The 71,842-nt window shown below is 40.6% G+C and overlaps 3 protein-coding genes across 5 annotated transcripts in view; all 3 read left to right on the top strand.

The window, feature by feature from the left end:
* Nucleotides 1-6,813, top strand: part of CNDP2 (carnosine dipeptidase 2) — a 15,254-nt gene extending 8,441 nt beyond the window's left edge. For all 3 annotated transcript variants that reach the window (XM_058025655.1, XM_058025646.1, XM_058025666.1), the window contains exons 6-12: nucleotides 545-745; nucleotides 1,500-1,584; nucleotides 2,119-2,279; nucleotides 4,160-4,324; nucleotides 4,858-4,999; nucleotides 5,566-5,713; nucleotides 6,127-6,813. In XM_058025655.1, the coding sequence (XP_057881638.1) occupies nucleotides 545-745; nucleotides 1,500-1,584; nucleotides 2,119-2,279; nucleotides 4,160-4,324; nucleotides 4,858-4,999; nucleotides 5,566-5,713; nucleotides 6,127-6,196 (972 nt within the window). In that variant the 3' untranslated portion in view covers nucleotides 6,197-6,813. The remainder of the gene's footprint in view (nucleotides 1-544; nucleotides 746-1,499; nucleotides 1,585-2,118; nucleotides 2,280-4,159; nucleotides 4,325-4,857; nucleotides 5,000-5,565; nucleotides 5,714-6,126) is intronic.
* Nucleotides 6,814-18,015: 11,202 nt separating this feature from the next.
* Nucleotides 18,016-37,869, top strand: CNDP1 (carnosine dipeptidase 1). Its single transcript, XM_058032255.1, has 13 exons — nucleotides 18,016-18,059; nucleotides 22,727-22,825; nucleotides 26,337-26,455; nucleotides 27,247-27,390; nucleotides 28,642-28,804; nucleotides 29,742-29,830; nucleotides 31,798-31,998; nucleotides 33,358-33,442; nucleotides 34,470-34,630; nucleotides 35,886-36,050; nucleotides 36,244-36,385; nucleotides 36,786-36,933; nucleotides 37,764-37,869. The coding sequence occupies exons 1-13, from the start codon at nucleotides 18,041-18,043 to the stop codon at nucleotides 37,867-37,869; spliced, it is 1,641 nt and encodes a 546-aa protein (XP_057888238.1). The 5' UTR covers nucleotides 18,016-18,040.
* A 10,670-nt stretch (nucleotides 37,870-48,539) lies between these two features.
* The window catches only part of ZNF407 (zinc finger protein 407), a 332,666-nt gene continuing 309,363 nt past the window's right edge, over nucleotides 48,540-71,842 (top strand). Inside the window, exon 1 of the mRNA XM_058028941.1 lies at nucleotides 48,540-48,624. The gene's annotated coding sequence lies outside the window, so the exon portion shown is untranslated. The remainder of the gene's footprint in view (nucleotides 48,625-71,842) is intronic.

The raw sequence follows: 71,842 nt of genomic DNA, 5'->3' as shown, positions 1-71,842 counted from the left end.
CACTGAGCTCTAAGAGGAGGTTAACTTAGTAGCACTAAATTTGGGAGCTTTGCTTATTTCTGTTAAAGAAAATGTGCAATCACAAATAGCTCAGGGTGTTTTCTTAATCTTGCAAGACAAGTTCCTATTGCTTTTGAGAGGAATAACCAGTTCTCAGCTGCTATCTAGGTATATAGAATATGCTAGACTGGATAGACAGGGTAGCTCTGTTCCTGCTGTGGCATGGAATTCCTGTGGTTTATGTTAGTTTTCCTGGTGGCTTCCCTTTGGCAACAGATTTCTGCTGTGTTCCCATGCTTACAGGGTTTGGGGGGCAAGTTTTTAATACTTGTTTGAATTCCATCAAATGAAGGGTGGTGTAAGTGCCCTCAACATAAGCACAATCCAAACTTGAAACCAGTTTGTGTATAATTAACAAATTCCTCTGGAGTTATTTTAGCCATGTCCATTTTTCTGCTTTGAATGCAACAGATGAAAATTACAGATCACTGAAGGAGTCAAGTGTTCTCACATGCTTAATCTGTTCTTGTTTTTCATTTCAAAGGAGTTTCCAGTAAATATTAGGTTTTGCCTAGAGGGTATGGAAGAATCAGGATCTGAAGGCCTTGATGAACTGATTTTTGCTCAGCGAGATGCTTTCTTTAAAGATGTGGATTATGTTTGCATTTCTGACAACTACTGGCTAGGCAAGAAGAAGCCTTGTATCACTTATGGTTTAAGAGGTATCTGCTATTACTTCATAGAGGTAAGTGCTGAAATGCACTGCAAATCCATTATTATTAAACTGAATTTTCCACAGGAGAAGAGTGGTAGTGCAAACCTTTTTAGCTTTTTTTCAGGAAAGAAATTGGCTATTTATGTGGAATGTTTTTTTCCTCTTAGTCTAAACAACCTTCTTTTGCTATTCTATGTGATACTTGGGTGGGTGGGATAGCTTTCAGATGTGTGAAGCAAGATAAACCAGCATTCCACTGAAGGATTGTCTCATAGCATAGATATCATCATCCACATACAGCCTTCTTATAGATGGGTGTCACATTAGTGCTTTCCAGTCAGCTGGAATATCTCCAATTAACCAGAACTCCTGGTAGATGATTGAGAGTGGTTTGACAAGTTTTTACCAGTTCCCTCAATACTTTGGGGTGGGGTGCATCACATCTGGGCCCATAGACTTGTGGGTGGCTAACTGCCATAGCAGGTCATTAACCATGTCCTCATGGATCACGGGCTTCCCTCATCTCCCCATCACCAACTTCCAGCTCAGGGAGCAGGGCATCCTGAGGACAACTGATCTTGATATTGAAGACTGAGGCAAAGATGACATTAAATACCTCTGCCTTTTTCTCATCCCCTGACACTACACTGCCCTCTGCTTTGAACAAGTGATGGGGACACTCCTTGGCCCTTGGCCAGATCAAGTTCTAGCTGGGTTTTGGCTGTTGTAGTTTCCTCCCTACATGGCAAAATCTCTGTGCTGAATCTTCGTTCACTTCAATCAGGTGGAATGTTGTGACAAAGACCTTCACTCCGGAGTTTATGGTGGCTCGGTCCATGAGGCCATGACAGATCTCATTGCTCTGATGGGTAAGAAAACACTTTCACTGCATGCATTTAAAATGGGAGCAGGAACCATCCAAGCATGACTGAGTTTGCAGTAGCAAAGCAGTGACCAGTGAATTGGTGCTTGCCAGGAATGCAAAACTACTGCCTTAAATACAGAAACATGGTGAAGGTCTTGCTAAGAAGTTGTCTGTTTACTCTTAGCTTTTCCTAAAACCTTGCTGTAAATTTGCATGTTAATTAGATCAGCTGTCTTCTCAATTTCTGCTGTGGGTATGATACTGAACTCTTTGGGAATCCTACCTTCAGACAGCCAGTGAAATGTAGCAGTAGAGTTAAATAGAGTAGCAAGCAAGTGTACATTTTGGATACAGGCAACTCCTTTTAAGTGTCTTCCATGTTCAGTGGTGCATGCTCTGGAAAATAGAAGTCTAAATTTCATTGCATTTGCAGAGTTTTCAGAAGGCCCAGACTTCAGTTTCCCAAGGAAAGTGTTCCCAGCAATGACATCTTGTATCTTCTGGTTGAATACTGATATTAGGTGCTTCTTGTTTACAGGTTCTCTTGTAGACAAGAAAGGGAAAATCCTCATCCCAGGTGTTAATGAAGCTGTGGCCCCTGTTACTGATGAGGAGCTGGCATTATATGAGAAGATTGATTTTGACCTGACAGAGTATGCAAAAGATGTAGGAGCAACAAGACTTCTGCATGATGCAAAGGTGTGCTGCACTTGTTCTCTGCCCTGTCTAGCTCAAGCTGTGTTAGTAGGAGACCAGAAACAAATTTGTGGATGTGTGTGTTAAGTAATTTATTAGGCAGAGGATTCATCTGATGTCTTCAAGATGGTGAGAATGCCTTGAAGATAATGTTGCTTACTGTATGGTTGACTGCATACTTAACACTTTGCAGAAGAACTACTAGTGCTAGGTGCTTGAAAATTTATTCTAGGTTATCCCATGTTTAACAACTCTGAATTTGCTTCTTACTCTGTATAAATAGTATTTGAAACTTGTACAGAACTTTAATGCTGTTCTCTTAATGCTAGATAAGAATGTTGGCAGCTTTCCAGAGGCCAGGTGACAATCTACACAAAGCATCTGATTTCCTACATCTGTAGGAAGTTCAGTGGGTTATCAGAAATAAAGCAGTTGCTCAGAGATGATTGCTCCTTAGGTGAGAAAAGAGCTTGAAACCCAGCTTTGCTGAATTCAAGGCTGGCATGCTGAACATGTTCCTAGACCTGGCAGACAAGGACTGTTTTGTAATCATGAGCTAGGCAGCCCAAATCTTTGAACAATCTCAAGCTCAATAAACTCATGTCTAAAGTTAAATCTGCACCCTGGGAGCTCTCCAAATGAATGCTTTTAACAGCACTGACTCTTACAAGGTACAGGTATTACATACTAATTTTAAAACTCTAGATGTAAATACATTTCCTGTCATAAAAAGCAGACACAGGTGTTGTAAAAGGCAAGTTTACATGTGCAGGTCTGTCTTCTGTCCTAGTACTGTCAGGAGACTTCAAACTGAACTCAAATAGGAATAAGTAACAATTTATATCCTCAGCCTTGTCTTTACATGCTCAGGTTTATATCAACTGGGAGCAAACAGGCTTCCTTGCTTAGCCCTGTCCTTTAAAGTAATGGATGAATTATAGCTTGGATATAAGGAGGAGCTGGCAAGATGTTCTTTGTGATACTGAACTGAAGCTGTTCAGTCTTGGCTCAACAGAAATTCCAGCTAAGGGACTTCTAAGCTGCATACATGCAAGAAGGGCTTTAGGGCTAGGAAAAGATGACTGTAACTTCCAGATAAGAAGCAAATGTGCGTAAGAGATTTGAACTGTGACAGCTACATTTGCTTTGAGAGAAGATTGTAAGCAGGTTGTACCTGGAGAAAAACCAACTTGTTAACATAATGGACACAAAATTTGAGTCTCCTGCATTTCTGCAGTGAAGCTCATGCTGGAGACACTGCACCTGTGTCTGCTCAGGGCAACTCAACAACTGCACTGAGTTCAGCATCCAATGTACTGAACAGCTGTGCTCAAGGTAACAGAGAGGAAATGCAGGAAATGTACCTGAAGGCAATGATGGTCAGTTTAATCAGCCTGCACTTCAGGCTTTTTAATACAGCTGATGATATAAAGAAAAGCACACTGTAAGCCTCAGTTTGAGCAGTGGTGAGGCTTTTAGAAAATGTGAACTTAAGCAGTGTCTTGGTGATGAAGGCACCTGCCTGTCCTGAGGCAGTGGGAATTAAAACTTTCAATGTTCCCTACAAACTGTCCTTGAGCACCTTATAAATGCTGCTTGTGTTCTAGTCAGAATTAGACTGGGCATGTCCCTTAAGTTCCCCAGAGCTAGGAGAGAGCCAGACTAGAACTGCTGAGTCTCTTAAGGTGCACAGAGCCCATCTGTGTTATCAAAATGTGTGCTTAATGGGAGTAACAGCTTCTGAGTGATCTTCAATGACCTGCATTTCTGCATGGGAAAAAGCACTATTTCTTGCAAGTTCTTTATTAGGTTGATGAAATCATTAATTTAAGGAACTCTGTCAAACTTCATGTAACCTTGCATTTTTCTCTTTGCTTCTGCAGAGAGAGATCCTTATGCACAGGTGGAGATTCCCATCCTTGTCTCTCCATGGGATTGAAGGAGCTTTCTCAGCCTCTGGTGCCAAGACTGTGATTCCTAGGAAAGTGATTGGCAAGTTCTCAATCAGGCTTGTGCCAAACATGACTCCTGAAGAAGTCACAAAGAATGTATGTTGAGCTGGATTGCTGCTAACCAAACAAGTGTCTCTAAACTTCTGTTCACCTTGCATTGTGGAAAGAGTTTCTCTGTTTTCTAAAGCAGTTCTGTTCATTTGCTTTCCCACTATCTTCCCTGAACTGCACCTCAGCATGAGATAACTGAGGGAATCCTGTGGTGCCCCAGTGCACTGTAGTGGTCTGATTACCCAGTTTCTCTGAACTCAAAAGGGCTTAGGAATAAATGCTAGCCTAATTGTGGGGCACTTGGACTGCCAGAAATGCATATTCAAGAGCAGCAGTGTTTGACATACTGCCTAATTGTTCTACAATGCACTGTTAATTTGCCTAAAGAAGATATTCTGGTTCAGAGCAGAGAATCATTGGAATACTTCAAGATAAGAGCAATAGGAAAAGTATTGCTGCACAGTTGTAGTGATCTGCAAGTCCCTAAGATTCAAGGGATCTCAGCTTTTAGAATGTGAGCTTTGGCAGTGCTCGTACAAATGCTAACAGTAGATAAGATCATTCAACCTTTCTTACAGGTTGAGGACTACTTGAACAAGAAGTTTGCGGAGCTGCGGAGTCCCAACAAATTCAAAGTGTACTTAGGCCATGGTGGAAAACCCTGGGTGTCAGACTTCAACCACCCCCACTACATGGCTGGTAGGAGGGCCATGAAGACAGGTCAGTGGGTTTTTCATTCTTGTTCAGCACCTCAGAAAACACTGAGGAAGTCATGTTTGCTGAATATTAAGTGTTCTGCTCTCATGTTTAATAACTTTGGCTCACTAAGTGAGGAAGCATGTCATGTGCAACCTTTAAATGGAAATCTGAGGTACAGGAAGGAAAGATACTGGATATCAAATTCATTAATGCTGTTCTGGGACAAGTTTGTTGATGTGGTGATCCTTTTGCATAAGGGTGAGAGTGTTGGTTCAGATCACTTGCTAAGCCAAATTCAATGAAGTTTGGTCACAGCACCCCTCTTAATCAGTTTAGCTAGATTGTATTTGATAGGTAGAGCAACTTTAACTTGTGTTGAAGTACAGATAGGACTTCAGAATAAGTGCTGTATAACTGACAGTGACAATATTCCAGTGCTGCATGTGTGGGGAGAAGCTCCACAGTTTTGTGGCCTTTGCAGTCTGGCTGATTTGGCCAGCACCTGGTACAGATGGGTACATGACAGCTTAAGTGAGGGTTTGTGGGAAAAAATAGACTTCAAACTGACTAGAGTATTGCTTTTCTAGTGTTTGGAGTTGAACCAGACCTGACCAGGGAGGGAGGAAGCATTCCTGTTACCCTTACTTTTCAAGAAGCCACAGGCAAGAATGTTATGCTGCTTCCTGTTGGAGCTGCAGATGATGGTGCTCACTCTCAAAATGAAAAACTAAATAGGTAAGAGAATATCTATTCCTGTGCTGGGGTGTCTTGGCATCTATTATGAAAAACATCAAGAACTGACCTCTTGTTTTTGTTTAATTCTCTGGATTGTCAAAGTGCCATCCTCCCCAGGAGAGAATGCCTGACTGGTTGGGTAACTAGTTTGTAGCTGAATTTTGATTTCTACATTGATACTCTTGAAACCAGAAGCAAGTTTTATATTTTTGTCTCTAAGCTCCCCCAGGGGGGTGGTGTTTCTGTCTTGCCAGGGATGATGTAGGGGTTTGGGCAGTAGTGCCTGTTGCCTGCAGCAGCAATTCCTATAGAGTTTGTCATGTGTGTGGGACTGATGTGTGGCTTTGCAAATAGGGCATCTGCTAGAAATAAAGCTCAGTGGAGACACTGCTAAAGGAAAATCTTCTTTGCAGGTACAACTACATCCAGGGGGTGAAGATGCTTGGTGCATACCTCTATGAAGTTTCCCAGCTGAAGGACTAAGTTAAACACCTCACTTTCTGGTTTATGGATCAGAAGTCTGAATTTTCTTGCAAAATGTCATCAATTATCAAGCATGGCTCCCCTTTTCTATCAACACTCCACTGCTTTGATGGGGGAGAGGGAAAGGGGCAGTTCCACTTGACAAGGAACATGATACACCAAAAATACTTCTCTAAATGCTTACTTTATATGAACAGACTATTCCTTAACTGGTCAGCAGTCCTGAACTGCATCTTTATCCCTCTGTATCACTTCAGTTTGCTGCATTGATCTACTTTTCCTGTAAATGAAGAGGAATGATTTACTCTCAGCAGTTTAAGTAGCCACAACAGTGGCAGAACTTCCAGCCAATTTAAGGTTCTAATTCCTGGGTATGTCCTGGAAACAAGTAATCAAGATTATGGGGCAACACTGGAATGTGCTCAAGCTGTACTGAGACATCTGTCTGTGCTGAGTGATTTGGAGGAGCAGTTTGTCTCTTACAGTGGATGCCTGCCTGCAGGCTTCAATTTACAGGGAATCAGGTTGTAAGAAATTTCACTGTGGTAGTGACTACTGGCCATTTTTGTAAAGCTGCCTTTGTACTACCAAAAAGAGTAATAAATAATCATGCTGTAGTTTGGCTCTTGGTCTCTAAGGTTTAAATAATGGTTTGGGTGGAAAGCAACTTTGGGAACTTGGGAGGGATGCTTCTGTGGCTATAAAGGCAGATGAGCAACATGGCTACACAGGCTATATCTTGTGGGAATCCAAATTTTTATTCCTGGGCTCTGTCTCTGTAAGAATTTGTTGACCTGAAGCTGCAAACTCCAGCTCTCCTGTGAGAAAATGAGCTCAAAATGTTTGATTTTGGCTCTGTAAACCAGATCATCACATTGTAGCATAACTGAAAATACTAAAGGGAGTGAATGGAATTTGTAGGCACAAACAGAGAGATCACTAGTTGCAACCACTACTGACATCCAACTTCAAGCTGTCTACTGGATACATTAAACTCCAGTACTTCTGTTATGTCAAAAAACTCCAGAAAAATCAGACCTCTTAAATGATTGGAATCTGAGGTGGATTGCGCTCCCTGCTTCTGAATGACCTGATCAGCAGCCTAAGGTAGGTAAGTGTTTCAAGTGATGGTCCTTGGCTCTGGTACAGTATGGTACAGTCCTGTGTCCTGACACAGGTCAGCAGCATGAGATGATTGCCCCTTGGAAGGGTAGAAGGTGGAAAAATCTTCTCTACCTGGTTTTCACTGTTGCTTGATCTGGAGACTTTACAGTGGAGAGCTGTTGGGCTTGGGAGTCTTCTGGTGTCACTGGAGACTTGTTTTGGTTTTTTTGGTTTGTCACTGAAGTTGATGACTGGAGATAATCTGGTGCCATTAACCCTTGCGCTTGGAGCTGGGGTACAGTCACACCATCCTGTGTCAGTTCTTGTAAGCACTGAACACAAACACTGGGGAGCGAGTGTTTATTAATTTGGTTGTGAGCTATGTTCAGAAACCATGTGTAGTTGTCCTTTTGTAACATTTATTGAGAATCAGTTAATTGGCTCAGGCTCTGCACTGCAGACACTGTATCAGATCCTGTACTTGCTGAGTAAGTACAGCCTGGCAGAGTTGTGAAGGAGGCCCAAACAGAAGAAAAGATGTCAAGAGGTTTGTAGAAAAGGCTGAGGAGCAGGTACTGTTGAATATACAGCAGAAATATTTTGGTATGAGGAGAGTGCCAGAATCCTGTGAAAAAGACATTAAAATGGGCCTTTGGCCTGAGCAACCTGTGGGGGCCTATTTAAGCCCACAGGAGTAGGTTGCTAAAGAAATCACTACTTAATGAGACTTAATGGGACTTCATATTTCTTTAGATTAATTATTTTAAATTCAGAAATCATCTGTATTTGTTAGCTTGCTACAAGGGAGCTTGCTTTTATCTGTGACCTCTCTTGTGCCTGCAGAAGGTAACCACAAAAGCAGTAGTATATGAACTGTAGTACTCAGTGAGTGAACAAGGGGACTAGTGGTGCCAGCTTATTTGTGGCCTGTGTGCTTCAGACCTGGCATCCATGAATGCTTGTGCATGCTGTCAAGAGTTTGCTCAGCCTAAGTTGTTTAATAACAGTACTGTTCAACACAGACATGGCAGACATGACAGAAATTGTGAGCTGATCATGAAAACCAAAGTGCCTCAGTGAAGCCCAGAGCCTGATGCCCCTGTGTCTGCTCTGTGTACAGAGGCCACTTGGCACTTCCCACACAGAACTTCACAGCACTGCTTTGCCTGTTGAATTTGAAACTGGGACTTCCCTTGATCAGTGGCATGTGGCTGTCAACAAGTCTAGTTTGCTGGTGCTTCCAGTTCTCCCACTCCAAGAAGGGAGAAAGATCTACAACATGGATTTTACAGCTACTTGTTCTCAGGGTGCATCTACTGCAAAACTGAGAATGCGGACTTGTGCCCTCATTGCTCACTAGATTGCTTGTGTCTTAGCAAAATCCATGGCAATGTATCTTGATATGGAATATGCACTCAAAAGAGCAGCTTGAGTTATTACAAGCTATTATCCCTAAATAAGCCCTAAGTGCCATTTAAAATGTGATTTTTTTTTTTATTTTTTGTGTTCTGGGAAACATGAGCATGCACATTAAAACAGAGCCCTGATTCTATGATGCAATACATTTTACACTCAGCCAGTGCAATATATCCTAATTTGAAACTGTTTTTAACTTGCAAAGCAGACTTTGGTTTACCATAATGAGTTTGCATTCACTAACTAAATCAAAACTTGAAGAGCTTCAGCTCTGTGATCTTGACCTTAGAGTAGTGTGAAGAGTGGAGATAACATAGAACTAATATAGATAAAGTATTCCAGTTTGCTCATGTTAGACTATTAGTTCAAAAACATTATCACTTTTCTAGTGTTATCTGAACTCATTCAATAAAAATATAATAGATTAAGGTGTTATATGTGCATTTAAATTATGAGGTGTCCATCTGAATAAATTGTCTTCCTGATAATTAATAAAGTTATGAAAGGATTTAAATCACTCTTCAGAGAATCTTCTTAGGCTACCCAGGAAAGTTTAGTGGGTCATTTTGATTCTAGTCCCTTGCTAGCTTGGTCATACTGTTTTACATCATGAGGTTAGCTTATGACAGGCCCTGAATGCTGAGACATGTTTTTCTAGTACTTTTAAATATTCATTTTTCTATTAATTTTGCATACCCTTAGTGATTCTGAGATTTCTTGAGGAAAACTTCACATGCATGCTAATGAAATAGGCCTGCTGATGCTCAAGCAGCAGTATGCAGTGTTCTCTCTGTGCAGGCTCTTTATTTTCAGTCATGGAGAGGCAGCTCACAGGCCTCTAATGTTTCTGCCCTTTAGATTGAAAAATGCAATAACAAACACAGTTGAGCAGCTTTTCTTTGTCACTGTTATTGTGCTGTGTGACGGTGTTCACAGGGGTCCCAGGATGAGGGGAGAGATGAGGATCTGACTCCATGTTTCAGAAGGCTGATTTATTATTTTATTATATATATTATATTAAAGCTATACTAAAATAATAGAAGAAAGCATTTAATCAGAAAGCTAGCAAGGAAAGGGAAAAAATAGAATGATAACAAAAGCTCATGACTCTCAGAGAGTCCAAGCCAGCTCACTGTGATTTGCCATGAATTAGAAACAGCCAACACGGATCAATCAAAGATGCACCTGCTGCATTCCACAGCAGCAGATAATTATTGTTTTTCTTTTTCTCTGAGGTTTCTCAGCTTCTCAGGAGAAAAATCCCTTTGCCAGGATTTTTCATAAAATATCATGGCTACAGCACTGTGCTCGCCTTCAGAAGGCAGCTTCCTGTGTAATTCCACTGGGATAACACCATGGAGTCACTCTTCATGCTCTCTCTATGTCCTGGGGTTGTGTGGAAGGTTCTGGTCAGGGCAGGGCTATGGGAGTGGCTGCTGTGAGGAGCTGCCAGAAGCTTCCATGTCTGACAGAGCCAATGCCACATGGCTCCAGGACAGGCCACCACTGGCCAAGGCTGAGCCCATCAGTGACGGTGGGAGAGCCTTTGGGACAACATAACTGAGGAGGGGAAGAAGTTCCTGCACAGCAGTGACTGCAGCCAGAGAAGAGAGGAGTGAGAATATGAGAGAGAAGCAGCCCTGTGGGCACCAAGGTCAGTAATGGAGGGGAAGGAGGTGCTCCAGGTGCCAGAGATGAGACTCTTCTGCAGCCCGTGGTGCAGATCATGGCTGTGCTCCTCAGCCCATGAGAACCAACATGTGATGAGCTGACTGTCTCCCTGGGGTAAAGGAGGTAGAGAATTGGGAATCAGATTAAGCCTGGGAAGGAAGAAGGGATCAGAGGAAGAGGTTTCAAAGATTTTTCTCATTATCATACTTCAATTTGATTGCTCATAAATTAATTTATCCAAGTCGAGTCTGTTTTGCCTGGTGAGTGATCTCTCCCTGCCCTTATCTCAGCCCATGACTCTTTCATTCTATTTTCTCTCCCCTGTCCAGGTGAGGAATGGAGTAATAGAGCCGTATTGGTGGTCATTTGGAGTCCAGTCAGTCAATCCCTCACACTGTTGCAATACTGCACAAATTTGACCCACTCCACAAAATGCCAAAATATTTGAAAGTGAAATATGTTCAATTATTAGATTCTCAGAAAATCTTCTAGAGATGCTTCTGTGTTTGCTTTTGTTTGTGAAAATATGTGCCCCACAGCTATCAGTGGCAGTCCAGTGGTCTGTAATGAAAGAGCTTTGTTTAGAGCTGAAGTGTTGTTTATAAGCAGTGCATATGAATAGTGTTTAAGGTAGGGTCCTTTGAAGGCTGCTGCTACTGCCTATGTGTGAATACAACTAAAAACATGCATAAAAATGCTAAATGTATTCATGTAAAGGTGAACCTTTGGAGAACTGTTTCCTTGTTATTTTGGACAGAGTAAATAAATGGAATTGCAAATATGAGGTGTTAATCTATGCAAAATTGTAGCGAATTCCAAGGTAGATGCTAAGACATGTGATGAAATTAAATACGATGTTTCTGAAGTACTTAGTGGATTTAATGTTGGCGTAGTGAATAGTGGAGTCAATGTTAGATTTGAGAATAAATACTGTGTTAACTGTTTTAAATGCTCGTAAGTAGAATTTTGAGATTCTGCCTAATTTCAATAATACCTATTAAACGCTTCCTTAGACTTCTAGAAGGCAACAGTATAACTAAACTAAGTGCTAAAGTAGTACAATGGCTGCAAAAGACTTTTGAAAACTAGAATGCTATAAAATATCTATTTATTTATAAATATGTCTTTGATAAGGTGTTGGTTTAGACTATCTTGCTGTATTAGTAATGGGTTGATTACTTTTTCTCTTCCATTTTCAACTGTTTAGCAGTGCATCATTAGAAACCTTTTAAACATAAAAATTATTTATTTTGATGGATTTTTAATTGTACAAGCAGAGTAAAAATAGTTGCCCTTTGCTGCCTCACATATTCTCTGCTGTTGCTGCTCCCCCACTCCTGTTTTTCCCAGTCATTCACATGAAGAGAACTAATCCTGCAAGGGGAACCCATGAAGTTTCCAAGGAATATTCCCAGGTTTTTACTGTATAATGTGACAGTTGCATGTTGAATGGATTGAGTCTCTTTTGCTTTTTGCATAAAAACTGTAGTTCTAATTCTAACATGGGAGCTGCTAGGAGGAATTGACCTTCAATTTTACTTTGTAGTTGCCTCTGCAATAGTTTTTAGTTTTTGGAATTTGGCAAACCATTATAATAACACTAAATAGAGTGGGAGAAGGTAACTTTTTGTTTCCAAATTCCTCTCCCTTAATGTCTTTACTATGTGAGTGAATAGCAACCAGTGAAAATTTGGGCAGAAGAGCAGCTATGTCTGCAAAGTCCACTGGAACTTTTTAATTTGTGGAAATGCCCAAAGTTAAAAGCATCAGAAAAAAGGACTTGGAAATGGTTCCAGTCCTATCTCTTTAGGTTTTTCTATTGTGTTCAACACTTAGCTGCAAGACTGTAGTTCAAAGCTGCAAGAATACAATAGAAATTCAAAATACTGTAGAGTCTGTGCGTCATTTTTAGAAAACGGTTGTCAAACAGAGAATTAATACAAAGAAAGCAAAAGATTTATTTCTGCCCAGCTTTGAATCTTGTTAATATTTCCAAAATATCCTGTAATGTGTTGTCAACCATATCCTAAACTTTTGTACAAGGAGAGGCAGTGCTGCTTGTGATTAGTTTAAGGCAGTTTTAATTCTGAGCAGATGAGTTCAGGAATACAAATCAGGAAAGGGGAAGACTGCATCAGGAGCTGAGGCACACAGGGCTACCAATTCTGTTGCCTGGCAACAGAATTTCAGTATATAGTTGTGAATAAAGATACTTTGGATGTGGACGGGCTTGGGAGAGACACAGGTAGAGAGCAGGTCTCTGAAATGAACTAAAGGGATTCATGGGAGATGTAAAAGTGAATGTATAAATAGGCGTTCCTGGAGAACAGAGCACCAGAATTCATTAGCTTCCAGTCCTTAGTCTGCTAATGTTCCTTTGTACTTATCTGGAAATGATGTTTAATGGAATTTGGCTTTATGAATTTAAAGTTTGTAGAACTGCCTATAATTTTTGGAAGCTTTCCTTGGAGCTGTCTGACACTCATAGATTGAATTTAAATACCTCGAGACCAGTTCAGAAATAATTTTTTAAAGTTCATATGAGTTCTGAGAAAGGGATTCGAGAAATGGCATAATAAAATTGTTTTTAACTGCAGATAAGTTCATGCATTGACTGGTTTAAAATAGAAGTAGATTAAAATGTAGCAAACACATCTGGGTGGGTTTTTTCCCCATGGAAAATTGGAGCACCAGATTAACTGAGTATTAAATTAATAGAAAACTGTGCTGTATTATATCTCCCACTGTGTGAAAATGTTCCTATAGGATATGACAGGTAATTGAGTCATCAACATAAAATATTAATAATTAAGATGATACATTTCATTCTCTTAATGTGCTGTAGTTCCACATCTATCTACGTGCAAATATGACACAGATTTACTGGGACACAGCAGTCACCTTGAAGCTGTGCTCAGTAGCAGCTGATTAGCATTATCTCTTCCAAATGCAAAATAAGTTCAGCTTCTCTGACCTCATTAGAGGGAGCTGAGAGTGCCTCAGTAATAAATGCTCATCTAGCTTCTTCCAATAATTTGATTTATATGGAAGAAAGTTTTAATGACACATTCTCTGCCACCACTAATAGGCCAGCAGTCCTTACAGATGTAGAAGAAAGATTCTGAATATAATTAGACTCAGCACTAAAAATTAAAAGGGGGGGTCAAGCAGGAAAATATTTTTTTCACTAGCACACAGTCTGTAATACACCTGTGAAGTAGGAATTTTATTTTTTTTTGCTAGCACACAGTCTTAACACAGCTGTCTTTTCATACATTTGTATTCGTACACATCAATACAGAAATAAGGCTAATGCATCCAGAAGTATTTGATAATCTCTAAACTTAGATATATGCACCTGTTTACTTTTGAATTTGAATTACTAGAGTCTATGCCAATCAAAAATAATTATCATTCTGGCATGCTATTAGTTTTATTTTCCATTGCTGAATAGAAAGAATTCTGTTAATAAAATGATAATGTGGTCTGTGAAGCTGAGAGGCTGGTTCTTTAAGTTTGGATTTAAATCAAAAGTAGAGGAGGTAGTGAATTGAAATTGTGAAATACTCAGAAATTTGTTTGCTTTATAACAGAGCACGATGGTAAATTTTAATTTCACACACTTTGCATATCATTATAAGGCAAAAATAAAGATTGCAATCAGTCTGTTCCAAATATAATCTTATCTGTTGATAGAAATTAATATGTCATCCTGAGTCTTTTAAACCTATCAAGTTAATCTGTAACTCAAAACTAACAAACAGCAAAATGGTATAAAAGCCTCTTCTGTAGTCTCTGATTAGGCAGAATTGGTTACTTGAGGAATGCCAGGTATATTGGCAAGTGATGCATAAGTTTATAAGCTTGGTCTGTCACTCATTTCTCACAGATGTGTCAATATTCAGAGTTTTCTGGATGGCAGAAGCTAAGAGTGACTTAGATCTTACTGTAAGCAAAGGAACACACCAAGTACCAAAAAGCCTGCTCCCCAGACCCCTTATTTCAGTACTTGAAGTGTCACATGTCACAAGGACAACATCCATTTATTTTTCAGTTTAAAGATCAAAAATTCTCTTTGTGTTTTTGCAGTGCTCTGAATTTGAAAGCTTGATCCTGCTAAATCTGGTAGTCAGTTTAGGGCCCAATTACTAGTCACAGGAACAAATGAAAACTTCAGATAAGATGACACCATGCTGAGATAATTCAAAAGCAATCAGTCACACTCCTTCAGGCTTTTTTTTTTTCCCTCAAAATGTGGCTCTTTGAAAACTCTTTATGAGGAAAAAAAAGGCACTCTTTTCTATTTTTTTTCCCTTTACTTGCAGAGTTCACCTAAAGCCTCAACTGTGTGAGAGGCATTATCTTTCTAATATCTCCACAGAGCATTTTCCTCCCTCCCAGGTAAAACAGAGCAAGTCTAGGTAGATAAAAGACATGTTTACTTGTGGCTGGGATGGCTGCACCCAGACAAAGGATCTGATGTCTCTGACACCTTTGTATTTAATTGAGATCACTCACAAGGTGCTAAATGGGTGGTTTGGACTCTTTAAATCTGTCATATTCCAGAGTTAGATTTTTCACTATGACTTCTTAATGTAATTTCTGCTTTGTAAATGGACATGTGTTGCCTCTAGCAATATTTTTCAGTAATAACTTTTCCTTTACCCTAGTAGTGAGTGATCAGACAGGTAAAAAGCAGACTTGTGGAGAAACTGAGGCTGACATTATAAACACATTTGTAGTTCTCTAAATGTGACAGAAACTGGGTTCATTTCATGATGACATTATCTTCAGTCCCTGGTACTAAATTACCAGTGTGGGGGGTTGTGTATGTTCCTCAGAGAGCTTTTTGTTAAGGGAATACCCTTGCCCAGCCAGTTTCCCTGTAGGCACTAAGATGAAAACAAACAAACCTAAACTCTTAAGCCTTAATGAGGAAAGGCACCATGGGAAAGTAAGGGGACATCAGAATATGCTTTTTTTGTTCCTGTATGCTTTTCTGTAATCTAAGATATTGACTTCTGGCATAAGAAATAAAAAGAAAAAAGGCTACTTTTTTTGGTATTCTAATTAGAAGGCATAGCAAAAGAACACATATTGTGAGTTTTCCATATAGAGAAGAAAGGAAAAAAATGCTATGTCTAAATTTTAAGTGTTTCTTTATGGGCAGTTTCTATGCAATTGCATGTCACAGACTGAGATTTACTGCTGAATTTAACCTGAAGATATTTCCCAGCCTGAATGATTGTGTCATAAAAGGACATCCAGTTCTACCACTGACTCTGTCTGTCCAGCACGGGAAAACAGTCAAAGAACACAACGGAGTTGCACAAGTAAGTGAGAAACAAAAGCAATGGGTGTGTTGGACTGGTGGGGTTTGTGAGTAAGATTCAGAGTTTGAAAACCTGGTGTTGTTTGTTTAGGCTGCCCAATAGCACCCTAGAGCTAGGGAGGGCTTTGGATGATGATTAGTTTGGAATGAGTCTTTGGAAAGTTTGGGGAGCTGGGAGCGGTGCCTGTAGCCATGCACTGGATGTGGTTCCTTGCTCTCAGCAGCTCTGCAAGCTGAGTGCTGCCCTAAGGCTCAACCCAGCGTGGTGTGCACAGCCCAGCACCTCCTCTCTAGGGTAGGTGATGAGAACCTTGTATTTTAGGGGCCTGATCGGGAAACTCTCACTAAAAACAGTTGAAATTAAAGCCTGTGATAGTGTGGCTCATCTGGAGCATTGAAAGTCTAGTGACTCAAGCACATATCCAGGCAAGATGTATCCAAGATGCCATTCTCTCCCCAGCCTTCCCCTTTCCCCTCTTGTTGGAAAGGGTACACTGTGTTGCAAATGGGGAGAAGATGTTTTTCTTCCTGGTCAAGCTGTGCTCTGCTCATAGATTGGCTTCCAGGCATGAGGACAGCAGCATGTGGTAGAACTGCTCTTCCAGCAGCTGTTTGTGCACTTGGCATTTCATAGCTGATGGCATTTTAAAATATTGCCATGGGACTTTCTGTCTTTCTCTGTTTTAGTTCACAGTAAAACTTAATTCTATCTGAAGTGCAGTGAGTGGTGGGGTGCAAGTTCTATTCTTCATGAACTATCTCAAATGTTTCAACCAAAATTTCATAATTTAAATAAGGATTTAGGCACTCAGAGTGTGGGATTAATGGCTTATATCCAAGTCAGTGATTTGTAGAACTGTCATTTTCTTAGGAGTTAGGAGCTTTAAAAAAAAAAATTAGTTCTACATGTTTGATTTTCTATAGTACTAAAAATGAAAAGCCATCATTGCCTTTTAAGCCATGTCAAAGCACATGCTACAGTTTTGTTGAAAGGCCTTTGAATATATGACAAACTTCTCTGCTTGAAAAGACTGTAACAAAAGAGCAAAACTACTTGTCTGTAGGGAAAGAGTGGAATGAGTAGAGAACTACTTTCCAGAGAAGTTGTAATTAAATTTATAACAACTCAATTAAAGATGCTGATCCACTAGTCGTGCATCTGCCTGGTTGTTAGCAGGCTCAGTGCCTGGGTGCAGGTGTTTAATTAAGATGTCCAGATATGAACCAGTTGTCTAACCAAATGCTCCAGTCTTGTAATTATCTGTCTGTCTGTTTTTGTTGAGGGGCTGTTGCATTTTTCACGAAAAGGCCCATGGCTGGCATGGGGTGCACAAAGTGTGAGTGGTGCAGAGCCCTGGTTCAATGGGCATTTTCTCTGCTGAGGAAGGTGCTGCACCCTTGTTACAGGCAGTGGCACTTGGACAGAAGAGATGTGCTATGAAATAGCTCACACTCCTCTTTAAGGAGGTCACAGTCACAAAAGCTTTGCAGTGGTAACATCTCTTAGCAAGAGGCAACATTATTGTATGTGTATATATATTCATATATGTATAAACAGTGTGTTCTTTTATTTTTCAGATATTTAGGCTTAAGAAAGCTTATATTTAAGCTATTTTTTTTTTCATTTCAGCTTAAAAGAGCTTGTGTTTGTCAAGAGAAGAACCTTTGCTTGCTTTGGCCTTCTCCCAAGTACACTTCAAAGACAGGCAGACTGAAATGAAAAAATACTCCTAAACCTTTCTTGGGAGGCTGTGGCTCCTGGGACACCCAGCTGAGATGCAGAAGTCAGTGAAGTGTCAAACTGAGTTAACTTGGTGCTGCTCTGGTGTAGCCACGATATTTTCTGAAAAATCCTTTCCTTAGGATTTTTTCTCCTGAGAAGCTGGGAGGCCTCAGGAACAAAATGTAAACAATGGTTATCTGCTGCTGTGGAATGCAACAGGTGCACCTGTGATTGGTCTCATGTGGTTGTTTCTAATTAATGGCCAATCACAGCCCAGCTGTCCAGACTGTCTCATTCACAAGCCTTTGTTATAATTTCTTTTCTATTCTTAGCTAACTTTCTGATGAAATATTTTCTTCCATTCTTTTAGTATAGTTTTAATGTAATATATATAATAAAATAATAAATCAAGCCTCCTGAAACATGGAGTCAACATTCTCATCTCTTCCTTCATCCTGAGACCCCTGTGGACACCACCACACTCTGGACATGTGCCTTGAAGGACACCATGCACATCACCACCTCAGTGAGTTCTGCCCGTACTCTGCCAGCTCCTAGAACTCCCAGAAAACTGGGAGGAGGCAGTGGGAAGAGCTCCATGAACAAACTGCTGCACAGTTACTGTCAGCTTGCCTTGGTGAGCCTGAAAAGCCAGTTTCTGGTGTGTCTGTTTGGAAATGGCTATGAGTTACAAGCTGGATAAAAGCCTCACCTGCAAGGAGGACATGAATCGTCCCTGAGGAAAAACCTATGCAATTTGGCTGAGAAAAGCTGTCTGAAGGATATCAAGATGGGAATGACCTCTTGCCCTCATTTCAGTGTGATCCATATCTGAAAAAAATAATTATTAAGCCAAATGAATTTACAATGTTGCTTTTGGAAAAACAGAACAGTCTCCTATCTCAGCACTCAGAGCAGTGTACTGGACTTGGCACTGGACAAGAACTTGCTTGTTTCTCTTATCACTTAAAGCCTGAGTGCTTGGAGCTCTGGGTTCAGAGAGGGTGCTGAATGAGCCACCAGGTGGTGAGAGGGCTCCGTGTTATTGCTCTTCCTCCTCCACCCAGGACCTCAGATCTTTGTGGCCCTGTTCCTGGAAGGTGCTGGGAGTCATTGCTCTGTACAGAGGACAGTCTGCAGCCACCTGTCCTTGTGAAGCACCTCCTGCCTGGGTAAGGGGACCTTTTCTAAGTCAATCTCCTTCCACTGACATACCCAGGTGTGATTATGGACATCCAGGTACCAGATGGATGGAACTACTAGATCAGGGTCTTGGGAATCTTTCCCTCTCTACCAGCAGAATCTCACTCCACTGCTGATAAGCTTTCAGGTGGACAATGTTGCTTAACTTGTGTTTTGGGGTCAGCTGTGGTTATCTTGAAGCGTGGTGGCTGGGAAATACTTTTCTAACTGCAGTGTAAATTGGGAAGGAGCTGAGAGGTGGAAAGGCTTGCTGCTTCTGCACAGGGAAGTAGAAATATCTGTAGGGGTGGGAGATATGGGGAATTGTGTGAAAGGGCCTCTCCATTCCACACCAATCCTTCTAGGATGCAATGATAAGTTATATTAAGGGAGTATATTGAGAAATGACAGCTGCAAAAATAACCAGGTACCACTGATTATTACAGGACAATAACATTCCTGCTTTTCTGCACTTCACTTTCAAGAAATGAAAAAATACCTGTCTTGAACTAGAGATAGCTGCTTATAGAGTGACAGGAAGCATTGAAAACCATCACATAATTTTTCTGTCAATGAAATATTGCTCCTATTAGCATATTTCTTACATATTTGCTCACTCAAATTTAGATTGTAATTGTTTAAGATACCCTTTTAATTAAGGTAACAACTAAAGCATGCTATTTCTGCTGAAGTGAAGGTACCATCACTTTGTAACCAAGTGAGGGTGCTACACTTTGTCCTGAGGTAGCAATGGAAACACAGAGTAGGGGACCATCTCTGCCCTAGATTGTTTACACTTTCAAATAACAAGAGAAACAGAGCCAATGATGCTTTCCCCTACTCTTCATCCTATTGTTTCAGTTCTGCTCTTATTTTCCTTTAATCAGTCTATTTCCTCCTGCATAAACAATTACTGTATCCCAAAGAGGATATTCAACCAAACTATTCGAGTTGGTTCTTTCATTTCTTGTAGTTAATAAGCTACCATCAAAGAATGGTTTTATTAGAGATAAAGCTGCCTACATTTAAAAGTCCTTCTAAACAATGTTGGCAATGTTTATGATATCCCATAAATGGAATAAGGACCATAACAAAACAAATCTCTTATATTGTGGACCTTAAACCTTGTTCCAAGTTATAGGTTATAAAACAAGGGGCAATTAGCAATGAAATACTAAGCTATAAAGTAATAATAGCTTTTTTTTTCCCATGGTAGCATAGTTCCTCAGTAGTACTATGTGATAGATAGACAAATAGTTGAATGGATCTACTAATATAATAAATCTATTTTAAATCTGACTTGTAATATTCTAATTGAGGAATAACTCCAGTGTGAAACACTTAAAGCTAAGATAAATGAAGACAGGATTAATGTAAAAAAATTATTTAAAATAAATTAAAACAAACATTGAATTCCCCCCAAAGTTTGCATTTCATTTGCAAATGAGGTTTTACACATCAATCAAGTGAAGAACAAGTGCTTAAAAAAATGAAAGGTCTTTGTAAGGCTCTGAGACAGGACCTAGAACTCCCTTATTACCTTATTATACTTATTGCTGAATTTGACCATGTCAATAGAGGTGCTTTCAAAATGGGCAGAGGACTTTAAGGGTAGAAATTTGTATGCAGACACAAGCACCTTAAATTTACTACAAGTTCAGCAGTTCTGCCTTCTGCTATGTGAGATGTGGCAGCAAGAAGATGGTGAGGCTATCCACATCTAAGAACAAATACTGCATCTCCCACAGTTCCTTCCTATGAACCTTTCTGCCATGAAAAGAGCAAGAGCCAGCAGAGCTGTCTTTCCAGGAAGAATGTTTTTATACCCACGTTTATCTGATTGCAAACTAATCAGCAGAAAATTTTCTTAAGTAAATAGTGAATTACTCCTCCTCACTGGGCACAAAAGGCAATACTACTTCCTGGGAGAAGGGTTTTGCCTTAACAGGGATGTATCCCTTTTTTTTTCCCCCACTTTTCAAGACACAGAATAATCCACCTCTTTTCTCTGTCCTACGATATACTACAGTAAAGCAGCAACACTTATCAGCAATGTTAAAGTGCTTTCTGGCACTGGGATTCCTGTTGGGATACTGGAATTCCAGGAGGGAAAAGGAGATGGGAAAATTTCCCATTACTTGATGTGTTACTGATTTGTCTGTCCTGATTTAATTATTGTATGACAGAGGCAGAAGTGAGCATCTAAACCCAAAACTAATTTTTAACTTAAAACTCTCTCTTCATTAACTGCAGAACTTATCAGTAAAATTGATATAAAATGCTCCTGTTCTGCAGGTGAAAGAGGGGACCTTTCCAGTTCAGGCTCCCATCATCAGCAACAAAGGCAGCTGCAAAAAGCACCTAGAGATAAGGATGTTCTTTTAAAATATCATCTGTATTACAGCAAAACAGAACTGATAAACAGGGTCTCACTTTTTTCACTGAAGGTTTGGCTTGAGCAGGGGCAGGGCTGGTCACTGCTATTCTCCAAAACATCATTCAGGCAATCAATATTGCAACACTTTAAGAGCTGACTGCTGTAAATAGCACTGGGTGTTGCAGCGTCACCTGCCAGCAAGTGCAGACCTTGCCTATGCTTCCCACCAGATATTTTCATTGCTGTCACACAGTCCATTGATTTGGATGATACTTTAGTAATCTTCAAATGCAGTCAGGCACTGTGAGCTGGCATTTGTTCCTCTGCAGGTGTCTGGGTCTCTGCAGCTCTTGTTCAGTGGCTGTACATGGTCAGGGCTGGGCTTGAGAACTGCCATGTGAAGAGTTGTCATCCTCATCCTCCTCGGGTGTCACTCAGCTGGAGAGGTGACTGTGGCTTGATTGCCTGCTGCTACCAAAGGTATGCCACTTATCAACGAGTATTGTTAAAGGATGTTAAAAAATAAACCTGTTATCTCAGTTACCTGCCTTGATGGTGACTGCTTAGAGGGAATGTTCCTTTCAGTGCAGTCCACCAGTGATTTGGTAAATTAGTTCCTACTGCCATAAACATCTTTATCTCCTTTCATGTCAAATGTACTTTGTTATTTGCAAGCCAGATGAGTCCTGACTGTTTTTCTCTGGGGTGTGTGCAACCCAGTGTTCAGTTTTCACTGGCACCCTCCTCCTGCACCCACCTGGAACACTGTGTGGCAGGGAGGGAAGTGCATGAAGCACGTGCTTCAGGAGAGACAAGGAGGCCTTCAGAGCATGTTCAGGACCTACTTCTCAGTTGTTTGTAAGTTTAATTGATATTTCATCAAAGAATCATCCTAGTTAAAGAATCAGCTCGGATTTTCTTGTTAAGTCACCACAGAAAAACACTAGGTGTTCTTTCAACAGTGCTTTACGACATGGGAGGAAGCGACACAAAAAATGTTCTTACTACTAAGGAACAAAGAAAGAGAAAGAGCACAACTGACTGCCATGCACTATTTCTAAAAATAGGCATACTGCATTTTTCTGTAGAGCAGTAACTGCTCCTTTAAATGACATAAAATAAAATACACTTGACATTGAACACCGAAGCCTTTGTTTGATATCCCCCCCGAATTTATCATTCTTTCAAATAATTTTTCCCCTTCTCATGACACTGAGATATTTCAGCCTTGCCTGAAATCTTTCTACAGCTTTATTAAACCAACTCCCTTTTTGACACGAGCTGTTCCAGTTGCCATCCAAATGCTCCTGAGCAGCACTTTGTGTATTAGTAGTGCATTAACATGAAGTTACTCCAGCTACACCCCTCCCTCCCTCCTTCTACTACAGCAAAACATAGCTGTTACCTAAATTCTTGTTTGAATTATTAATATTTTGTACACTCTGCTACTTGGTATCTCCTCACATTCATTTTTCTGAACTTTGCCACCGTTCCTTACTTTAATGAGAGTATTTTTGTGATAATCTACGGTCTTAGATTTTGGTCGGTTTTGAAAATATCACAGAATAATTCCAAATTTCCCTAGGATATTTCCCAAGGATTTTGCTTGATTCGTTGGAGTTTTTTTCCTTCACAGCATTTTAGCCTCCTTGTTTCATTTTCTTAAACAGTTAAATGCTAATGAAACATGACAAAGACCTACGTCTCTTGTCTGCCTCTTTCCAGGTCATTTGCACGTAACTGAGACAAAAAGAGAGATACCAGCACCACAGCACACATCCTCTGTAAAAGCAAGGAGCCCTTTTGTACTTCTGACATTAAAAGGTATGTATTTATTCAAGTCATGAATTTATTCAAGTCACCAAAAGGTGACATATATATATATATATATATATATATATATATATATATATATATATATATATATAAAGACACTATTTTTTTCTATTTTTAGAGTGAAAATGTATATAATACAGCAATATCAAAGATTTCACTAGAGGGAGGGGAAATCACATGTGATGGAGACACTGATATTTAAATCCATTGCATGAGCTTGGTGTCTCTAGCAGCCATGTTCTGTCCTCTGCTATAATCTTACTTGGTCAAGCGTGGCATAACCAAAAGATCTATTTTTTTAAAATAAGTGAACCTGAGAAGCCTGTCTAGTTTTCTACAGTAAAGTTAAATGAGGGTGTATTCAGTGGCCTCTGTTGTAAATGTTTTCCAAACTGAGGTTTGGAAATTACAAGGTAGAAAAATGAGTGAAATATATGTGAAACTGAGGCCTCCAGCCAGCTTCCTGGTAAAGGCAGATCATGGCCCTGATGTCTCTCTAGATGAACAGCTGATTGAAATCCTGGGATCCCTTGATCAGCAAGACCAGGTTTCATCCCACCTCCAGATGAATTCTCCCTGTGCCATTCCTGTCTCCATCGCTTTCTTTCGCGGGGTGCAGTGCCTTGCACTTTCCCCGAGCCCCTCACAAATGCACCCATCACGGTCCTATCCTCCTCTTCAGCTCATGTGGTGGAATATCTTTATCAGTCAAAAGCACCAGCCTGAAGGCAAACTTGGCTCTCCTGGGACACACTGCTGGCTGAAATGAGACTGAGCAACATGGCACAAGCAGAGACATTGCCTGGCCCCCCAAAAGTGCACAGTGACAAAAAGAGAATAAAATAACATAAATGGCCTCTGTGCTCAGCTTTTACCTAATGCTGATCATCTCCAAGGACCTTGAGCCCCTTTTGAACATGACCTGATATGTCTTGGCTCAGATGCCCTCCTGTATCTACCCAGGCACCACCTCAGCAAGAGCCAATGTCTTGTCTGTGCCAGGAAACTCAGGGTTTGCCAGGGTCCCGTTACCACCACCCCAGTCTGGGGCTCATTGTCTTCTCTCCTCTGCCCTGTGCAGCCTGGGAAGTCCCCCTGACCATGCCTGTGGGCCACACTCTGCCTTCCTATTGCCCCTGAAAAATGGGCTTCGGTTGACAAACATTTGCAGCCACTTGCACAGTCCAAGGCTGGAAGAAATATCCAGACTGGGGGTTTTAAGTTTAGAGTGCTTATTGCAGAGTTCCTGTTCTTAAGCCTTACCTGAAGAAGCTCAATCCAAAGGTAACTGTAACCTAAATTATCAAAACCTCATTCTCTACCATGTCTTTGTTAATAAATCCCAGAAGCTGCTTTATCTCATCTGAAGTGTCCAGATTTTTTCCATGCTTGCTTCAAAAATTCCTGTAATCATCACTTTTGCTTTAGGACAAATTGCTGCTGCAGTGACTGGTGATGAAAGTATTTGAAGGGGATTGTTGATTAGACCCACCTCTTGGAGGTAGGGTTTACTGTTTTATGGAGAAAAAAATGTGAGAAGAAAATGGTACTTTGCCGGTCACTTAAGGCTGGGGTTTAGTATCTTAAAAATACTTCTATATTTAAATAATATGGCTAAATTTAATCTCTCCATCCTAAAAACCACTTCCAAATTTGAATTTCTTGGCTTGGTTAACAAGTCTTCTCCAAAACAGTGCTTTCCAGATTTACTCCCCTGCAAAATCAGCATTTGGTCTGTTTCAATACCAGTGTTTCCAGTGTCAAGAGATGTCAGGAACTGGGCACTGGGAAATAAATTTACTGTCAGAAGCCTTCTCAAAGCTTCACTTCTGGAAGTGAAGCAAACCTTGTAACCTTGCTTCTGTGGGAAGGTTGGAAAATGGGAGCCCATCCTCATGCAGCTAGGCTCTCCAGCCTAAGTGAACAATGTTTCCCTCGTCTTGATCATCATGCTTGGGTTTTCAATCTTCCTTCTCTGTCAGAGAAACATAATTGAAATTATTAATATTACCATAGCCTATCACCTTAGCAATGCATCAAAGTTAAGGAGTTGTGGATGGATCTGCAACTATACTTTTGTTACTAGTATGGAATATATTCAGAAAAGCACTGGGTTTTGACCTTGGAGTCCATCCTATAACAGCCTGATACAGCAGCAGTTATGACTTTAGCCCAATCAAGTATTTAGCCATCCAAGGATTACTCTACTAGAACCAATTCAAGACACTTACAGCAACAACTTCAAGCAAACAGGAAAGGAAAACGGGAAGAATAAGAAAAACACATCTTAAAACCTTATCTTGTCAAAAAAAAAAAAGATGGCAGAGAGGTTTGCAGGTACTAAATGAATTCTGCACTTATCAAGTGTTTCAGTAATGTCACTGTTCTTAATCAACTACAAAAGCTATTTGTTTTCTAACACTCTCCAGTGTCAGGCTTGTTTTCCCTTATTTATGTAAAATACAGAATGTGTGTCAGTGAATCCATTTTTCTGCCTTCTTCTGGCAGTCTGGGGGGAAAATCACGTCCTGGGGCTCAGCATCACCATCTGGGCAAGGGAGGGGATTGTTCTGCTCTGTTTTGCACTGGAGTGGCCTCATCTCAAGTGCTGGGGGCAGTTTTGGGTGCCACAACTTCAGAAAGATGTTAAACCATTAGAGAGTGTCCAAAGGAGGGCTGTGAAGGTGGTGAAGGGCCTTGAGGGGAAGCCATGTGAGGAGCACCTGAGGTCACTTGTTCTGCTCAGCCTGGAGGAGACTGAGGACAGACCTCATTGCTGTCACAACTTCCTTGTGAGGGGAAGGGGACGGCCAGGCACTGATCTCTTCTCTGTGGTGACCAATGACAGGACCCAAGGGAATGGCCTGAGGCTGAGTCAGGGGAGGTTGAGGCAGGATATCAAGAAAAGGTTCTTCACCCAGAGGGTGGCTGGGCACTGGCACAGGCTCCCCAGGTTAGTGGTAACAGCACGAAGACCGACAGAGTTTGAGGAGTGTTTGGACAATGCTCTCAGGCACAATGTGGGATTCTTTGGAATTATTTAGGGCCAGGTCCTGGACTCAAAGATCGGTGTGGATCCCTTTTGGGATATTATATGATTCTGGAAATGAAGAAAAAAGAAAGATGAGTGCCCTGAGCTGTTGGTTTTTGCAAGTCTTGCCCCAGGGTTGTCTTCCCAGAAAATACAATTTGATACTTTTGTACTGAAAAACTGATGCAACAAATGTTTCTGTAGAAAATATTACCCCTAAGTTATTTATAAAACTAACACTAAAAATGTTCACTCTTTGGTAATTTTTTCAATTTTTCTTTCAGCAACTTGACTATGAATCCATGGAAGTTTTTATGTGATAAAATGAGTATATTTTCTCCTGGCTTGAGGATATTAAATGAGACTTAAATAAGCTCAGAAATTTGTAAATATCTCTGCTTCTTAGGGCTGAAAATAAATGTATATTGCAGGATGTCTGCAATGTTGAATTTTGTCCTTAACTTTCAGATAGCATCCATTTCAGCCCTGTGCTGCTCTCTAAGGCAGTAATGTCCTCCTCATCCTCTTCAGCATTGGAGATGGAGATCTTCCAGTACATTGATGCACATCAAAGTGATTTCATCAAGGTAGGAGCTATACTGCAGTGAAATAATGAGCACAGAGCTGGTGCTCCAGAGGCAGGAGAAGTGCCTGTCACAAAGGTACTGAGCAGGGTTCCAGGTCTGGCATCAGGAGTGCAATATGCACTTCACACAGCAAGGCTGTAAGAGAGCAGGCTGCTGGGAACTCCTGGGGTGAAGGAGGGACTTGCATGGACTTCAGCAAAAGAGATGGTTGTGGGCATGCTTTGAGTGTGTTCAGGGAGAAGCTCCACTAAGCCAAAATGCACCTGCATGGGCCGTGCAAGCCAGATAGGATGCTCACTCTGTCTGCTTCAGAACTAGTTTTTGTAGGTTTGCTCTTTAGAAGGAGAGGAATCTTGGTCCTTGCCTTGTGCTTTCACTTTTGTCAACCCTCCATGAAAAGACAGAAACATAATGAGTCCAGTCAGTATCAGTTGTGCTTTGAATCTATGAGCACTTCTGAATCCTCATGAGAACCACCAAGGTAGGCTGTACATAATGCAATTTCTATAATGCAAACTAGTCAGCATCTAATCTACCTCCTCTTCCACTGCATTTTAGATCCAGAGTTGACAATGTGAATGCCTAACTGTGAGCACCCTCTCGGTTTAGAAAATCAGGAATCTCAACCCTGGGGAGACATCTAAGGGATTCTTCCCTATGCTGAAACCTTATAGCATCTGTGATAATGATGTGATGATAAAGGAAATCATCTTCCAATGTGGGATTTCTGATACAAGGGCTGAGGACAACAACATTCTGGATCACCTAATTGCACTTTTCTTCCTGTGCAGGTTCTGAAGGAATGGGTGGCTGTGGAAAGCGATTCTATTCAACCACACCTGAGGGAAGAAGTAATGCAAATGATGGCACTGGTAGCAGACAGACTTGCAACACTGGGAGCCACTGTTAATTTAGTAAACTTGGGGTCACATGAGGTGCTTATCTGATTCTTGCCCTTAAAACATCATATCTACCCACGGGTCTACCTATTGCATTCAGTACCGTGTACATGTATGCTATGACATAGTGTTGTTTTTGAAAGCTAGATACAAATTTATCAATAGTCCTGTACCTCCATGACACCTGCTGAAATCAGGTCTGAGAACTGAGAGCACACTGGGAACCACACAGGCAATCCAAATACAAACTGATGTTCTGTGCATAGGAGAGAGTTTGATGCTTTTAATTGAAGTAAAAGTTTTTTACCGGGGCTAGTTTTTAAATGTTTGTCTGTAATGAAGCATGAGAACTAATGCATCATTTGTCACTGAACTTTCTTTATGAAGGAGGTTGTTTTTACAAGGAAAATGTTGTTAGAACATCTAGGGGTTAGAGCTACCTAGACCATCATCTTTGGTTTGCAGAGCTTCTGACAAATGACCCAAACTATTTTCTTTCATTGTCGGAAAGCAATAGGGAAGAAATCATCTCTGAGAAACCTTAGTCTCTAATTAACTTACCTTATGTAGCCATGGGTTTTTCCCCATCCTGGGCTGTTACATTCCTAATCTAACAGCAATTCAAAAGTTCAATAATAGTGATTCTCTTCTCTTTTTTCTGATGGTTTTGGTGAGGATTTCGATTCTTAGCACAAGGACCCTGAAGTACAGCAATACTTGAATATTTCAGGTCATGTCATTTGATAGTTGCAGAGAATGCCATTGGGCCGTGTAGAGCTCTGTTCTGCACAGAGCCACGTAAAGGTTTAGCTTTAACCTGTTTTTAAGACAGTCTGACATAGCTGCTACCTCCTGCCAGCAACACTTTTTCATATTCTATGTTTGAACGTACAGGCCTCCTGCCCTCTGTCTGTGGTGAAATCAAACCCAAAATTAATTTGTGTGGCTTTTCACTATTACAGTGTCCCAAGAGACTCCATAGCACAAGGTTACCTCTGTCTTCTCCAGTGCTGGGAAGTGAGAGCTTAGTGAGGAGGGCATTTATGACAATAAAATGTTTGAAGACTTCTACAAAGTCCAGCAGGAAATAACCAGTTGAGGAGAAAGATCTCAGTTTGTCTGAATAGGTTAGAACTGGATTCAGTCAGATTTGTGCACCTAATCAAATAAAAATCAATTGAGTGTAGAAGTATTTTCAATACTAAGAAATCCAGATGGTTTTGTACATTTGTAAGTTTTAGAAGGTTTGGGTTTCCTTAGTTGCCTTTTTCTAACCTTCCTCCACAGCTGCCTGATGGCCAAGTCCTCCCACTGCCTCCCGTGATTCTTGGGGAACTGGGGAAGGATCCACAAAACCCCACTGTATGCTTCTATGGTCATGTGGATGTGCAGCCTGCCAAGAAGGAGGATGGCTGGGACACTGACCCCTACACACTGACTGAAATCAATGGTGTGCATCTTCTCATAACTTTTGTATCATTATTGGAACACACGACTGAGGTTCTGTGTGGGAGAAGAGTTCCTGTCTATTTAACCAAAGCATGAGGACTTCTGTGGAAATCTTTGGGACATGTCCAGCAGCTTTCAGCTTTGGTGGTTGTTCTGTGACTAGTGAGATCCATCAGTGACTGCCTAATACTTGGTGTGGAAATACTAGCATTTTTGGTAGAAGAATGTGAGGACCCTTTAATGTAATTATACTTACAGCACAGCTAGCTGACAGAAGGAACAAAAATAATGGATAGAGGGTCAGCAGATAAGTAAGACCTCAGAAATCCTGGTTCCCAGGCTATAAGCACTGAGTTGCCCTTTCTCATTATCTGGGATCAATTCCCAACAGCTTTACTGGCATAATTCTCCTGTCTTATTCCAGTGTATATCCAGTGGGGACTGCTACAGAAGCAGAGATACACAGATTTCAGTTTCATGTACAGCGATAACTGTACATGATGTGTAGCTGAAAAAGAAATTCAAGACTTGAACTTGATACTTCTGCCATGGCATTTATCTGTAGGGGTTTTGCTGCTTGTTAGCTGGCCTGAATGATGTGTCCAGAAACTGCATATTGTGCAAACCCTCCAGCCATATCTGGTATGAATAAACAGTTCCTGAGAAGAAAATTGAAGCTCAAAAATTGGCATGTAGCAGAAACCACAACATAATGCATATCAAAGGAGGGAAAGAGAAAAAAACAAGTGTACTTTTCCTTTGGGAAGCACCCAAACACTCATCACCTTATTTAAAATGAGTCAGTGAAATCCTGACACTTTTGGGACTTCTTCCCTCCATCACTAAAGCTTCTGTGGGAACTGGAATTTGCCAATTACACAGAAGTGATGAGGGAAAATTCAAAGATTGCTTAAAAACTTTCCTCTTTTCCTTTTAAGGAAACCTCTATGGGCGTGGAGCAACAGACAATAAGGGACCAGTCCTAGCTTGGATAAATGCAGTGGAAACATTCAGAGCCTTGAAATTAGTAGGTATCAATGATGACTTTTTAAAATTATTGCTAACTTTTATTATTTAGTATTATATGTTGTTATTTTTTATTATATCTCTGGAGGGATGTATTTACATTGCTGAGTAAGATGAAACCTCTCTGTCCCAACAGACTATATACAACTTGAAATATTAACTATTTCTGATGCAACACTTAGGCCACTGGTCTCACTCCAGTAAGAATTTGTCTTTGAGCAGTCTGTCTGCAATGTAAATACACTCTTACTGCCATTGCCCTGCAAAGAAAAACCCACAGGGAAGCATTCATTCAATATGTATTACATACATTCAATAGGTATTACATACATTACACAGCTCTGATAATTGTTCTGTTCTCTTGAGAGCTTTTAAAATGGTAAAATAACAGACATTACAGAATGCTGATGAAAACTCATCTCTGCTGATACATTCTGCTGATCTTTGGTTTTGTCTGCCTACAAGATACCTTCAATTTATGTGTCTGTGTGAAGGGAATAAGCATCTAAAAATGTTAATCCAGAATGGGCTGTTATGTCACCAACAGACCAGATTTATCAAAGCAAATACTTTTAATGGGTGCATTCACTGAATACAAATACAATCACTCAGAGTCTGACAGATTTCTGAGGTCAGACATTTGCCTAAATTACTACAATGATCAACATAGCTATCTTCAAATAATTTAATAATTTTGCAGTGGTCTTACCCCCAAGGTCAAGGTAAGCCAAAAATATATTTTAGGCTTGTAACTGGGTTAACTACCATCCTTTAAGCCAATTTGAATGACATATTCTGTTTGTGTGATGAGAAACAGTTTTCTGTCTCTTGTATGACATTATGGCATAAACTGAGCATTAAGTCTTGATTTTGTTAAAAAGTCCCCTTACAACCTTCTGGAAAACACGTTTTTCTTGCCTCTATAGTCTGAATTGACCTTGATCTCAAACCCTAGAAAACACACATTATTTGCCCAAAGACTAGTTGTTGTAAGTGGATATGGTTATGGGTTTGACATCTTTCTAGTTTTTTCAAATCACTAATAGTTATCTTGACATTTTAACAAACAAGCAAAAATGATTTTTTTGTAATTTGAAGCCTTTCTCTAGAAAACAATACAGACCATCAAAAAATATTCATTAACAGTTTGTTTCTAAAATTTCTGTGGCCAGCTGATGATCTATCAGTGAACACTCCATGACACAAGTTCATTTAATTTTACATATTTGTTCTTGCCTTTAATCTGAGCAGCAAATCAAAAGAAAAAACATCTTAAAACCTCGAATGAGAAAACGAATTGCAACAGGAAGCTAAGTTGAAATTTATGTCCCCTATGGGATGTGTCAGCATTTTCAACTCCCACTATTCCATAATAAAAGTTCTCCTAATTACTCTTGGAAATGCATCGTTATGAACCAGCGGGCTTGCAAATTTATGAGTGTTAAAAAGACAATTATAGTAGAGTCACTGACAATGTTTTTATCACCGTGTAAGTCTCGTGATAGACAACACTGGGAAAACCACAGCCAGTGGCTCCCACATGGGCAGTAACAGTGGAAATGTAAGGGACAGGAAATTTTCTGTGAAAATGCAATTGCTATTAGACAGTTATAATTTCCAAAGCAATTAGAATATTGAACAGCTCTGACAGCAAGCCTGTTTAATGAGACATTCCAGCAAGTTTTCTGAAAACGCAAAGAAGGAAAAAAGACATCACTTATTGTCCTCTGAAAAGGAATAGTAGATAAAAACATGAGGAAAATAATAAGTTTTACTGGGAGCCCATATGTGTCTGTCACTGGCTTTTCTGATGTAGTAAGCTATATATCCTATGTACTCATCCAATATCTTTGTTATCCTAACACAATTAGCATAGCAAACCAGTCTGCTCCTAATTATAAAGCTTTTTTTTTTTAAGAAAAATTAAGATGCTTGTTTCTTACCCAGACTTTTCTAATTTTTTTGTAGGCTATGCCAGTGAACTTCAAGTTTGTAATTGAAGGCATGGAAGAAGCAGGATCCTTGGGGCTAGAGAAGCTACTTGAGGAAGAAAACCAGAGGTTCTTCTCTGATGTTGATTATATTGTAATTTCAGACAACCTGTGGCTCAGCAACAAGAAGCCTGCCCTCACCTATGGGAGTCGGGGCAACGCCTGCTTCTTTGTGGAGGTAAAGGACACAGGCTCACTCCAGCTGAGCCTCCATCAGACAGGGATGATGCAGCTGTACCTACATCTGTATGCAGAGAGAGACTGAAGGAAAGCTTTATATTTACAATACAGAGCTTTCTTCTGCATCCCTTTTGGCTTCTGCAGATCCCTCACCTCATTTCAGTTCCATTAGCCTTATTTACTTCCATTAACTTCTCTTCAATCATTTCTTCCTTTGATCCCTTTCCTATCCCATTACTCTCCTGCCACTCTGCCAGGCTCTTCTCATTTCTCTCTCTGTTCTCATGGACACCATCCCTACACCCACCTCTCCAACTCTCTCCAAAACCATCAACCCTGCCCTTTTGCATCAGATACTGCTTGGTATAATGAATCAGCCTAAAGGGACTCAGTTTGGTTGGATCTCTGGGTTTAAAAGCCACACAAAATTTTTGTAAACACTGGCAGGAGTAGATAAAAGTTCACTGTAGCAAACACGCTATATTTAACAGGCAATGTGAGCTACTGTGAAATAAAGAGCAGAAATTTGTCATCTGGAAATGCTTCCTGATGAAGCATAAAAGGAATTCAGAGAGAAGATTAAAGAACTTGAGAACTAAAGAAAAATCTGCATTAACCTTTATGTCTGAAAAAAAAAAGATTTTTTTTAACTGAAAGAGCCTTGGCAGCCTTGATTCAATTCTTCTAAGTCTTGGTTAAGAAAAATGATGCTATTAAAACATCAAAAATGATCTCTCCCTGCTAGTAGACAGTTAGCTGTAATGAGGTTTTGAGAAGAATAAACAAGTCCTTTGCAGGAAAATATTTTATGATAAACTCAAGTATGAAAATGTGTCTGGAAAAAGAGCCCGTTTAATAACTCAAATGCCTCTATTCTAACGACTTGTTATTCAAGAGACCTATAAATTTTTATTTGTTGCAATCTTGAATTAAGATTGGACATATATTCTTAGTATCAAGCAAGATTATTTTTTGCCTTTTTTAAAGAAGATTTTGCATTAAATAAAAAGGTTAGACAACTTGAAAAATTTATTCTCCAATGTTAGAAACAGTAATAATATGCAAATGTTTAATGTATGATGTCTTTAATCTTACTGAAGCAAAAGAGGGAGTGGAGGAGGACCCTTGCTCTCAAATGTGAGTGCTACAGACAGCTGACTTTCTCTCTCTTGGTGGCTGACAAAAGAGCTCCATCTTCTCTGCTAAAGCAGATTGCTCCTGACACGATGTTTCCTATTTAATAATTAGGGGAAAAAAAAATTACTGTTCATTTGTGATCTTGTTAAAAAAACCTGGACCCAGCAGACAGAAGAACAAGGTAGTGAGCGTTCACATGTAACCAGTGGCTTTGGTGCAGGTTGAATGTGGCAGCAAGGACCTTCACTCTGGAACTTTTGGGGGCATCATCCACGAGCCGCTGCTGGACCTGATAGCGCTGCTGGGTAAGAACTCACATCACTGCTCAGGGCAGCTGGGAGAGCTGCCCATCATCACCTAGTGAAGGTCAGGGACACCTTTAGTTGTTGTAAGGTAAGACTCATTGAAGAACGATCCTCAGATGTGGTCACCAATTGTTGCGGTTTTGTTGTGAGGGTCCCCAGGATGAGGTGAGAGATGAGAATCTGACTCCAAGTTCTTAGAAGGCTGATATTATATTATATTATATTATATTATATTATATTATATTATATTATATTATATTATATTATATTATATTATATTATATTATATTATATTATATTATATTATATTATATTATATTATATTATATTATATTATATTATATTATATTATATTATATTATATTATATTATATTATATTATATTATATTATATGAAAATTATATACTAAAACTATACTAAAGAAAGAGAAAGGAGACATTAGAAGGCTAGCAAAGAATGAATAATAAAAACTCATGACTGACCAGAGTCCTGACACAGCTGGACTGGTATTGGTCAATAAGTTAAAACAATTCATATGGAACCAATCAGATGCACTTGTTGGTAAGCAACCTCCAAACTACATTCCAAGCAATCAGATAATTATTGTTTACATTTCATTTCTGAGGCTTCTCAGGAGAAAAATTTAAGGGCAGTAAGGCCAGGACTTCAGACATGTTAAGCTGATGTCAGTCACACATCAAGGAAGAACATTTAAGGATTACAGGCAACTTTAATACATGCACACATAGCAAAATCTGACTTTTTTAATGCTGCTTTGTATCCCAGTAGGATGATGTTTTCATGTCAGAAGCTGGGCTGACACATCACACACTCCACACAAACAGCAACTCGATTTTCTTAATAAATATGCAAATATATCAAGTTCAGTGAAGCAACTTGACAGATGCAAACAGTTGTGAGGCTCACTAATTTGGTAAAGAGCTAGGTAGAAGGGAGAAGGTGTTATGATTTCCAAGGGGAAGAAATACTTGTACCCCTTGTACTGATATCTATCTTATTTTGTAGACAGCCTTGTGGATTCCACAGGCCATATTCAGATCCCTGGAATCTACGACAATGTTGCTGCCCTGACAGAAGAGGAAAGGAAGTTGTTTGAATCAATTGAATTTGATCTAGAGGAACATAGAAATAACTGTGGTGTGAAAAAATTCCTCTATGGCACCAAGGTAACAAAAAATCTGTATGAATACTCAGCAGAAAGAATTTAAATCACCTATTTGTAGTATTTCTATATAAAGCCATACAAAGATATTTTCAGTTAATGGCAAGCTCAAAATAAAATAAAGGAGCGCTGAGAAGTAAAAGATAAATAAAATCAGTCTGCTGAAAATGTAAAGCACTGCATCTGGGGAAAGTGATCTGAAATATGAATAATCATTTAAAAGTAATCATGCAAAACTAACAGTGTAAGTCTCTCTTCCTTGCCTACCCCTTCCCTCCCCCTAACCCTAATCAGCCAAATAAAACATGCATTAAAATGTCTACATTTAGGTTACACAGTGGGAAAGAAGTTATATTCAGCTCTGAAAAAATGGGAGGAAGCCTTAGGCAGATATGTTTTGGATGGTCTTTATTTAACACAGATTTTGATGTCTGCCAAGCCCACCATAAAAAGCATCCAAAGCTACAAGCTTCTCCTTACCAGCAATTAAAAATTATATCCTAAATAAAAAAACAGCAGGTAGGGGCTGGCTTGCAAAGATTTCCCTGCATAAGAGTGGCAACTGGGAGAAAGGAGTTGATTAATTATTTTATCACTAACATAATTATTGTGGTTTAGGTTCTGCTAACAGGGATGCTTTTATAGCTTTCAAATTACCTAAAGCTAGACTGTAAGAATCAGTAATACAAAAGTATAATGTAACTACACTATCTGAGTTTTGATACTGTACAAGGATGGATTGATGCTAAATTTTGTGTAGGTAAAGGTCTAGTCTCATAAAACTGAAGGAAAGAAGCAGCACCCTGAGGTTCTGCATGAAGATCCGTTTATAATTTATACATTTCTCCTATTTTCCTTAGAGTAATAATCATAGCATTTTGTTTTCCCTCTGCATCTTCTCCAGGAAAAGTTACTTACTGAAAATTATAATCTTTCCTATTGTGCTTTTTGGTCTTCATTAGTAGAATTTCTTCACTGCACTATGAAAATTTACTTTGAAGATTTTTAAAACAATGCTCTGTTTTTCTCATTTTTAAAGAAATCATTCTATAACTGAAAGTAGTAGTATTTTTTAAAAATAAAAGTACACGTGCACGGGTTTAAATTTAAAAAAAAATCAAATATCTTTAAAATACAGAGGTTTCCAAATACAAATTTTAGGATGGAAAAAGATTGTTTATATACATTGTGGCTTGTTTATAGCCCTTATATTTATGAATTTTTAAGGGGTTCCAAATCCCTTTGAATTTTTTTTAAAGGAAGAAATACTTCTGCACCTGTGGCGTTACCCCTCTCTCTCTATTCATGGGATTGAAGGAGCTTTCCATGAACCAGGCATTAAAACAGTCATTCCAGCAAAAGTAATTGGCAAATTCTCAATCCGTCAGGTCCCCAACATGGACCTTTCGGTTGTGGAAAAGCAGGTAAGATACAAATCTTTTTTTTGGCCACTACTGTGTAAACTCAGTAAACTCAGTCTCTCTTAGCACCTCACAAACCTGGACTTGTAGTAAACTGAATGTTTTTAGCACTTATTTCTTCCAGAAGAAGTAGGAATGTGGGTATAAGGTCGAGTGGTAAGATGAAAGCTTTTTTTTAAAAGTATTTTCCCTACAGGTGGTGGAACACTTGGAGGGTGTCTTTTCCAAGAGGAACAGTCCAAACAAAATGAAAGTGTCCATGCCTTTGGGTGTAAAGCCCTGGCTTGCTGATTTTAATGATCTACTATATAAAGCAGCAAGAAGGGCAGTAAAAACAGGTGTGTTCCTTTTTTTTCCCAGTTCTTAGTGTGTCTGTAAGTGTGCAGGGGCACTGTGCTCAACAATAAGGCAAAGCAGATTTCCCAATTCAGTGCTGCAGCCTCGTACCTTACAAATCTCATTGATTTTGATAGAACTACTTGTCAATGTCTCCCATACCTTGTTAAATTTTGATATGTTTTATAGGAGTAGCCAAAAGGCCTCGTTTATTATTTTTTGAATTGATAAGAAACCAGAGATTTATAGAGCAGAGCTGATTCATGAAATCAATTGGCTGCACACTCAAACCCATTTCTACTCAGAAGCTCTTAGTATCAGCTCTTTCCTTAAATCTATGATAGCAGAGAAAACCACCTGGATTACACCTATTTATTAATTCATTTTTCCAATATATTCCAGTTTTTGGAGAAGATCCAGATTTCACCCGTGATGGCTCAACAATTCCTGTTGCCAGAATGTTTCAGACTGTAACACAGAAAAGTGTGATGATGCTTCCGATTGGAGCGGCTGATGCTGGAGAGCATTCCCAGAACGAGAAAATAAGCAGGTTTCTTTCATTTGTCTCTTTCTGCTATTAGAGAAGGGGGGAGAACTGAAGTCCCTTGGTACCCATGCCCAGATGGGAAGCTCTGCTGTGCATTGGGCGGCCCAAACCTAATATTTCCAGCACGCTAGATGCTGTGCTAAGCAAGCAAGCAAAATTCCCAGTGTAACACATGCCATTATACACTTTCCACTGGGTGTCTACTCAGTTTTTAAATTCACTGCATTGGCAATTTTCATTTCTCTAGCAATGAAGATGATGGTGTGGATGGGCACTCTTCCATCACAGCATCTGTTTTGAAGTGCACCAGTCACAGACACTCACGGTTCTGTGAGGATTTTGGTGGTTTTCAGTACAAACAGCTATAAAGAGATATTTATAGTCCAGGGACCAAAACTAGAATAATTATACAAAAAAATAGCTTAAACTTGTCACTGGTGTTTATTGTTGGAGGCACCATGGTAAGCCCCTATTCAGTGTGTTGCCTGAACATTTGTGCAGGCTCTGAGTCAATTCATGCTGAACTCTGGAGAGAGGAGAATCCTACAATAATTCTCAAATTACTTCTTGTCTCTCCTCATTTAAGCCTCAACACTGCTGGCTACTGGTAACAACAATTTGGGTATATAAACCTGGAAAAAGTTTTCTGAAGTAACTCCAGAGGAGTACCAAATTGAAGGACGTCCAGCACTTCTGTGCGCTGGGTAATTTTCAGGGGTTACCAATATTGCAAATTCCTCTGAAGACTCATAAAACTTCACTGGACTCTGTTCCTAATTTTAAGAGCAGGACAACCTGACAAGACTTCATTGTGTTTCTTTCCTTCTTCACAGACACAACTATATTGAAGGAACAAAATTGTTTGCAGCTTTTTTCCTGGAGATATCAAAGCTACATCAGAATTTACATGAAACTTCCCACACAGAGACTATCAACTGACAGACCATATCAAGAAAATCAGCAAAACATTTTCTTAAATTTTCTAACTTAAATAAAACATATAAATCACATATTCAGTGGCTGTGAATTGGTGGGGAAAAAAATAAATGCTGTGCTATTTTCTGGCATTCTACTAAATGGCATGCATTTGTTGTATGGTTCATCAAGTGCTTTTATCCCTAATGCTGTAAAATGGGGTTAGGGATAATTAATTCTTGCTGAATGGAACACATATTTTAGTTTTAAACTTCAAGACAAAGGGAATTTATACATCCATTTTATCAAAATGACTTTATTTCTGTTTTGTAGTATCACTCTTCATGCTGCCTAGCTCACATTCCAGTTTCTGAATATAAACAATACACACTGCAGTTTCCTCCTAACTATATACAAAATAATACTTACCTAATTCTTTGAAGAAAGATCTACTGTCAAACTAATCTCTTTCTTTGTCCTTTACTGAAGGTTTTAAATAGGAAATGCAATGAAGTGTTCTTGTTGAGTTTGATGTGATGATTTGCCTATTTTTATCTATATATGGGTAAAATTACTGAGATAAGTAGAACTATAACAATAAACAAACATTTCCCAGTTTGGATTCTGCCTTCCGTCTCATCCAAATCACCTCTAACTGTGCTGTGAGTGGTTTTAAGAATCACTTAATGTTTTCTTTATATTACTTTCTTTCCATACAATAGAAAGAAATTTTTGTAAACTTCTGTTCTGGCTAAAGTCTGTCATCAGAACGGTGTTTTTCCACCCAATTAGCAACTTCTAAAGCATCAGTTTACATTAATAATTAAGTCAAAAGCAAATGATCTATTTTGAAATAAAAACAAAGTAGTTGAGAGCTCTGTTTGCTGTTTAGGCAAAATATCCAGCACAAAGCTTATCATTCAATTTACATTTTTTTAAACTTTAAAATGTGATTTTTACTCTAACATAATTCACACACAACCAAACCAATGGAACCAGTAGTGTTATCCCTACTGTTTAAAAAAATTACCTTAAGTGAATTACATACAGTACTTGGGACCCTTCTTTTTTCTCCTGTTACCCCCCTGCAAAAATCTGCAAGAACAAAGATGTGGACGCAGAGACAACAGAGGGGAATACTCATACATTCTCAATAAACACCCATTTTCAGCCCTAGCTGAGACTCTGAGACAGTTCAGCTGCAAGAGCTGAGTAAGGATTCTGGCTCTGGCTGCTGATGGTGTTCAAGGGGAAAAGGAGGACTCAGCTCAGTGTCTGACCTCACTGCTGACTGCAGAACTGCAGTGTACTCCAGGACAAGGAACAAAAAGCCTCAAAGACCAGAAGACTCTGGTTTGCGTATCATCAACCTGCAGAATAATTCCCTGTGGCTGTCAGTTCCCTTCACCTGTTGAAAGCATTTAGGAACCAGCATGGTAATGAATGTTGCAGGGGTGAGTACTCCAGTGTCTGCACAGGACTCAGGGCAGATTGGTCCATGCTTAAAAGCTATCACACCATAGAGGTACATGAGGGAATTTTGATGAAATTTGACATAATTTAATTATATGTCTTGAATTATATTTCAAGACATATAATTGACATAAAACATTGCAATCTCTGGGCTTGCAGTGCTTTTACAAGTTACAGAATCACAGACTCACAGAATATGCCAAGTTAGAAGGGACCCAAAAGGATTATCACGACAAAGTTTTAGTCCTGTACAGAACCATCCCCAAATTAGCTTAAAACATAATGGAAAGAAAGCTCTGCACATAAATAGGACCCTTTTTGGCAAAAGAATTGAAAAGTTGGTGAGACGGAGGCAGCAGATTTCATCACAAAAGAGGGATGGAGACTGTGTTTTAGGAATATGACTGCTCTGAAATACCACTATAATACATGCTGTCTATGTGTTCTACAAGATCATGAAGTTGGAATGGAAGATGGGGTTATTTATTTTTTACTGTTGCTCTTTGGAATGACAAATAAAATGGGGCCAAAAAAAAGCATCATTTTATAAGCACAGATGCTCTCAGAGCAGCGCACTGAAACAAGGTTCTGCTCTGAAATAGCCACTTAGTGTCAAGTTAAAAGTATGTGAGTGAAACTGTGGGGCCATTGAATTATGCAGACCATCTCCATGCCTCCTTCAGTCCCAGAGGAGAGAAAGAGCATAAAACTTCAATTTCAGATTCTTCTGTCCATGAAAGAAAGAAAGCATTGAGAAAGCAACTCCTGTCCACGGTGGTATTGAGAGCTACTCTTTCCTTCTTAGATCAAGAATGAGTATCCACCCTGTCTTCCGTTTTTTTGGGGGTTTTTTTTGTGGTTTTTTTTTTTTGTGTGTTTTTTTTTTTTTTTTTTATATTGGGCAGCATCTCATCAAATCTCATCTGTAAAAAAAAAGAAATGATACGCTTTTTCCTAAGGTCTGTAGTGTTATATAACATTTCTAGAAATGTTTCCTTTTGGTTGCACTAACAGCTACTTCTTGCCACAGAAAATTAAAGATAACTTGACAATACTAGTATTAGAAATAAAATTAAAATTTGCTTCTATTCGTTAACCTTATTCTAGATGTGCCGTATTACAAGTCAGAGCACATTAGATATTCTCAAATTGTGACCAACTAACTACAGAAATCATATACACAATTTGTGTGTCTAGATATGCGTCTATGTAGCTGTATATATATGTACACTTCCAAGATCTAATCCAGTCATTGACTTTAAAAAGAAAAAAATCTTGTCCATTTTGATTCAGGTTTTTTCTTACTAATGACTGAATAATGGGAAAACAACATTGTGGGGATGTTCAAAAGCAGCATCTGTATCTCTGAAAGCTTGATACAGATATCAAGACCTGGATCATAGGATAATAAAAGGATTTTGGTTGGAAAGGACCTTAAGGATCAGAGAATCATAGAATTGTTTGGGCTGGAAGAGACCTTTGGAAACCATCTAGTCCAAGCCCACTGCAATGAGCAGGATCAAGCAGATCAGGCTGCTCAGAGCACCATCCAAGCTGACCTCGAATGATCCAGGGATGGTGCACCCAACCACCTCCCTGGGCAGCCTGTGCCAGTGTTTCACAGAGCCCAGAGCACACCTGACAGGCCTAGGTGCCTGTACATAGCTGGTCAGGTTCTGCCCATTTCCCTGGTAGAGGAAGACTTGGCACAAGTTTTCCTTTTTTTTGTGGGCTGTACATTTGTGTTGTAGGGAACTGAACACTCAAGAGTGGGAACATATTTTTCTACTGATTATTAATGTGAAAGAATAAATTAGAACACTTTAATTTCCATTTCAAATCAGTGGGTTTAAGTGTGAAAGTTGCTTTTTATATTAGATAAACATAGTTTTTAATCCTTAAATAATGTTTCAAAAAAGAAGACTGAACAGTGTGTCAGCTAAAATAATGTAGAATAAGATGCTGACAATAGGAGCTGAAGGCATTGAGAGATGAGCAGCCTCCTGACACTGAGAACTAATCAGGTCATCACTGCTTAGCCTGTGAAAGTGGAAATTAGGCTTACTCACGTAGTTATGGTTTTACTTTTCAGTAACACTACTCCCAAGAAGTTTAACTTTGACTCCTGCTAGTTATTCCTTTCAAAATACGGCATTTGGCTTGTTTCACAAAGTGTTCTAAAATGCCTTGCTAGTTAAGGACGTTCATAGTCCATGTTTAGACAGGGAAGATTGTGCAACTGTGCTTTTATGTGTGACACAGAAGCCCATGCCACAGTAGCTGGTGCCAAAGAGAACCATGAGTTCCCTTGTTCCTGCTGGAACATTCTAGCTGCAAGTAACATGTAAAGTTAAACACTTATTGCTCCAAGGTGAAGCTTAACTGATTTTCAAGGTCTCACCTTGTATTATAGAATATCTAGAATTGGAAGGTACCCATAAGGATCATTGAGTCCAACTTCACGTATATCTAAAAGTATGAACAGTTCCTTATTAGCAGAGTGCATATTTGTCTGGTTTGCTCTACTGCCAAATATTTCAGTAATTTTCTCACTTGCATTCTTCAGAACAGTGTATGAAGAACACCTCCATGTTGCAGATAATTTCAACAAATATGTAGCAAGGGTTTTCCTGCAATGCTGCTACATTAGATTACATAAAAGTAGACCAGGAAATTCAAAATCATCTGCTAACAACACAAGCATGGTGGTATGCAATCTTGAAACCTCTTTTCTTATTTTTTTTCAGCTATGAACTTGAACCAGTGTGAGTCTTGTTTCTGAAGTCACTTAGAAGTCATTTCAACATTTCCACTGCTTTCTAAGGAGGTGAGTCACTGTCTGTTGTAATGGGAGGATCAGCAGCTCCCAGTTTTCTGCTAGGTGTCACACGGAATGAGTTGTTTGGATGGAGGATAATGGAGACAGTTTCTAGTTACTTTATCAGCTCTCAAAGAGTTTTAAAAATTGTAAATACTATCTGAAAATGTGCTTGTATTTTGTTATGCAATTTCACTCAGGTTCTTTGAGTGAAACATGCCACATTCACTCCTCAAGGCAGGAGCAACAGCTGTGTACTTGTGAAAGAGATAAGTGAAAGTGCAAACACACTTCCACAGGTGTGAAACTTGGAATATTTTTGCTAAGAAACTTTACTCTTGGGAGGGGAAAAAAGCCAAACAAAACTTTGCTTAAGCTACAAAGTCCACCCTGCATAAGGTGCATCTCAACAGCAACGAAAAAAGGTCACATTCCTTACCTGATGAACGTTTGAGAATTTCAGTGTGTAACCAGAAAATTCTTCCTTCAGAACAAACAGTATAAACATATTCTTATTTCAGTGGATGTACTTCTAACAGGACTAGGATGCATGTGTCAGGTGGATAATATGTTGACTTAGTGAAGATGAAAAATAAGGATTAAATCTCTATTTCATGTGGCAAACTTTTTTTGCATATTATTTTCTGATCTGCTACTACATTAAATTTTAACGTATTGATGCATAATCTACTTGATGTTTGTATTTGAGATATATGTCTATTTGAGAAACTTGCTTTGTGAGTATGCAAGAGATTAAATTTACAGTTGTAGAGCTGTAAATTCTGGCAAGCTGGACATTTTCACACATAAGAGACAATACATGGTAATAAATGACTCTCATTCCACTGCAATAAATTATTATTAAAATCAGATGAATTTTTATTAAAAACCCACAGTAGAAGAAAACTAAATCCTTGGAGGTTTGGCAGAGTTGGCCTCCAGGGAGACTTAAACATATCTGTAGTTAAATGAAATCAGATGTTGTGGATATATGTGTGGATAATGCTGATTTTGCTACCTGTCTCAAAATCATTTTGATGATCTCTCACTGTGAAATAACATGACATGTTGGCCAATTGCACGTTCCCCATCTTTCCAATGCAATTACAATTTTCCTCTTTCTTGTTTTTATATCTGTAAGAATAATTAAAATATCACACTTAATTTTTTTTATTTGAGGAACTGAAGGGGAGCTTAGAATTGAAACTGTAAAATCTCTGTAATAGAAAACTGAAAACATTCAACATGACACACTCCTGACATATACTCTTCTGGTGTGAAGAAACAAGTGGTGGCAGAACCCTCATATGAATTTCATGTAGGTTTGCATCACTCTTTTTTTTTACAATTAGAAATCCAAGAGCTAGTACTGCTTTATTTGTCTCCTGTGCATGCCTTCCTGACAAGCCATCAAATTCCTTACGCAGGGTTAACATCCTCAATTTGGCAGCAACCCCAACATTCCAGTGACAACTTTGAAAGACAAAGTTTCATTTAATCACAGTGGAAGAGCCAGTAAGATCCTTTCTACAGCTGCCTTTTTTGAGGGCTACTGGACACCAAAATTTATATATAGTCCACTTTTTGTTGAAAAACAGTGGAATGAAAAGTCAATTTTAAACAAAATAACACGCAAACAAACAAAACCATGACAGTGACCCAAAACCATGAAAATCACCTTTATAAAATGCACACCAAAGTGTATGGGCCCAGGAAAAAGGATATTTCGCCTGCAGTGTTCTAGAGGTGCTGATGTATCTTAACGTGGGATTTTCTGGAGGGAACAGCCTGAACACTTAAAGATAATGTCCATATGTAAAATTTCTGCCTGTGTGCTTCAAGTAATGGCAGTTATTTGTCAGCATGGAAAGAAACCCCACCTCTGATTTATTTGTATATTGATATTGATGTTTGTACCTAGAAAGCTGCATGCATGGAGACGTAAGTGAGGTCTCCTGCCTGCATGATTTGTATTGTGTATGCAAAACAGTTTAGTTGTTGGTGCTTACAATTGCTTGCAGTTGGCGGTTATATACAATTGCTTTCTATGACCATTTATTACTATTTATTTTTTAGATATTGGCTACTGTGACACTGAGCAGACAGCTATATCACTACTGTTTTAGACTTCTGCATCTCATAGATGTTACACAGCTCTCTTACCACCCCTCAGCTGGACTGTAACCTGACTTTAGAGAAACATAACTCAGATTATTCAAGATGAATAATTATTCATGGGATCTGATGAAAGATCACATGTGACTCTTCAAGTGCCTCTGTGAAGATATCTTTCTGCGCACATGCGGGGAGACACCCATTCTTCTGTGCTGCAGGCTGAATAGAACGCCTTTAATACTCCTGGCAAGACTAGGCCTGGGTGATGCATCATTTGGGGGCCAAATGAAAGGATTTGCAGTCACTCTTTCTTTCTTTTGTTAAGTGGAGGAGCTTCAAGAACTATCTTGGTTTTCTTCAAATTCTTGCAACTTCTATCTGTAAACTTAAACTCCTATAAAAGTATTTTAATTGCAAAAAACCCTTTCAATCACTTCAAGCTGCTCAAAAATAATTTTTTTCCCCTAGATTTTATGCAATTATAAGAAATTCAAATAAATCCTTTGTAGGTGTTCCATTAAAGCTCGGGTGCTTTCCTTCTTATTTTTCTCATTTACATTGTACTTACAGTAGCAGGAAAAGTTGGGAAACCATATAATTTTTGTTACATTTTTACCTGCCTGCATAAGGTTCTTTATATCGCAACCAAAAAAAAAACATTAACAAAAGGTACCTAGCAGTGGGTGAGCATTTTGTTAATGTAAAAATGGTTAACTACTTGTACTTCAAACAAGTGCTTGGCACGCCTGGGCAGCGAACCCAGCGGGTAACACGAAGTGAGTCGGAAGGTGCAGCCTTTAACGACAGAGCAGGCACGGGTGACCTCGGTGGCACAAAGGTGCAGCCGTGCCCTGACGCGGCCACTCCTCCTCGGGTTCCCAGAGCTGCCGTGGCTGCCCGGCTGCGGAGCGTGGCTGTGCAGGCTCGCTCTCCATCCCGTTGCACACCAGGGCCGGCGGGCACGGAACTGCCGTCACGGTTCCCGCCTCAAAACCACGTCGGAGCTGCAGCCACCCGGCCCCAGCCAGCCCATCCGTGCTCAGGTGTGGCGCCGGCAGCGCCCTGGTCCCGCTGTGACCCTGCCGAGCTGACCCGAACACAGAACCCACGCTCTGCCCAGGCTGCCGTCCGGCCGAGGCGGTGCCGGAACAGCGGGGCCATGGATCACAGTGGCGCTGCGCCAGCCAGGGAGCAGGATCACAGGACCACGGCCGATTCCCAAAATTGTTCATTGAAACTGTCCACTGTTAAAAAAGACCTTTATCGACTCTGTCAAATCCACAAATGCCAGAGCTTTAAGTCCAAAAAGGAGACAGGTGCGTCCTGTCTTTATTCGAATAAAGGGAGACTGACTCCACTGAGACACAAACCCGTGCGGTTTTTTCTCTCGAGGTTTTGGAGGGCGCAGCCTCCTATTATTCCAAATTCCCGGCCGGATGTTGCCCAAATTCCTTTCCCCACTGGCTGAGGCACTAGGAAGGTACAGCCTGCCCGAACGGCCTATCACATATTCCCCCCTTAAAGCTCAGGAACTCAGGCTTGTGCAGACTCTTGTCTGTTTCAGGAGCAGTACTGCCTGGGCTCTGCAACAAACCCGCTGCCCCAGGTTAGCAGAGACATTAAAACCCATTTCAAAGACGTTAACAATCACCCCAGCACTGCCAAGTCCACCACTAAACCCTAAGTCCTTAAGTGCCACATTTACACATCCTTTAAATGCCTCCAAGGATGCCCACCCAACCAAATTCCATCAGTTTGAACAGCATGCAGCAGCAGGTCAAACTGGAATATTGCAGTTCGCTTCCTCAACCACACATCTGGACAAAAAAAATGGACAAAATAATTTGCATTAAAAAAGGGACGGTATATATATAGGTGTATATATAGGTATAGGTATTGAGACTAAAAAGGTTCTTGTGTTTACATCCTAATTATTCTGTTTCATGTTTTCTTAGGGATTGGAACTGCAGACTAAGGTATATGCAACTTTTCTTAAAAAATTTGCTACTCAGTGAAAAACCAGTGGTGGTTAAGGAACCCTTATGGGTTGATGCTGATAACTTGATATCCTACAGACACCACCATGTCCTTTGGAGGGCCTGCCAGCGACATTCTACCTATGAAATCTTCACTGAGTCATGGGGTTATTTCTTCTGAACAAATCTGGTGGGAAATCCCCTGATTCAGAGTTGGTAAGTAGTATTATGGTGACTGCCTTTATCCTGCTGAATGCCTGACTTCTGGTAGTAGTAGTTACAAAGATCTGTGTGTGTTCTGTACAGGAGCAAACACAGAATATTGAGTAGGAAAGGCAGGGAGAGTTTTAAGTTACACAGCTAAGTAAAGTGCTGGAACTACTCTTGGAATAAGTGACAATTCTAGCAAAATCAGTATTTTGATGTGGTGGAAATACAGCAGCTGCAGAATCATTCCCACTGTCATATTCTGTTAGAAAATAAAATAGTCTATATTTACAATCCATTGATAAACTAATCTATTAACAAATTAAATTCTTGTTAATTACTCATTGACTTATTCAGCTTGCATTCTAATAAATCTTTATTAGTGGAACTACTTCAGAACACAGAACAACCTTTCAGCACAACTTTAGAATTCTGTATACACCTAAGCCAGAACATTGAATGTACGGATGTAAACATTTAATAAGTACAGTTTATAACTGAAAAATAAAACTAATTGTTTTTGGTACAGGTATGATTTCTTTCTTAGATTAACAGCGACTCTGCTTTAGTTGCTACTTGTCCCATACCAATGGCTCCCTCTTCAGGCCATTCCTAAAATATGCTGCCTCTCTTCATTTTGTTAGAAATGTTTCAACTTGTTAAGACTCCAGCTAGCAGGGTCGTGTCTTCTTCTCCGGTGTATTTCCTCTCAGTAAACAAATGATGAAATAACTGAGGGACCGGGCAGGTTCACTTGCTGTTACTTGATAGCCAAATCTACGAATCTTTAAAGCCATATGAAAGGAATTTGTAAACTGCAAAGAAACAGGACAAGGAGATAGCCCTCTCTCACCAATGTCCAACGTGGTACTTTGCTGTTTTAAATTTTGTTCATTCATTTCAGATCTTTCCCAAGACACTGGTAAAGTATCTTGCTTCAATGAAGGCCCCACGCCACAGCAACTCCTGTTTTTAACCCATTCTTACAGTCTTTACAACCCACAAGAGAATTGGCATTGCTGTGCCATAAATTTGGCAGATTAGCCAGTGGCTAACTGGCTGAATAGCACTGTGAATTGTCACTTCTAGTCGATTAGCTGGTGCACACTGTGTCAACTGCAAACCTATTCCCGAAGAGGTGCTCTCTCCTTGTGCCTCTGTGCCATGCCCTTGAAGAATGCTAAAAGCTGTTTAACTAAGATATGGCCTACTAAAAAGTATTGTGTCATCAGGAGATAAATGGGAAACCTGCATTTTAAAAATCAAGACACTATGAAAAGCACTTGCATTTCACCACAGGCACCTGAGGATTCTTTACACTTTGCTTCTTTGCTTTGATATTATACTTTATCATGTGACTTGGCTTAAAAAGAGGGAAAGAACACTTAGGGTTTCATCATCACGGTCTCTTCACGAATTTATAAAATGCGACATACTTTACAAACTGCCTCCCTTTTGCCTTTTTCAACTGTTTCTCCCTTGAACTGCACTCCCTGGAAGGGATTTTAATATAGCTTGGACCGTCGACGCCTTTCGACTGATAACCCTAGTGAACGGCTGCGGGCTGTGTGTCAAGGACTTGTTTCCCTCTCCTCCTGCAGAACAGGTTTCCCAAGGGCCAGATCCGATGCGGGGTGAGAATGTGAAGCACAGCTTTATGCACAGCCCTGTGCGGCCCAAGGTTACCCCGGCGCAACCCAGCGCGGGGGCTCCCCCAGGGCCAGGGGGCACCGGCAGGCCGGGCTGCGCCACGCACCAAGGAACGGGCAGCTGCGGGAAGCCCCAAACCCGCACCCGCTGGCTCCTGCCAGCGCCGTCTGCTCTCGTCCCGGCACGCCCACTCCGGGAAACTCTCGGGGCTCCGTATTCCTTTAGGGACCGTCCCTTCCCGGGATATGGGGGGGGGCGACATCAGCAGTCGGGAGCCAGAGGCGCTGTCACGGCAGGGCAAGATGGCGCCGGAGCGTGCGCGCGCGGCCATGCCCGTTGAGCGCGCGGCCCCTCACGCCCGCGGCGGCACGAGCGGCGCCGCCGCACCGGCTCCCCCGCCCCGCCGGCGCCGCCGCGTCACGTGAGCGCGCCTCGCCCCCGCCCCCCCGCGCGCCGGGCGTGACGCAGCGCGGCGGATCTACGGCGCGCCACTGGTGACACGGCTCAGCACAAGCGGAGGCGCTCGGCTCCCCCCGCGCGGTAAGCGCTGCCCGCCGCGGCGCGGCCGGCCCGTCCCGCCGCCCAGCGGCGCGGGGCGAGCCGCTGCCTCGGCCCTCGCGAGGGGGGCTCACGGGGTCGCCGCGTCGCCGTCTCCCCTCGGGCTTTTTGGGCCTCTGCGCTGCCGTCGTTTTTTTTTTTTTTTTTTCGGGTGGGCAGGCGAGCGGGTTGTGGCGCACCATCCGAGCCAATCCCGTGCCTGCTTCCTCCCAAGCTGCTTGCCGATTGGCCGGGGCGCTGAGGGCGGGAAGAGCGCCTCTGGCGCTCGTTGGCTGCCGCAGCCGGCCCCGGGGCCCTGGGGGTCGTCCCTTCCGCTGTGCCGCAGGCGGGCGGTGGCGGTGACAGGAGAGGGAGAGAGCACGGGCGAGGGCAGTGGGGACGGCGGGAGGCACAGAGAGAGAAACGGGCAGGGCGGGACCCGCGCGAGCGGCGCGGTTCCGGCTGGCGCGTGCTCCGGACTCCTCCCCTGTTCCTGTGTCCCCCCCCCCCCCCCCCCCCCCCACTCCGCCCAGCTCCCGGGGCCGGTGCGCACGCGCGGGGCCCGGCCGGGCGCGGCTGCGGCCTGAGGGCACGGCGGGGCACGGCGGGGCACGGCGACGGCGGTGGGTGCCGGGCCCGTGGAGCCGCCGCCCCGCAGGGACGGCCCCGGGCGGCGCCCCCGACCCGCCGAGCCGGGAGTGATGGCGCGGTGGCGGCTGCGCAGGCGCGGCGGGGCGGGGTCGGTCCGGGGAGGGCGCTCGGGAGTGGCGGCGTGCGGGGTTTGGCGATGCCCGGTATGGTTTCAGCCGCCCGAACCTCCCGTTTCTTACTTCCCCCTCCTTTCCCGAAGGTTGCTGTAGAATGAGCTTTGGGAAGTGCAGCGGTTGACGGTGAGGGACGGGCACAGGTGACTGTAGGAGCTCTGTACGTGGCTCTTGTAAGGGATAAAGGAAGGGTTGTTGCTACTTTCCCTTTATTCTGCTTCAGTCACCAGGCAGAGCAGTCACTGAATTACAGAAGTAGGATAGAAAGGACCTCTGATTCAGCGAACGCCATTTCGTGTGCCACATCCAGTCTTTCATTAAACACCTTCAGGGACAGTGACTCCATCACCTCTCTGAGCAGTCCATTCCAAAGTCTAATCACACTTTGATGCCCAGCCTAAACTTCCCCTGGTGCAGCTTAAGGTTTTTATACTCTCAAGCTGTTGCCTGGGAGAAGATGCTGACCCACACCTGGCCTCCCCCTACTATAAGGCGGTTGTAGAGAATGATAAGATCTCCCTTGAGCCTCCTCCAGGCTGAACAATCCCACCTCCCTCAGCTATTCCTCACAGGAATACTGCCCTCCTCTGGAGGTCGGGCTCTTGAATCATGAGCGCCTCCTGTGCTCTCACAGTCTTCTGATTTTCAACGTGGCTTTGATCTAAGGAGTCAGAGTAGACCCCTAGGGAACCTGTCAGATGGTGGCAGGGAAAGCAAGTTCCCATAAACAACACAGAAATGTTGATACACTTCTGAGGGTGTGTGTCTGTCTTCAGAAGGAAAGGTCATTAAACCAGAACTGCTGGGTGGGCTTTGAGGGATAGGTTATTATCTGTATGTCCTTTATATAGAGGACATTGTTTAGTGTGAGGGTGGAAAGGCACTGGCACAGGTTGCCCAAAGAGGCTGTGTGTGCCCCATCCCTGGAACTGTTCCAAGACCTGGTTGGATATGAGACTGAGCAGCTCCTCTTGCAGAACGTGTTGGCACTAGGTGATCTTTGAAGTCCCTTCCAACCCAAGCTTTTCTATGAGTCTGTGTCCTGTCCTGTTTGCTTTGAGCTGCGAAAGGTTTCCTGTTGCTCCTTCAACTAACTGTTGTGGCCTGTGGACCATAATGTTAATATTAAATGTAATGTTAGTTAGGGGAAGGAAAAAACATTTGTGATCTGAATGCTGTAGCTAGTAGTGATCTTAGAGTTTATAAAGTTAAAGGTTTTGTTTCTGTTTTCCTGTGTCCTCTTTGCTCCTTTGTGTAGTTGTTCAGATGCAGACTCACAAGACTTTGGCTTTGTCACGTGCTCGTGCTCATCTGTACGATACTAAGGATGGTGGTACCACCTAGGGAGTGGTAAATAATGGGAATCCCAAAGGGCAGGGGTAAGAGTGGCAGTGGTGGATTTTCTGGTGGTGAGAAACCACAGCAGACTAACATACAATTTAAACACTGGATGCAATTCCCTGTGATTCTCACCTTAATACCCCAAAGGCGTGGCATGTGAAGACTGTAAATTTTCCATTCCTGTATCAGAGCATGAGTGATCAAGATGTTTGTATGAGGCTGGAGCTTTGGATGTTGGGATCTATATTTTTCCCAGGTCACACCTCTTCATGAAAGATGAAGACAATTACAGGCTTCAGTTGGGTCTCTCTTGCAATCTTCTACACTATTCACAGCAAGTTACATTCATCATGGAAGTAACATTGCAGTCATTCCGTCCTTATTTCATAAATTATCTCAGCATGGACATATAATCAGATTGTAGCTTTTATATATAAAATATGGAGCCTGGCAGTAATTGTATAATCCATACATTTTAGAAAAAGTTAAATGCACTGATGTGACAGGATGATGATGGACTGTGACTTTTTCAGTATGTTCAAACATGTCAGTTTTATTAGCATTTTGGGAAATATAATTCAAATGACTTGAGTTAAATCCTTTACTATCATTCTTCTGTAGGAACTACTGTATAGTAACAGCATCAGAGATTTCTAATTTATTTGCATGAGAGTTTTCTTTGTTAGAAATGCTTTTAAAACTTAACCTGTGTTGTCTCTATAGAAACACATTACTTGGAGATAAAATGTGTGTGAAGGAGATGTCAGTCACAGTATTTCACTAAACCCCACCTTTTGTAGTGAAGAACAGCATTTTCTTGTTAATGTGCACAACATTAGAATGAGATGGCTTTGCTTTGCCTATTTCTTTTTCCAATTTCTTGAATGTGTACAGTGTTGAGGTTTTGTGCATGAGATGGAACTTACAGACACACTGGCACATGAAATGTGGTTGAACTGGAATTGTTTGGTGGCTCCTATGTTAGAATTTCCTAATGTGATTTAGAATTTAAATATTCTCTTCCTCAGCAAAACAGAAAGGTTTCATTGGATGGATGATCCCACTAGTCAAATAAAAACACTGGTTTCAGATACACTTGGTCTAGTCATTCATTGAAATTAATGCCTTGGTATTATGGTGCATGTTAAAGGTACTAAAAAGTTGACCTTTTAGATTGAAATCTGGAGCATAACTTACTCTTTTGAAAGCTTGGGAAGAAAGACAAGATGATGTGATCTGTGGCTGTGTTTCCTTCAGCTGTTCTCAGATCCAGACATGCAGTGGAGTGGTCTCTCCTGTGCTCTGTTGTGTGAGCTGTAGGAGGGTTGGGGCGTAGGATGGTTGGGACGGACGGAGACGAGAGATCTCTGCAGCCAGGTCGTGGAACTTGTGGTTTATTGCAAAGGGCCTGGGTACAGGGAGCTGCTTGGAGCTGCCAGCCACAGCTCGGAGCGGCCCGAGAGAAGAGAGGGGTGGAGAGGATGAGGAGGATAAGAGAGCAAGAGGGTAAGAGCATAAGGGAGTAGAAAAGGTCAAGGAGGGAGTCAAAAGGGTAAGAGAGCAAAGGCGTAAGAGAGTGAGGTTCTCATTACAATACAATAAATCTTCTGTGTTGAATATTTGAATTCTCACTAACGAATCTAGTACAATATACAAATCCTATAGTATTTACATACAGCCTATAAGAATCATTACATTACCATACTGTGTTACATTTTAAACCCTAAAAACTACTTTTTGGACCCCTTCTGCCAAGCTAGTAGGGCCTGCTCTGACCCTTGGACCTGTCTGCAAGAAGAGGGTATTGATTCTTCAAAAGGGGATTACCTTCAGTCGGCCACACCATTGTCTTCCAGTTGCTCAGTAACTAAGGTATCTCAAAGCTTGCTTTCATTTCAGTCTTGTTTATAGTTTCTATATTCTCAAAATCTTTTGCCAGGCAATCATATTTATAAGGCTTTCCTGTTTCATCTTCCCCAACATGAGGAGTCAAGTGGAAGTGGTGCTTTCACTTTGACAGATTGTCAGCAGCTGCCCAGCTCAGCATTTGTGGTTATTTTTCTACCCCAGGAAGATCTTGCTTTGTGTTGGCCTTGCCACCTTGGGATAGCAGAGCCACCCAGCGCTGCCACCGCTGCCCAAGGTGCAGCCACATCACTGCAGCCTTGGCCAGCAGCAGCCCAGGCACGGAGGCACTGCTCCTGCTGTGCACCAGGAGTGGACGGAGCAGAAGCAATGACAGCAGTTCTTGGTGGACACAAAGGCATGAAGGAAATGAGCACTGTGCCTCACCAGTGATCACAGAATCAACTAGAGTTCTTTCTCAAAAGACGTTTGGGATCAAGTCCAGTCTCTGACCCAGCACCACGTCAGTTAGACCATGGCACTAAGTGCTGAGCTCTGTCTTTCCTTAAACACCTCCAGGGACAGTGACTCCATCACCTCCCTGAGCAGTGCATTCCAAGAGCTAATCACAAAACTCTTCCTCATGTGCCCTGAACTCCCCCTGGTGCAGCTTAAGACTTGTGTTCTCGTGTCCTGGCACTGGTGGCCTGGGAGAAGAGGCCAACTTCTCTCAGGCAAGTATGTTTAGTAGTAACAAGCATAGGGTTGTCAACATGGTTGTCTTGGAGAGAATGTGTTAGGAGTAGGGTTGCATGGGACCTGGCACTGCAAACTGCTTAAATCTTGCCTGACCCGTGGTGTCAAAGTTCATGCAAAATCTCTCCAGTAACATCAGAGTGATTGTATCTTTGGTCTGTTTGCTTTTGCAGTGGACATTCTTACATGGTTACACAAACGTGTATGAAAATTTAAATATGCCTATATATCTAAACTGTAACTTCTAAATTTTTTGGTCATTATGGGCTATGTAAACATATAAACGGAGATTGTTTGTTAGCATGTGTGTATAAAACTAGTGAAGAAGCAAAAAATGTTAAAAAATGTTCCTGTAATTTCCAATTTCTCGCCTGCAGAAGTTCTAAAGGTAACTCTTTGCTTTGCAGAAAGGAGTTGTATGTTTAAAACAGGAATCATACATGCTTTCCTGCTCTGCAGTTGTGGATGCCATTAGTCCTGTTTCTGCCATCTGCCAGAGAAGAGTCAGTATTTACAGGACAGTCTGTAGCCTATTGTAGGTATTTATGTTAAATGTATGTGAAAGTTTTCATATTTTACTTAATCTCAGTTCTTCAACATGAGAAGACAAAAGAAAGTTGTATCCCAAACTTATGTCAGCAGTCTACAGCTTAATAGCAGAAAGAAGCCTAGCTACCTTTTTCCTCAGTAAGGAAAAGAAAATTGCAGTACCTACTACCCAATTCACACACATCCTTACAAAGAAGGAAATTACCTAAGTGCCTTTTAGAAACAGGCACTAATGGTGTTCCAAAAGTAGAATGCTTGTTTGCATGATTGTAACTGCTTTCCAGTCCTCTGTTAGCAGAGCTGTTGATTGCTAAATATTTTTTGTTTTGTTTTGTTTTGTTTGCTTGCTCTACACTAGGCTGACCTTTCTTCTCTGTAGTGTGGCCTACTACTGAACTACTGTCTGTATGGGTTTTGTTTAAGGGGGCTGTGAGACTATGAGCGTTTTAGGCTTTTTGATCCTTAGTGGTGCAGGCATAAATTTTAATTGCCTCTGCCTTTCTGAGTCCAGACATACAAGTTGGTATGTGTGTGTGATGTATGCAGTGGCCCAGGGGGAGGTGTACAGGATCAGTGTATAGATCTGAATGTGTACATCTCTATAGGTTATATTTTGCTACAAGTGCATATATAGATGTTTTTCTAGCTGTTATTTATTTCTCTCACTGTAGTTATAAAGTTTCTTGCTGTTCTTAGCCCCATCTTTGCAATTTCAAAAGTTCTTCTCAAAAATATAGGTAACATGGCATAAAAAATACATATAAATATTAAAATCCACTGGAATTACAAGGGGCAACAAAACTTACTGGAATGGTAACACTAAGTAATCATTTCACATGGAAATCATCATTTCACGTGATTTTTTTTTTATGGAATCCATACAGTTACCTGGTGATATAAGCTTTTCTGTAGGAAACACTCCAGCAAGAAGTTTGAGAACATTCCAGAGGAGTTAGTGGAGGTCCTGACAGGAGAAAGACAGACTGTTGTGTTGCCATTTGGATGGCCTCAAGAGCTTTGGTATGGCTTTATATATGTGAGCTCTCTCTTTAGTCAGGTTTTCAAGCTTGGGCTCACTCTGGAAGAGGCTGTGACCTTCACCTGTTTCCATTCAATGGGTTGGATTGGATTTATTTAAACGTTTGCTGTAGACATTTGCTGTGAACATGAGACTGTCCATGCAGAGTTGGCTTTGGCACTCCTAATCAAGAGGAGACTTACTTTATCTGCCCTGATGGTGTCTAGCATGTTGGCACCCCCCTCTTCTGTGCTGGAGGGAGAAGCAGGGACAGGGATGACCTTTCCATCTTGGTTCACATGTGGAGGGATCAGACTTGCTGCTCTTGTAGTGCCTGTAGGGTTGGTGCCTCTGGAAAGCCCTGTGCTGGCTGCGTGTGCTGCAGCCGAGTCTCATCCTGCTGTGTGCCCAGAGCTCACTGGGTGTGCCAGGGTTTCCTGCTCAATGTTCTGCAGCCCTGCACGACTCTGTGTGACTGACAAATGTCAGGTTTCCCGGTTTCCATGCTTCTGAGGAGTTCCTGGGATAGCCAGCATCTATGCACATCTTTCTGCACAGTAGCCACGGCATAGGAATATGGCAAAGGAATATGGCAGTTCTGCATTTTGCAATGACACGTGGTCTTTTAACATGGAGAAAGAAATTCCAGTTGCATGCTTGTCTTCCACTGAATATTTAAGTGACATTGAATATTTAAGTTGGATTGTTCCAAGTCCTTGAGAAAAGGATAGCAAACTCCATATCTTCAGTGAAGGCAAAATGTTGCATTTTCCTGGTTCCTTGGTGTGTAACATGCTTTCTGCAGGGATGTATTGACATTGAATTTGGGACACTGAATACACTGTCAGGTCAGCAGTGATCCTTGTGTTTTGTTTATTTGTTTGATTTGTTGCTTTTGTCGTCTTCTTTTAATTTTCAATGCCTGTGAAGTAAAGGCTGTTTCTTTCCATGCTTCCCATGTGAGGCAAACTGAGGTTTACCTTTTACCTTAATCTTTAAAGGGAAGATTATTCTTGGGTTTTGTCATATAAATTGCTAATAGGATATACATTTCTGAAAAGTCAGAATGGATAAATATAAAATCTAACAGCATTGATAAACTGCAGCTTGTTTGTTTGCTTTGGCATCTCCAGAATAAAGTGCAATGAATACCAAAAATTACTAGTTCAGCATGTGTGTTCTTTACTGGGCAAAGCCTGGCTGTTACAAGACAGAGCTATTTTTTTTTTTTTTATTTGAGCCAGTGGTAGCACAACATGTAAGTTCAAAGATACAGTACATAAAGATGTTTTCTGGATGTTGTCTTCAGAATCTGCCAACTTAGTTTCTGTTGTTCTGAGTCTTATTGGTACAACAATGGACTGATTTGAATTGCATTTGTTTTGTTTTCCCTGCCTGTTGTTCGCATTTTCATTTTAAATTATTTACAAGTCTGAAGCTTGAAGATGAGAGCCTAATGAATGCTTTTAAAAATAAAACCATCTTCTTTAAGCATGTTATGCTTCATGTTTTGAATTTATAACCCAAGCCTTAATGAATAGTTTCCTAGTTGCTCTCATCTTAGAATTTATGAGCTGTCCTATTTACAAGTCCTACCTATACAATGGAAAGAGAATTCCTGTTTACCTCAAATAAACTGTTCTTGTTAACAAGCTTAAACTGTTAATTAGGAATAATATGGCAATGAATACTATGTCAAACCTTTTAGCAAGAATGTGGAGATGCAATATTTAGTTGTTGAGCCTTTTTCTGGTACATTCCATAATGTAAGAATATTGAATATATAAGAGTGTTATATAAGTATATAAGAATATATAAGAGTGTTGTGGTTTTTGCTGTCTCATATATGTATCAGGTTAATAAAAAGTATTTTAGGGAGAAATTATGGCATATAGGTCCTCACAGAAGCAGGTTGATTTCTGCCCTACATTTAGGATGATATCTTGGTGTCCACGTACTGTGATACTGCTAAAAGCCTCTTTGCTGCAAGGCTTCAGATAGATGGCAGACATGTGAAGAACCCTTGTGACTTCATGCTTATGTCCAGGTAGTATTTTTTAGCAGATAAATTATTCTTCTGAAAAAACCAACAGGGATAGCAGTAGTTGCTTTGAGTGTACATTAATGTAATTTAATCAGGAAGGAAAGAAAACCTGGGACTAGAATTTGATGTTATTTACCTGACTATAAATCAGAATATTTCCATTTAGTTTAACAGAATTTTTTCAATTTGTGTCAAAATGATCAAAATCAGAACCTGACACAACCTCCCCATTTTATAATTTTTGCATACAAAACCAAAGAAATAAAATCGGATTTCTAATTTTTTTGTCCAAATCCTACCTCAAAAAACAGATTGGTTCTTGAGTAGAGGTTTTGCAATACAGTGTTGTTACTTGTTGGTACTTGGAACTTGGCAGATATAAGAAAAAAACTACCTTTTTTTTCTTTAGCTGTTTCTCATTAGGCTTTGAGTGTTAAAAATGCAGACTTGTGAATGTGAGTGCCATTCTAAATCTAGGTAGCTCAGAAATTCTTGACAAGAATTGCTTTGACTTCTTTGTAAGTGCCTCTGATATCTGCTGAGGGCTGTATATAGGCCTTGTTCCCTGTCTCCTTTCCTTTGTGTCACCCAAGGAGTTTGCAACAGGGATGGCAACCTGAGGAGGGAGGGGGAGGAAGAGACTGAAGAGAAAGTTGACAAAGGTTTGGCATTGACCTCAGCTGCTCTGCAGCAGGCATCTTGACACAAGGAGCTCCTTCTGTCAAACCCCAAAACATTCTTCTGGGCACAAGGTCATTGGGCACGGAAGGTGTTGTTTGGAGAGGACAAGCGAAAACCTGACCCTGCATTTTGCTACCTCTTGTCAGGCTATTCAGGTTCCATTTCCAGGAAAATAACGTGCTGGTGGAGATGGACTTGCAGGAATGCTTTCTCTTCTTCTTCATTCACATCATCATGATTTCAGTGAAGTGTAATTTTGGGAAAGAGTGTTAAATAAACTTTTATTTCAGAGAATGCCTACCTTTGTACTTTGTATGCCAAGGGTATTTACCCTTTAAAGGGGATGGGTTTCTGAGGAGGTGACTTACAGGCAGAGGCAGTACATTAGGTCAGCTACGATAAAGGGAGAAGTAGGTGAGCTTTCAGGCACACAAGCTTGTCTTTGTATGTGGTGCTGGTACCAAGGTAATTAAAATATATTTATGGGCTCCAATAATATTTTATTTATACATTTGTTGTAAGTACTCAAAGGTCTTTAGTCTTGCCATTAGAGAGTTTTGGGTGGCAATATAAGTGACAGTGGTTCAGTTGATGCCACTGTGGCCATGATTTCATTTTTACTTTATTTTTCTGTTATTTTTCATCCTTGTAAATTATGTTTCTAAGCTCTATGGGATCTGTTTTGAGAGAAAAGAAATACTTCACATAATATTTAAATTTTGTTTGAATAAACCACCTAGAAAGCACAGGAAAAAATGAAAAGGTATATTCCCTAAAACAAAATCGCAGTAGGAATTTTGCATTATAAAAGATGATGTTCATAGTGCTGCATTTGTTTAAACCGTCAGAATTGGAAAGCATAAATAATTACATAATTTCACACTTTCCAGTGAAGTCAGACCCTGATTAAGAAGTTGACAGCCTGAAAGAGTCTGCACTTTGACAGTGATGTCTGTATTCCCTCAATTTGTAGCAACTGCATCTAGGAAAACAAACTGAGCTTTATTCCCTTTACTTTGAATGAGAACCCTTATTGACAAAGGGAGAATATTCTTTTTATTAAAAGTTTTCATACTTTAAATGCACAGATATTTCAGCTTTTCTGCTTTCAGCTAGCCTATATTTTGCTGATACCAGGTCTTTTTGCTGTCTTGGTTCTCACTGTCTTTCAGTATGTTTGATATTCATATTTCTTTTTTATTCCTTCTTCCTTGCTGTGCTTTTTTTCTTCCTTTTCTTAAACAAATAGACAATATGGTAATATGAACTCTAATAGGAAAAAGGCATTGTTTAACTCAGTTGGGGTACTACTAATCCAGTCACCAAATGTAACCATAACACAGCATGCATTTTAATTATTAAATATAATGGAAACTTTGCATTTTAAATCTAGAGCTATAAACCACTTGTTTGAAAATGCACAGTTCAGTGCTATGATTTTAGTTTGTAGTGAATTACAGGGCAGTATTCTTTGATCAGTTATTACAAGTTGAAGATTAGTAGCATTCAGTGCTTGTGTTAATTTTTAGAGTACATATATGAGTCACTGCAGGTCAAACTGAAGCTCAGTCATGTATATTTTTAATGATTTAGTGAGCTGACTGGATCAAGCATTGTTAAAGTGTGTGGCTAATACAGTCATGGCAGTCATTCCAAATAGGGGTAATTTAAAGGCACATTTTGAGGACAATATTCCTCCAAATTTTAGTACTGTGTAAAATATGCTTTAAATTTAAAAACCATTTTGTTGGGGTTTTGCTTCTAGAAATGTTTGTTTGAATAGTTCTTGAAAGTACTCCCAATGATTTTTTTTATGACCTTCCACTGAATAAGAGCAGCCAGGTAGAACAATTAATAAATGTTTTCCTGTGTTTGTTCAATAGATATTTTTGTAATGAATACATTTTGATAATAAATTCTAATAAGTACAGTGAATTCAAATGAAATAATCTCATAGTCGGTACATTTTTTGACATGAAGTATAAAACTATTCCTAGAGTGAATATGGATTTTAGTGACTTCATGAAAGATTCCTAATCCCTGCATGAGACATGCAGGCTCTGTTTTTGGGACTGGTGGACACCAGGTTATGGAGCAGCTGCAGTAGGTTAGAAGTAGGAGGCTTTGCTGGGGTGCTCACACTGCAGATGTGCCCCAGGTACAAGAATGAGGCTTCTCAGGTTTGTGAGCAGTGAATGATGTGTTAGCAGCTCTGCAGAGTCAGTGGCTTTTCTCTCGGTTGCCATATTTAGCAGCTCTTGTTTTCTGGGCTTAGGACTTGTGTTTGCTGTTTTTCTCTAGCTTAGGGCTGTCTCATGCTGGTTGAGAAGCTGACATACCAGGTTGATACAGACATTAATGATTTTGGAATGTTGAATTTTGGGAATTGCAGATTTTGTGCCATGAGACCATCCGATCCCTTAGAGGATCCTTGCTGCTTGGTTCAGCCATTCCTTTCCCTTTTATTTTCTCCTGTTGGTGATCTGACGTAAATTCCATTCACTGGTAACTGATATTGTATTTGCAGCCTTTGCTCTTTGAGTCTCGAGTTTTAAGGATATGTTTGCCTTAGAGCACCAATCTTCTCATTCTTTCTCTTGTTCCTCATTGTTTGTCTCTATTGCAAATCAAGCTATATCAAAATAATGAATGATATCAATGTCTAATAGATCCCTAAAATTCATACTTTGTAGTTCATTTTGTAGTACCTTTTCTGAGTGTGTGGCAGGAGGGTGTGTAGGTAATATCTTTCTGCTGTGTTTGGTTTTTTTAATGCATATTTTGGAAATATCCTCTGCTGTCTGTATGTGCCAGATTAATCTAGTCCACTAAAAGGTCTTCCTTATGAAAGTTTTTTGAAACTGACTACCTTCAAGCCTGAATCACTGTAGAGAACCAATGATTTATAAACATTGCTTATTTGTATTGTTGTGGGAATTGGTTGCAATACATATACATAGTCCTCACGGGCTTTAGTTAAAGAATTGCCAAGAGAGAGACTTTTCTGGTGAATAAACTTATCTGAAGACTAAATAAAGGCTATGTTTGAACACGTGGCCTTGGTGGTCTCCTCTAAGCAAGAGTGCAGCATCTCCTGGGGTACATGGGAGCATCTCTGGACTTCAGGTCTTTGCCAGCTTCCCTGGTGCTCCTGAGACAGTGTCTGCAGGCATCTACCTGGTGTAGCTTGGTTGTTGCTCCTGCCAGCTCATCCAACTCACCACCTGCACTATGAGAACCAATGCAGGGTTTTACTCCTTTGCTGCTTTTTTTCTATTCCTTTCAGACTGTAAAATGGGGACTCTGAAAATAAAGGTAAATTTCGCTGTTGTGCTCCCGGAAAAAGCTGAAAGTAAGATATTGCTAGCAGGAAATAGTGTAGGTTGTAGCTTGCATCTTTAGGTCGTAGGTTGTTTGTCTCTTGTTGCCTTATTTCATGCTTCATTTTGGAATCTGCCATCTTATGTATGAATTGTTTTCCATGCTGTCTTAAATAAGACCCTTTTAATCTTTGTGTGAATTTCTGATGGTTTTTATCTGCCTTTATTTTTCTATTCAGTTTTCATTGCACTGTATGTTGTCCACTCTCCAGTTCTTGAATTCTGAAGTCTTACATCTTTTAATCGTGAGAACCCTGTTTTTACTGGCTGTTTTGTTTATTTGTCATTCTTAAGATGTGCTAATGTGCTTTGTCTTGTCTCTCCTCTGACAAAGGTGATTTTAATGCTGTTTGCTATTCTCACTTATTTTCCATTAGTCCAATTCCCAGCTGTACAGCTGACTTCAGGAGGCAGCAGTAGGATAAGACAGCCATGCCTGGGAGGTCAGGAGCAGCTGGAGGCCAGTACTTGGCTCCCATCTGCCCAGGGGCTCTGGTGCAGCCAGCTGACCATCTCCCAGTGGTTCTTCAGGGGATGGGGTGGGAAGATGGGGGCTGAATTAACAGATGGCTCCTACCAACTGATTTAACTGGCCAAGAGTTAAAATTCTTAGTCTAATTGCTTTGCCCCTTCTCTTCTCTCACATTCTTTCTTGCCTTTCTTCTAAGAAAGATTTTTTTTTAATTTGTAAAAGGAAAAGTATACCAACTTTTACATATGAAGTGGATTTTTACAGCTGAGGTATAAATTCCAAAAACTAGGTGGTTTATAATGGAAACACTTATGAGGGAGAGGGGAGGGCACATTATATAATACATATGTAACCTTTTTTCCCCTCTCTTTAGTGAATAGACCGTTTAAACTAAATTAAGTAAAGGATATAAATTCTGTTGTTTCAGTTTTTAATATTTCATGGCTGATTTTATAGATAAAAGTTACATTTAATAATAAATATGAAGAAGAATTTATTCAGCCTGTTCTGGTTTGATATGGAACAGCAAATCCCATTTCTCTGTAGTTGTAAAGAAAATTCATTATAATGTCTTGGATTGTGAGAGATGTCTTCATTGTGATTAGTTACACTGATAATAAAACAATCTTTTTACAAATGGCACAAGATACATGAGATCTCATGTGTCTGCCTTTTAATAGTATTGAATGTGTGCATTTGCTACCTTTATTCTGTAGTCCTTTAATTTATAACTGGGCACTTTTAAATTCTACAATTTATTAAAAATAATCTAATCTAATTTAATTTTTCTATTGAAGCATTCGGAGAGTGAGTTATTTATGCAACTAAGCATTGTTAATTGTTGAGCTTTCAAAAAATAAACTAACTTTAATTAAAAAGAATTGGGCCTATTTCATTTTATTTAATACTGAATAACGAGTTTAAAACACAGATAGTGGCATGAAGATGCCTAGGTAAAAAGCTGTCTTGATGGCAGGGCCCAAAGAGCGGTGGTGAATGGAGTTACATCCAGCTGATGGCTGGTCACCAGTGGTGTTCTCCAGGGCTCAGTACTGGGGCTGGTTCTGTTTAATATCTTTATCAATGATCTGGACAAGAGGATCGAGCGCACTCTCAGTCATTTTGCAGACAACACTGAGCTGGTCAGGAGTGTTGATCTGCTGGAGGGCAGGAAGGCTCTGCAGAGGGATCTGGACAGGCTGGATCAATGGGTTGGGGCCATTTTGTGAGGTCCAACAAGGCCAAGTGTTGGGTCCTGCTCCTGGGTCATGAAAAACCCCAGGCAGTGCCACAGGCTGGGGCAGAGTGGGTGGAAAGCTGCTGGTGGAAATGACTGGGAGAGCTGAGTGACAGTGGCTGAGCAAGAGCCAGAGTGTGCCCAGGTGGCCAAGGAGGCCAATGACTCCCTGGCCTGTGTGGGGAATAGTGTGGCCAGCAGGAGCAGGACAGGGATTGTCCCCCTGTACTCAGCGCTGCTGAGGCTGCACCTTGAATCCTGTGTTCAGGTTTGGTCCACTCACATCAGCAAAGACATTGAGGTGCTGGGGTGTGTCCAGAGAACGGCAATGGAGCTGGTGGGGGGTCTGGAGCACGAGTCTTGTGAGGAGCTGGGGTTGTGTAGCCTGAGAAAAGGAGACTCAGGGAGACCTTAATACTCTCTATAAGTACCTGAGAGGAAGCTGTGGCCAGGTGGGGGTTGGTCTCTTCTCCCAAGTAACAAGTGACAGGACAAGTGGAAATGGCCTCAAGTTGCACTGGGGGAGGTTTAGATTGGATTTACAAAAAATGCCTTTACTGAAAGGGTTCTCAAGCCCTGAAACCCATGGAAGGGGTGGAGCTTAGCATCCTTGGAAGTATTTAAAAGACATGTGGATGTGGGACTTCACATGTTTTAGTGGTGAACTTGGCAGTGCTGGGTTAACAGTTCGACTTAAGGAACATGGTCTTTCCCAACCTAAACAATTCTATGATTTAGGGAGAGGGAAAATTTTGTGAGAGATTCATTAAAAGGGGTAATAATTTATTTTTTCCATTGTACATGCACCCAATAATACTTAGATGTCCTTAACACAGTAGTACAGAATGAGATTGATGAGAAAAGTATAATGGTTGTAATAAGATCCTTTGCATATTTACATTGCTATGATTTGTGCTGTTACAGCGGTTCAACCAGGGAAATTTTCTGTATTGTTTAGTATATGGAAATAATATCAGATATTAAATCCTGGGAAAGTGGTGCATTTGCTCCAAAACTTTACATTGTAAAATGGAATTGTATTTTGAATTGTAAAATGGAATTGCAGGGTCACTGTTAGAAGTGAATTCCTTTCCTGTTTCATGTAAAAAGAATTTGGTGCTTTAAGATGAGAAAGGCTGCTTAGCTGACAAAACAGAAGTTGCATTTGATTATCAAGGACTCATGGAATTTACTAGAACGTGAAAGTCTGTATGATAGCTCTTGGGGAAAAATAGGATGTGATGCTCAAGTCTTCTAGAAAATTAATGGTGGAACAGCACACTTAATGTTAGGTCTCACTGTAAAAGACATAAACCAACATTTTTGCTCTGTTAACAGTAAGGTTTAATTTGACACTGTTGTCTCTTTTCCATTGATGATAACAGGTAGGAAAAGAGTTAACTTGTAAAAGTTTTTCCCAGGGTGAATACTAGAAAAATGACTGTTGATGACTTAAACAGGTGACTAAATATTCTTTTTACCCGCTGAGAGATAACCAGGCTGTACCAGGACCCTTTACTGTAGGAAGCAGCCCCTTGGACCTGCAGTGAGAGGGGCTGACTCTGGTCTGGGCTGCTGCGTCAACTGAGAGCTGCCAAAACCCCGCTGTTAGGTGGGGGACACATCTGGCATTGAGTCTTGGCTGTGCTTGCTGTGCTAAGTCACCACGTGGGTCACCCATCTTGGGGGCCCTCAGATCCTGTGGGTGTTTGAGCTGAGCAACAGCCTGCTTAGTGATATGTCAATTTGTTCCTGCCAGGAAAGTGTTGGAGCAGGTGCAATTTATTACTCTAGCTTGGTCTCCTGGTACTTGCCCTCGGTTGCTACTGTGTATGTTTTCTTTGTTCATTAAAACCTATTGATCTTGGGAAAGTTTGTGGGATTGATTTCAACTTGGTGTTTTTCAGGGAATTAGTAACATTTTTAGTAATAACACTCTCCTAAAGCATCCCTGAGAGAAAGGGTGATGATGTATTGAGGGAAGACAGAGTCTCTGCAACCAAGTTGCAGTTCTGCCCCAACTCCCAAGGTCCCCTTGCCCAGCCAAGCACTGCAGGGTCCTTCTGTGCCCTCCTGTGATGCCCAGGAGCTGTGTCTGGGCAGGGTCCAGCAGCATCTGCACTCCCTGCCCAGGAATGCCTTGGGGAGCAGAAGGCCATGCCTGGGGCCCCCAGGTTGACCAGGCACATCTTCCTAATCTGTGGAAGAGGAGGGCTGTGGTGCCACCCTGATCACACAGGATGATAGTGGGGTTAGCAGTGGCTCTGTGTGGCTGCTGGGCTCTGGTGGGAGGGAGAGGCTCTGCACACCTTGGGCTCCATTGCTGATATCTCCCATGTTTGATATTGTGGTGCTGGCTGGAGATGGGAGTTTGATTTGATAAACCAACAGCAGAAGGAAATGAGTTGCAGTTTTGTGTAGCTGTTAAACAGTGTGCTTCAAAATAGGAAAAGGATTTCGTACACTTAAGATACCCAGTTAGCAAGGTGCAGCTCTTAGAGGAGAATGAAGCTTCATAATTTTTGTAGATATTAGGGAAGTAGTCCCCAGTGCAACTGTTCCCTGTTGCTATACCCCATTGCACCACTCCTGCAGGAGAGATGAAAATGTTGTCAGGTGATTCCTCGTTTGGAAATGTAGTTGAACACGTGTGCCTCACTCAAATTGTGCTATCACTGTGCACAGTGATGCTTAGGCATATTGCTGGTTCTGGAAGAGAGCTGAGTTTCAGGGACTGGTTTAGGCAAGCACCAAATTTGTTAAGTTGAAACAAATAGACATGGAGGGAAATGGATACTGTTAACAAGCAGCAGCTTTGAAACCTTCATGGTATTTGTTACCAAACTATCAGTAAGTGTGAATGCTTTGGACTAGTAAATGGGGGTTTTATTTTGTAAGTGATGGTGGTATCAATAAGAGGCTGTTCCTTGTCATCAGTCCCTTCCCTCCTTCAGTTCTGTCTGCCTAGGACCCATTCTGAGAAGATGTGGTTTCATCATATGGGCTGCAATAGCAGGTGGAAGGTGCTCTGGCATCCTCTGGCCTCTCTCTCTGGGGTAACCATGCCTTCTCCCTCATTCATCTTCACTCTCCACCTGCTGACCAAGAGTGTGTTTTGCTTGGGAGAAGTGGGAGAGCCTGCTTGGCCTTCATCCTCTTTTTGGTCCTCAGCTGAAGTGCAGGAGGCTTTTGTAGCCATATGGCTTAGTTCTTCTAGTGAAGGGCTTGAGGATGGGGAAAGGAAAAGGCTCCATGCTATGCCATAGTAGTATCCCTTGACTGCCATCACAGGCACCACAGAAGTCATGAATAATTTTTGTATCATCCCATATTGCCAGTGCTTGGACTCACATCGCCGTGGTCACACTGGTATGCCTCCTATTGCTGTCTTATATTGGTTTGTCTCTAGACACAGACAGATGTGTCACAGATGGAAATTAGAATAAAGGTCAATTGGAACCCCTCAACTGTTCTGAGTACAGAACTATGGAGCATTAAAGGTTCTGCAGTGACTGTAGCTGAAGCATGGGTTTGTTCAGCTGAATGCGGGTAAGTTACTTCTGGAGAAAGCCAGGCTTTGCACAGCTAGGCATGGTTGAAGTCACAGTCATGATCATCTAAGTTATTGAGGGAGAAATCCCTCTCTGTGTTGCAGAGGACATGGCAGCACTGTTGTGATTGTTTGCATGTTTTACAGGAAAGCATTAAGGAGAAAAGGTGTGATTTGCCATGCAGCTTTTCCTCTGCATGTTAAGGGTGTACCCTCTCCATAGCTGAGGTCTGTGTACAACTATCACCTTTTTATACTGATTCCTAATGATGGATATTAATTTTCTTTTTGTAGAAGTCCAGTATAAAGATATAAATATAAAGAAGGAGAGGCTGATTTGTTTGCTTTTCTAAAGTGTGCTGGAGAACTGCCTGTGCTGGAGGCGTTTGGGACATCATCTATTACACAGAGCCCTTCTGAGTGCACTCTGGTGTGAGGCAGCCCCCTGCTTCCTCTGTGCTTCTCCCCAACACCCTGTGTTTTATGTGAACAACCCAGATGGAAAATCAAAACTGAAAAAAAGTCCATTGTGTATGTTTTGTAGGACTGAGCTGAAATACTTCCAGTGTGCTCACTTCTTTTTCATTGAAGAGAAAAAGAGGATTTGTTTCTAATAGTTAAATTTTTGATTATCTGTGTGTCTACCGTAATACAGTAATTTGATATAGACATATAAATATGTACATTCTAATAAATATTCTTATTGAATAATATCAGCTGTCATTTCTTTAGATATGCCTACCAATAGAACATGTAAGACTTTTCTGTTTGATCTGCTTTTCTCAGATGGAATGCTATTACTTCCTTGTATGTAGTGGCCACCAGGGGTCATCAGAATGCTTTTATTTTTATTAACATCCCCTTTTCTTTAGAAGCAAATGTACACATTGTATTTTCTGGAAACTTTGTTAACCTATCGCACAAAAGATCCAAAGTCTTTATGTTACCTGTTTAGCCAAAAATTCGTGCAGCTCTTTTCAGCTGAGCTTCTTGAAGAGGCAGCAGATAAGGAAAACAGGGTGAGCTCAAGAGTGAGAAGCATGGCCATAAATACACTGATTACTGCATGCATTCTTCTCTTGATAATTTAACTGGTGATAAATACAGTAGAAGTAGACAACAATATGTTCCAGGCTGTGATGGTAGAGGCCTCTTGTTGCTTTCTGTATGAAATGGCAGTTTTAAGCAAGAGGCCAACAAAGCCATCGTTTTTTGTCTTTTGGATTTAATTTTGAGCAAAGGTTGATGAAAATTTAGTAAGTCTTCACAAATATTAAACACCAGAGTAGTCTTCTAGGGAATTCATATTCCTTATGTTTTTAAAGGAGAAAATAGGGCTTCTTAGGACCAGGTTTCTAGGGTAAAATTTACAAGAGCCAATTTACAAGTAGAAGCCATTACAACTTGCTTTTATCTTTGGCTGCCAAAGTTCAGGAAGCATTTAAGACTTCCAACATTTTTGTCAGGTGTCAGTGATAGTGCCTGTGTACTTCTCTGATAAATTCCAATGTGGTCCACTGTACTTAAGAGGGTACTACAGCCAACAGTACAAAGGGATTCAAATTGCATTTTACTTTTTGTTTCTGTCTACTTTTAATTGGTGTACTTGGTGAGAATTGTATCTTTCACGAAAGCATGTAATTTAGAAAATTCCCACAGAACTTACTAGTGTATGTGGAAAATGGTATTTCTTTCCTGGAATTTTCTTTCCTGGATCTGATAAACTCTCTAAAATGAAGTGTTTTGCGAATACTTAAAAAGTGCGTTTCATCCATCAATATCACAATGCTGTATGAATGCAGTCTTTCTTAGATCCTCAGAAGTTTGTATTGAATGTTCTTATTGCTATTGTTACACATATGCATTGCTCTGTAAACAGAATTCTTTGATTTTAAAATACCAAATAGACCTTCTTAAATTTTCAAAAATTGAAAATCTGGAGGTTATATAACAATTTTTAGGAGATACTAGTGCATTTCCTCTTATACTTTGTCTTGCACGTACATTCCTATTGATTCTGACTGGACTTAAAATGAAAAGTGTATATCTGTGTGTGTCTTTTTTGACTTCCTCTTCAAAGCTGATCTAAATAGTGGTCCCTGCTGCATTTAGCAGCATTTGGCTCTTTTTGAACTGAGTGGATGACGAACTAGGGAGCCTTTGTGTTGCCAGTTTCTGCTCACCTGGAAGGACTCTGGGTGGTTTGGAAGCAGAAACAAGCAGGATGTGGGTCATATTGCAGGTGCATTTCCTGTGATGCCATTACAATTTTTTCTGGTGGCAGTGAGAAAATGGAATTAATGGGTGCAGCTAACTCCCCATTTTCAGTGGTATACAGGGGATGACTATCAGGGGGCTTTTTTTTTGTCACTTGAACTATTCTGGATAGATCTGTGTGGAAATTTCAAAATCTTTAGTCTTGGAAGTCTGCAGCTTATTTGGAAGTCTCCTGTGGAGATTTTGATGTCCTAGGAAAGTGGTGGCTTTGTGTGAAGAACGGGCTCATGATGCAAAGCTCGAAGTCCAGCATTTTTGAGCTGCAAAGGAAAACAAATGTTTGTAATGGATATCACAACATTTTCCTCAAAAGAAAGGTGATCTTTGTTCCATTTCATATTATCTCCTATATTCCATTATTGAGGAGACTGTTAGCTTGGATTAGTCTTTCTGAAGGAAGTGAGGTAACTTTGTAAGGCCATAAGACAGACATATGATTTGATTTAGGAAGGATGTTCTGCCCCTGAGAAGATGCTTGTTTGACACAAAGGTCGTATGTTGAGATGAGTTGTTAACATGCAGTTTTGTGCAGGCTTTTTAAGGAGCTCATTAAAATGATTTTGCTTCATTGCATCCATGATTTCATTGAAAGTATTAATTGTCTGAAAAGGGGAATTTTTACTGGAAAAAAAAATGAAAGTCTGTTTTCCATATGTCACATCCTTTACAAACGCTGCAGATTGGACATTGAATACTTGGAGACAATAGCAGTGTGACTGAGAAGTGCTCTGGAAATTCTAATGCCAGGATTAGCATTAAAAAAAGAGTAAAGTTAGTACTTGTAAATAAACTCTTTTTGTGTGTTCTTCTGTACACATCCCTATGCCTTCTCTTGGCATGTGATCAAAAAGAGAAGTAAATAAAATTGTATTGACCATCAAGTTAAGGAATTTTGACATTTACTAGAGGTTTATCAATCATTGCTAAATTAATTGTCCTTTTGAAATTAATTTAAGATTACTACTTTTTAAATTTCATCTGAGGATTAGAGAAGTGCAGATCTTACACTGGAAAGTGAACTGCACTGTCTCCACCTTTTGGCATAGTAAGACATTATATACGGTTTTTTGGACCAGTGGTAAAAAATTAGAACTCTCAAATCCAATGTTCTCTGTTTTCATCAAAGAAAACAGCTTCTGTCCACAAATGACTTATGCTCGTGTATAGAACTGTAGCAGACACTATGTCAATATACAAAAAAGCTTTGTACGAAGAATACGAAAGTGAGTTGTTATCAGGTAAAAAATGGTGGTGGCTGCTCAAGAAGTGCTATTTTTATCTTTTTTTTTTGTACGAATTTTCTACTTTATAGATAGTGAGATGGTGCTGAATTGTGATTGCGGGATGTCTTTTAAATTAGTTTAAATCTCGAAACAAAAACTTCATGATTCTAATGATTTGGAAATCCCAGTGGATGAAAGGGGAGAATCTTTAGCTATATTGGTTTATGTGATATAGCCAAAGTACTACGTGTCATACACTTGCAATTTAAAAATGTGTGTCTTATACGTTCTGTAAGGATTTGGATAGTTGGGCTGTGCAGATGTAACATATGTAACAAACATGCTGCTTTTGAAGATCTTAAAAACATGTTTCACTTCTTTCAGATATTTAGAGAATTATTGAAGAAAAGCACTATGTTTGAGCACCTATTTACAGAAGAATTACTGAGCTCAGCTTTTTCTGAGCAAAAATTTTGAGGCCACAATAGGTTTCTTTCCAAAACTCAGGGACAGCACGGTGCTGCAAAGAACCTTACAATGCATTAGGTAATGTATGACTGTCTCCAAGCAGAAGAATTTGTTAACCTGAAGCTAATGTGGCAAATTAATTTTTGGTCATATCCTTTAAGGATCTGTTCAGCTATACTTGATTTATATGAACATTAACAAAAGATTTATGTTACAAAAAGTCAACCCACTTTTGAGTTAGAACAGCTTCATTTTGAACATCGAATATGATGTTAAGAGAGCACTGTTTGACAGAACCAGCTTTTAAACTATGGAAATACAAGGATTTGACTGCTGTGTGCTTAGCTTGGGATTGATCCTGTGCTGCAGGTTTCTGCTGTGCTGTGCCTGGCATTACCATTGGCACAGTCCTGGAGCCTATATAAATACATTTTGGTTTATTTATGGAATACTTTAAGTGGTTATGTATTGTTGCACTTCAAGCCCTTGTTACTTGTAAAAATGTTTCCAGATGATGCTTTAAAAGATGAAGGTAGCAGGAAACACAAGAAAGTTTACATCTTGCATTGATTTTAGTCTTGTTGGTCCATGAATAAGGTGGTTCAAGAGCTGATCTTCCCCATTCATACTGCTGTACGAGTTTGGCAGCATTACATTGCTATCAAAAGGCTTACTCAATCACACTAACAAGTAGGAGTTAGATTTAGGCATATGCTTAGGGTGCCATGGCTTCAGAGGGTTACTTGTTACATCTAGAGGGTGTTCTTTGATTAGGTTAACAAAATTCCAGATGCTAATTTGCTTGTGATGATGATCCCTGTGCCAGACTAATGTTTGATCCAAGATTAATTTTCCAAAAAGAAACCCGTTTGACCTTGTGCGGTCACTGGGACTGTCCAGGCTTGGAGTGCTGTTGATGCCTTCTCCAATGCACTGATTCTTCTATATTACAATACCAAATGCAGGATAGCCCTTAATTAGTGTGGTGGCTTTGTTGAGAGCAGAAGTGAATTGGTTTAGGTCGACAGAGGATTAGCACCACTCACTTTATGATCAGCTTGTGCTTCGCCATTGTCCTAGTACCTGGTGACAAGTCTGGGAGAGAGCTTTTGGGGAGAAGCTTACAGCTGAGGAAGCACTACAGGCTCTTTTTGTCTAGAGGCAGCTAGTGGTGTGCTGAATGCCAGAGGAGTGACAGCCATTCCTGCAATATATCCATGCAGGAAGGAGCCCACAGCTGCATTTGGGTGTGGGGCACTAGTCTGCCATCAGGGAGCTGAGCTGTGTGCTACTGAAATTGTGTTAGAGGCATGGCAGTGTGATCTGAGCAAGGCTGTAGCAGGAAGGAACAGAGACTTGGTCCAGTGCTCCAGATCTTGTGTGCAGTGTGGAGAACTGAGCAGAACTCAACAAATTGCTGGTCATGGTACCAGCAAAAAGTAGTGATAGGAGCCATTAAGTGCCTATCAGAAGATGCACTCTTGTCCTACAGGCAGCTTTAAGAGCGACCTAAAAGAAATTGGAGGCTATTTAATTCCTTAGATGAATTAATATTTTAGAGAAACAGCAGCAACTGCCTCATAGTTGTTTTCTTTCATAGAGAATACTTTCTGGAT

This window comes from Melospiza georgiana, chromosome 1 (genome assembly GCF_028018845.1).
Source record: "Melospiza georgiana isolate bMelGeo1 chromosome 1, bMelGeo1.pri, whole genome shotgun sequence".
NCBI classification, from domain to species: domain Eukaryota; kingdom Metazoa; phylum Chordata; class Aves; order Passeriformes; family Passerellidae; genus Melospiza; species Melospiza georgiana.
Note: the sequence above shows the minus strand (reverse complement) of the source record. Positions and strands in the feature narration are given on the sequence as shown.

Bases quoted from the DNA above. Each gene is read 5' to 3' on its own strand.
- CNDP1 (XM_058032255.1), top strand. The intron at 28,805-29,741 runs GTGTGCATCTTC...TTTCCTTTTAAG, and splicing joins CACACTGACTGAAATCAATG to GAAACCTCTATGGGCGTGGA. The intron at 33,443-34,469 runs GTAAGAACTCAC...CTTATTTTGTAG, and splicing joins GGACCTGATAGCGCTGCTGG to ACAGCCTTGTGGATTCCACA.